At 37.0% G+C, this 72,089-nt stretch overlaps 1 protein-coding gene across 1 annotated transcript; it reads right to left on the bottom strand.

Moving 5' to 3' along the window:
* Nucleotides 1-14,268: 14,268 nt before the first annotated feature.
* LOC134841208 (protein MON2 homolog) lies at nucleotides 14,269-43,185 on the bottom strand. The gene is made up of 11 exons (XM_063857042.1): nucleotides 42,947-43,185; nucleotides 38,887-39,119; nucleotides 35,953-36,404; nucleotides 32,553-32,771; nucleotides 31,737-32,010; nucleotides 26,690-27,147; nucleotides 23,980-26,496; nucleotides 19,319-19,506; nucleotides 17,591-17,805; nucleotides 17,063-17,394; nucleotides 14,269-14,752 (listed from the first exon to the last, which is right to left on the bottom strand). The coding sequence occupies exons 1-11, from the start codon at nucleotides 43,171-43,173 to the stop codon at nucleotides 14,657-14,659; spliced, it is 5,211 nt and encodes a 1,736-aa protein (XP_063713112.1). The 5' UTR covers nucleotides 43,174-43,185; the 3' UTR covers nucleotides 14,269-14,656.
* Nucleotides 43,186-72,089: the final 28,904 nt, after the last annotated feature.

The raw sequence follows: 72,089 nt of genomic DNA, 5'->3' as shown, positions 1-72,089 counted from the left end.
AGAAAAATTATACGACTGTATCGAACCAGATAGGAGAGCTGCTTGAGAAAAAATGAGGGAAAATGACTGCAGAGACTCTTTCAAGGCGGATGCAAAATCTAATTTCTTCCTTCGAACGTTTTGCAGTACGCTTAAAAAGCATGATAAGCGGGAGCTGTGACTTTTTAAAGAAGAATTTAGATGTACAGAAATGCTATGTTTGTGTAGCAAGACATATTGCTGCTATGATAACAAGTCAGATAAGTTCAAATTTAGCAGTGAAGGATTAAACAAGCGAGTTCTCGAAGATTCTGGAGACGATCCCATGTCAAAATACAGGAGAGTGCTCGATGAAGCAATTAATCTTGAATCTACTAACAGAGGATTCAGAACTATAAATCATATGGTGTCAACATTTGAACAGACAAAAAAAGGACTAAGCTATTTTTATCCAAAAAGACAAGTACAAGATGCTGGAATTCATACAAAACCATTAAAGTTATAAGAACTGATCGGTTCTAGTAAATTTGTTCATGATGTCGAATTATATTGGTTTCTGATATAAAAATGTAAAATTTTGCGGTAAACTTGTAATACAATGCAGTGATTTATATAATTTTTTGTAATTTAATTTTTTTTCTCTCAAAATACTCGATTTTTTTCGTTGTCTCTGTAGGTTTCAGCATTGTTTCAATTAGATGGAAAGTAAGATCATCTAATAATCTAGGTCAAATAATAGCTAATCTTATCGTGTTTTGAACTTTTTCGAAAAATTTTTAAATTTTTTTGATAAAATTCCAAGTTTTTGCACAAAAACTCTTACCATTGACTTACCATGCACCAAAAAACTAAATACATAACCTTAATTCTACAATCTACATGTAATTAACAATTAATTGTTCCCAATTAGATAACACGCGCCAAAAATTTTGCGAAAAAAAATAAATATTTCCAGACAAAAACCAAAAAAAAACGGTTTCTTAACATTATCTTACCATCACACAAACCATAAAACCTTACCATCGGTATTCCCTATCTTAATACATTGTAGACTCTACACCCAATTTTAATACATAGCATGGCAGACCGGAAATCTATAACGTATCTTAATTTTTTGGACGTTTATGATGTACAAAACGGAGTTATCCGACTAAGTTAAGGTCTCTTTACAGAAACTAACTCCACCACCAAATAATTTAATAATGACCCAAATATTGAGTATTAAAGCTTTAAACTTAGAACTGAATTTCATCTGTCGAAGAAAAAAAAAATTTTTCTCGAAAATTTGAAAATGATCAAAAGTCGTTTGATAATATTTCAAAGACTCCTTTTATCTCCAGTCCGATTCCCGAATTGGTCAAAATCTTGCATGATATGGTGTGGAACATGGTTCCTAAAGATGTTCCTTGAAAAAATCATCAAATCTGAGCTATCTTCTCAAACTTACAACAGAACCAAAAAAAAATTGAATATCTAATCAAAAATCGGCAATTTTTCATTAATTATAGACAAAAAAACTCAACTGAAATGATGAGAAAACTTGCACAGTTGCTACTTGTTTAAATTATTTTCATTGTGTTACTTGTATTGGCGATTTTTTCTAACTTACAGCAAACAACTTGTGGTCAATGATTTTTGCGATTTCCTTTATGTATATTTTTTATTTATTTGGAAGATTTAAGTCCTTAAAATGTGAACTTTTTTCTAATTGGATACGACAACCAGAACAAAACTGAACATTTTTTTCTCATTAGAAACAAAAAATTTTAAAATTAACCTAAGTAGAACTTCATTTCTGATTGTTTATGACTTTGAAATTTTTTTTTCCGGAGAGCAAGTTGAAATCTGATTAGACACGAGTACAGAAGAAATGAGGAAAATCAGTTCAGATTGGTTAAACCCACATATTTAAGCTGAAGATAGCCTTCATTCTTAATTTCAGTTTCAAATTAACCACGATCAACTACGTCCTCTTTCAGCTCTAAATCAGTCAGCTTTCTTGTCTTTGTTCTGTATCGTTCTTCAGATTCTATAATTTTTCTGTATCTTTCTTTAATTTCTCAGTGCAAAACAGCAATTTTTTTTATCGGTAGGTTTTTCACCTGATCGAGTACAAATCCAAGTGCGAGAAACAATCTCTGGAGTAATTTTGGGGCGAGTTGACATGGTTGACGCGAAATGATTTCATCGAACAAGATTTGATTCAAATACCCATCGTAGAGAACTAGCTTCGATCAATGCAAATGATGGCAAAGGTGTCTGAGCATGTGAGAATGAACTACCCCGAGATTCCTGACTATAAATTTCCATTCAACGACTTCCGCTTTCATTGGGAGGAGGAGATTGGATCAGCCAAAAACCCAGACGCAATAGAAGAAGATGAGGGGTTACCTAAAACAATGCCTCAAAACCCCCACCACAACAATCAGACCATCTTCCGCCAGCTCTGCGTTCTATAGAGAACTTACTGAACACTTCTACTGCATGACAGCTCTTTTTTAAATATTTTTTAAAATTTTTCTTGTATTTATGAGAATAGATGAGTAGTTAAGGGTAAAAGCAGTTCACCAGATAAAACTTTTCATCGCCAGCTGGCCTAGTATTAGCAACAGACTGAACGAAACTGTTGAATACTTTACGCTGTAAGTATTGTACAAATCAATAACTCATTGTACTCTGAAGTCCAAGATCCAAGTAAAATTTGAAAAGCGGTTTAAAAAGTGTGCCGTTGATTGATTTGAAGCCCGCTATCAACATTTGCTGAGGTTGTTTTAACAAAATGTTTTTTCCGCATATGTTTTAATTGATTCCTCAATATCGTTTCTTGGGACATCTATGTTTTTGAAAATAGGTGAGAAAATGGTAAACTTCGCTTTTAGTATGTCTGTTGCATTAAAATCGCATTGCACGTAGCCGAAAATTGTTTCTTTTGTAATGTTTTGCAGAATTGAAAAGAAAGAAAGAGATCTTTTGAAGGGAAAATTAGATCTAACGTGAGTTTTTACGTCCACTCTGTTTTTGAACTGCACTACATCAACTACACTACCACACTTCTTCTATCGAGTATGCTTTTTTCACGAAAGCAAACTGTTTTTAGTTCCTCGCTTGATTTTATCATCAGTAAGACTAGTTCAAGCTTCTTGACAGGAAAAAAGGAAAAAAACACCCATTGCTTCGAAACCAGTTTTACAGTGGTTGCAATAAAATACAAGATCGTATTTTCAAACGTACGTTTTCGATTATGCCTTGCTTCGAAGTTTTGTGTTCCCTCATTGTAGTCCCATCTTGTATATAAGCCTGTGAACATAACCTGTCACATCGAATGAGGATCGAAATGACTGGCATCAATCCTAACGATTGATTTACACAAACAGTTTGCTGTCTTTGCAGCTGAAGGTTCAATTTTTTTTTTCGTTGATTAGGTTGAGGATGAGATACGATTCAATGGAATTTAGATCATACCGACCACTGTTGAAACCAGATACTTGTTGAGTATCGGTGTATCTCTCAAGATGTTGCATTAAACCAATCAATTGGTTTTTTGAATGCTGAAAAATCAGTATTTTTTTCTCTTGCTTCTGTTTTATTGAAACTGCCTCGCTCGTTGAGGACGCTGAAAACTATGTTAAGTCAATTTTTGATGTAAGTTTCTAGTTCCAGAAACTTTGATCGCATCTAGGTTGTATTCTTTTTAGCCAACAATTCCAAGTTTGTCGTCAATTAAAACTGAAGAATCCGACACAAAATTGGGTTCATGCTTCCCGATCCAGATTAATTGTCAGGCAAGTTTTAACTCTTCACTCGGTACGCAAATTGATTCGCAGTTAAAAATGGCGACAATCTATAATAAAATTTATTCATTGAAATACTCAAGATTGAAGCTATCCACCTATTTAAATAATGTATCTCTTAAATATAACGTTTTTGGGGTAAACATGTTTGAATCGATTTTTGCAACAAAGCAGATCAAGTGGTCTGCTTTGTGGAAAAATGTATTGCAAGTTGGACATCGGAAGCATTCGAAAAATTTGTTGGTATTATTGAGGTATATCCTAGATAAAGATGTTATTCTCTGCTACATCTTCAACTATCAGTAATTTATTCCTCAAAAATACACGAAATTATTTTGGATCATAAGTAAAAGTTTCCAGAAAACCATTGAAGATCATGGGATTAGTTGTTCTGTACAAAATCCGTTCAGCGCTCGAAGCAAACCCAACTTGGCCTTGTATGGTTCTTTTGTGTGTTCATTCAAAAAAAACCGTTTGGCTGGCGATTTTATAGAAGTGGTTCCGGAATCAATGAATCTGGACATCCCGAGGGTATCTTTTTGAGTCAGGTGGCAAAGATGTTCTTATTAGTTATCAATTTAAATCGCCATTTTATCTTTTGTCTCTCTTGTGAACAAATTTCAATGATATCTTGCTGATCGATTTGTTCTGTATAACTTTCAACTCTGCTTTAGTGCAAAGCAAATAGGATTCATCGGAGGGTGTTTTATTTTTAAGAGCGTAATTATAACGAATTTCATCTGTTTCTATTTACAAAAATACAAATTTTTTTGAATTATTGATTTTTGCTGCGCAATCAAGTTTTTCAAAAATTTTGATCCAGTTTCTCATTAACTAGATTGATATCTAGTAGCAAAATAAGAAAATTAAGTACCTTTTGGCGTCCATTTTCCATCTCATGAATTGTCCCGTTTAGAATTGTTGACAGGCATTCAACTCATCTCGTAGCTGTTCACCATCCTCCTCGTTTTCCAACGTTCAATTCAAATCAGCAACAGAATCACTCGTTTTCTTTGCTTTCATCCCTTGATCTTCCTAGCAATGTTGTTGAAATGATTAAAAGCTTGGAATTTTTTTCTCACACGATACGCATTTAGTTGGCTTTCGCGTAGCCTTAAACTCTTTTTTGCTGGTTTGAAATTTCTTTTTCTGCGGGTGGATAGAACAAAAGTTTCATTCTAGGCAAGAAATAACTCCTCGCACACAATTCATGCGATATCGAGCTGCATTGGCTCTCCTGTATTCTTTACCACAGTCCTGACATTTCACTTTCTCATTCCTGTTGAGTGCCGTTATCGGAAAAAAAGGGAGAGATTTAGCATGTACCAAAATTAAACCAAAGTACACGGTACTTACAAAATTGCGAGTTTTGAAAAGTCCCAAAACAATTATAGAATATTCATACTTACTTCGGATGGTTGTGAATAATTGAAAAATATTTACAAAGTAAAAAGCGATTGCTTTTAACGAAAAAAAACAAGAATGTAATAATTTTTATTTGTTTTTGCTTAAGAAAAATCAACCAATCAGAATCGAGCATTTTCTAAAACTGATTCCCTTACTATTCTATGAAATTTCTCATCATGGTTTGAAAAATGTTTATCAAAAAAATAAAGTTTTGATGATATAGATGTTGATTTTAAACTTTGTGGACGTTTATAATGAAAAAAGTAGAGTTAACCGACTAAGTAAAAATCTCTTTAGAGAAACTTACTCAATCAAACAGTTACTTTTCATCCAAATGTTGAGTATCAAATCTTTGAACTTACGAGTGAAAAACATCTGATAAGGAAAAAACTGTTTGTTTTCGAAAATTTGAAATGAGTCAAAAAGTCTTATGATAATATACCAAACACTCCCTTTATCCCCTAACCGATACCCAAAACTATCAAAACTCCCCAGCAATTTTCTTTGTTCCTTCATTTATTTAACGGTTTTCAAAGTTCAAAATCCTGCAATGTCCGGTTTGGAATAAGGTTTCCAGAGATGTGTTTGAGAAATTCATCAACTTCGAGCTATCCCCACAACTTTACAACAAAAACAAAAACTTGACAATCTTCTCAAAAAACAGCATTTTTTCGTTGATTATATACTAAAAATACAATTGACTTGATGAGAAAACTTGCAGAGATAGTACTTGTTATAATTATCTTTCTTGTGTCACTTACTTCGGCGTTATTTCTTGTTTATAGACAAAACAACCTGTGGTTATTGATTTTTGCGTATTCCATTATGTAGGTTTTTACTTATTTGGAGATTAAAGTCTTAAAACGTGAACTTATTTCTGATTGGATACGAAAACCAGAACAAAAGTGAACATTTTTTGCTGATTAGAAACGACACATTGTAAGACTACAGTAAATGAAATTTTATTCCTGATTAGTTACAAATTTTAATCAGAAAATTTTCCGAAAGGAATCTGAAATTTGTTTCGACGCGGCTACAGAATGAATAAGTAAAGTCTAATTGATTGAATAAACCCACATATGTGAGTTGAAGATAACCATCACTCTTATAAAAAAATGATTTTTTTTATTTTAACTACCTACAACTACATCCTCTCTCAGCTCTAAATCAGTCATATTTCTTATCTCTATTCTGCATCTCTATTAAAAATCATTTTATCACTCAAGAGAATTTTCTCAGTGCGAAGCAGCAACCTGATGTATTCAGTAGACATTTGCTTGACCTAGTACAAATCCAAGTGCGAGAAACAGTTTCTAGAGCATTTTCGGTACAAACGGACATCCTAATCCAAGTTTTGCTCATGGTCGAAGTCATGCAATCGGACTTAAACAAATAGCATATGATGCAATAGCCCATCACAGAGAACCAACTTCGATCAATGCAAATGATGGGTTAAAGGTTTGAGCATTAGATTCCTGACTCTAGATATGTGACTCAACCAGTCATTGACTTCCTCTTTTCTTGGGAGAAGGAGATGGGGTCAGCCGAAAAACCCAACGCAATAGTTGCAATATAGGGGTTCTTTTTTGCAGTTTTGTTTTTTGAAAAACCACAAAAAAACTTGCATCTTACAAAAAAACCTTGTAAAAAACGTAATTAAAATTTTATATAATTATCTCAAAAATCAACTCAAATTCTGCATCTTTCAAAAACGTCTGAGATAATTTTTGCACACGTGTAAGAAATTTCATAAGTTTCTCTGTTAAAATTTTTTAAGCTGGAATAAAATAAATTTTGACGAGGTTTTTATAAACAAATATTTAATTAAAATTGAAAAAATTAGCTGAAATAAGCTTATCCGAGAGTCCGACATGATGCAAGCAACAGAGTCGACAGAGCTAGAGGTGTCTTTTGAGTTATTTAGGCAATAAAAAAGTAATTCCAATAGAGAAAATGACGTCAATTTCATTTACTTCTAGAATCTTCCAAATGTTAGAATCTAGACTTGAACTCCTAGAATTTTATAAGAAATCCCTACAGATTAATTTTTGGAGTCTTTTGAATCTACTAAGTTCTAGAAATGTCCATTAGAAGTTCAACCAATCCGAATTGCGGAAAAAAAGAATGTTTTCCTATCAAGATGATGAGGTTGATGAAATGATTTGTTAACCGTTGACTTTCCGCGAACTGATTTGGTTTAGGAATGACATGGAATATTTCAAAGTTTTGTCTCCTGATTAGCTTGAAAAATATCATTTTGCACATAGAAAGTCTGCACTTTATCAATCAACTTAAAAAATTCAAAGTCTCATCGCTTGAATCGTTTGCATCCAAAAACCTACAAATTTTGCAAACTAGTTTTCTGTCTGATCTTCTTTGCTTGACTGGCTGTTTAGGAACAAAATTTCATCGCTTGAAAAACAGGCAGCGAAAAACGATACTTTTTTGGAATACGATTTGCTCTATTTATTCCAATTTTTTTCAAATCGATTTGTTCTATGAAATAAGTTTAGGTATTTCAAAAGCATATGGCCGGACAATTTTGCGTTCAGTGTAAAAGTTTTAAGTGAACTGATTGTATCGATGATCAAACTGGAATTAATCAAAATTTCATTGCATAAAAAGCTCGAATAAAAACACTTTCCCACTTCGCCCAATAATTTGGTCTGTCAAACAACTGAAACTTTTCAACGTTTCATCTCTCAGAGAGCTTGAATAGAAACAACAATTTCATTCGAGTCAAGTTGCTCTATGATAAAAATTAGAATTTTGACAAAGTTTCATCAATGAAAAAATTGTTAACCGTCAATTTTTTGCGAACAGATTTGGTTTGTTTATGACTTGCAAAATTTCAAAAATTTGATAAGCATTCAAACACAAAATAACTTTTCTCGAAACGATTCCTGCTATAATAAACTTGAAAAGTTTCAGATCTCTTTATAAGCTTGTCAGATTTTTCGTAAGCTGATTCTATGATTTAACTTAAAATAGATTAAGTTTTGAACACTTCATTAACTTGCTTTTTCGGTAAAATTTAATTACTTGGCTAGCCGATTTGCTCTCTGAAAAAAATGAATTTTGTCAAAACCTTTTCAATTGAGCTTGCATAGAAAACCATAACCATTAATTTTTTGCGAACCATTTTGTTCTGTGAAACTAAAAATTTTTAAAAATCGATTTGCTCTCCTAAATCTTTTGAAACTTTTGAAGCGCTTTGCTTGTAAGGCTTTAAAAGAAAAATTTAACTTTTTTTACCAACCAATTTAAAACTCTTTAAATCAATTCTAAATGTTTTAACTTTTGTTCGGTTTAAAAACTAGCTGGGTTAGTTGACTCGTTTACGAACCAATTCATATATTGAAATAAATAACTTCAAATATTTCAAAGGCTATCGCTCGAAAAGTTTTCAAAGAAAAACTTTTTAAGCGAACTAGTCCGCTTCATGAATCATTTTGAAATATTCCAAAATAGTTTGCATAGAAAAATTTTCAATCCAGTTTCAATCCTTTCTGAAAGACTTGAAATATTTCTAATTTCATCGCGGGATTAGCTGCTTGGGAATATTAAAAAACTTTGCAAACTGATTCGTTCTATCATTTAACTAGAGTTATTTCCAACCTTCAAGGCCTAATTACCTTGCTTAGAAAATGATCGTTATTTTTTGTCAAGCAATGCGCTCTCTGAAACATTTTTCAAATTGCAAAGGTTACTTTGCTCAAAAAAACCTTGGTTACAAATTGTTAACCTTCAACTTTTCGTAAAACAATTTTGTTTACGAATGATTTTTCAAGTATTTCAAAGCTTCGTCTCTTTTTTAGCTTGCAAACAAAAAATAAATTTCAAGAAACGATTCTGGCTATAAATAAATTTGAAATGCTTTAAAGTTCAGTCACGTTATAAGCTTACTAAGTTTTTCTTAAGCTGAGTCGCTCTTCGAATCAACTTGAAAGTGTTTAAAGTTTCAATGCTTCAATAATTTGCATTAAAAAATTTAATTATTTCGCCAGCCAATTTGATCCTTGAAAAAATGCATTTTAACAAAAAATCATCGATTGATAAGCTTGCATAAAAATCACTAGCTTTTAGCGAATCATTTTGTTCTGTAAACTTGATTTTTTTGATCGATTTGCTCTCTGAAATCACTTGAAATTTTTCGAAGCTTATTGCTCAAAGAGCTTTAATAAATAGAAGTTTAAACTTTTTTTTGCGAATCATTATGCTCTTCGAAACAGCTTTAAAAATTGCTAATTTTCTTTGCTTGAAAAGCCTGCTCGCCTAATTTACTTTATTGCAAACCGATACAGTCCATCAGATAACTTCAGGCTTGCACAGAAATTTTTTTTTGCAAAGCAATTCTCTTTATGAATCATTTCGAATTTTTCCGAATTTGATCACATGAATAGTTTGAATAGGAAAATTTGAAATTTTGCTATCCAGTTGCCTTTTAAAAAAAACTTCGAATAGTTCCCATTTCATCGCGTCATTAGCTGCCAGGGAAAAATTAAAAAAAAATCGCAAACTAATTCGTTCTATGTTTTAAATAGAAATGTTTCCAACTTTCAATGCTTAATTAACTTGCTTAGAAAATGAGTTTTTGCCAACTGATTCGGTTCATGAAACAATTTTATACTTTCCATAGTTTTTTTTGCTTAGAAAAACTTTGTTACAAAATCGTTAACAGTCAATTTTTCGGAAACCGATTTTTGTATATGGATAACTTTCTAGAATCGGTTCATGAATGACTTTCCAATATTTCAAAGTTTCGTCTTTTTTTAGTTTTCAAAGAAAATAGTATTTACGGGAAACGTTTCTGGCTATAAAACACTTGAAATTTTTTGAAGTTTAATTGCTTCATAACCTCGCTAAATTTTTCGTAAGTTGATTCGCTCTATGAGTTGACGTGAAATAGTTCAAAATCTTAACGCTTCATTAATGCTCTTTAAAAAAATTCATTGCTTCGCTAGCTGATTTGCTCCCTGAAAATTTTACAGCTTGCCAAAAATCACTATTTGAAAAGGTTGCTGGAAAACCATCAATTTATTGCAAATCAAATTGTTCTGTCAACTTGATAATTTTTTGGTTGATTTGCTCTCTAAAAACACTTGAAAAATCATGAAGCTTGTGCTTGAAAAACTTTAAGATAAATATTAAATCTTCTTTGCGAACCATATTGTTCTATGAAACAACTCTGAAAATTTTTATATTTCTTAGCTTTAAAAGCTTGCTAGGCTAGATTAACTTTTTGCGAACCGATTCCGTCTAGGAAAGAGCTTGAAACGTTAATTGACTTCAAAAATTACCGCTCGACCAGCTTGCATCGAATAATTTTCTTAGCGAATCAATTCGCTTTATGAATCAACTTGAAAGATTTCGAAGTTCCTTCGCATGAATATTTTGCTTTGAACAATTTTTGCAACCCAATTCTCTCTCTGAGAAGACTTGAAACATTTCCATTTTCATCGCGTGATTAGCTGCGCGTGAAAAATTGATTCGTTCTATGAACTAACTAAAATTATTTCCAACTTTCAATAATTAATAAACTTGCTCAGAAATTAAAGGTTTTAAACCAACCTATTCGCTCCATTAAACATCTTCAAATTTGCCAAACTTCCAGCGCTTAAAAAAGCTTGGTAACAAAATTGTTAAAGGTCATATTTTCCTTACCAGATTTGTTTTGAATAATTTGTCAAAGGTTGGCTTCAGCTCTCACGTCTCTTTTTAATGAGCCGAAATCTGAAGGAGTGCCACTGGTTGATGCTAGCAATCCACTTAATGAGCTCAACAGACAGCTTGTTTTGCTGAACATGTATGTTGAGTGCCCAACTAAGGCTAGGTTTCTCACCAATTTTTTCAGAAAGCCTGCAAACCTGTTTTCAGACGGAGAAGTGCTTTTGTCGCAAGAAGGTACTTCTCAGGGCGGGCCGCAAGGTATGCCAATGTAAGCTATAGCTTTGTTAACTCTCATTAAACGTTTACGTGACCTTGTTAAGCAATTTTGGTAGGCCGATCACCTTTCTGCAGGTGGAGAACTTGAACAACTGAAGTCATGGTGGAGTATGGGTATTTCCCGATTGCATCCACCAGTAAGCTTAGTGTTAAATATGATCAGTTGGACTTTGCAGAGCGTGTTTTCACTTGAAGTGATATAATGTTTTAAGCAGAAGAACGCAAGTATTTAGGATGCCCGATTGGCAGCAAACAATTCATTTAACAACATCTTCTCAAAAGTCAGATGGATGGATAAATGAACTTGAGAGTTTATCTCTTATCGCTGAGATGCAGCCACTTTTTCTTTTGCAGCTTTTACGCAAATTTTCAATCCGAAGTGAAATTACATGATGAGAGTGATCGACTGCAGCCAAGATGAAATTAAAGAAAACTCGAAAGCAAAATCAAAACGCAGTTTTTGCCGAAGCTGACCGATAGAGTATCACCAGGAGACATTGAAAGATCTGTGCTAGAATTCATCGCAAGACTGGAAACTTTGAACATTATCAATCTAGAAAAAGAGGCCGCTTAGAAAATCCACGACTCCAGGACACCATGTTAACCTCTTTTTGAGAAACTTTTGTCAAGCGATACTGATTTAGTTGCTAGTAGGCAGAGTTGCAAGTAGGTAGAAAGGGGGCATCTACTAAAAAACAGAAGAACGATCGGTGCGCAGAAAGAAAGAAAGATGTGCTGCAGTAGCTTGTCAGTACTCTATACTCAAGAACATTTGAACTGGCTCACGAAAAGGCGCGTCAAATTGGTTCACAATGTTCCCGTTAGGAGAACATGGTTTTTTTCCTTTCAGTTGAGCACTGCTTGTCTTGTCTTGTCCTACTGGAGGCTTCCCAGCTATTCGGGACTGAAACTTGCTCCAATGTTGAAGTCGAACCTCTTTTACTGCTTTTATCTGGCGAGTTTTCGGATTTCAGAAAATCAATACGTGGTGACGAAGTGCGTCTTTTTATTTCAGCCAACGGAGTCTGGGTAGGCATTTTTGAGAAGGCGTTCTTCGATGTTAGAATATTCAATCTTTGTGCCAAATGAAATTTTGATGCTCCGCCAAGTGTGTACAGAAAGCACATAATGGGAAAAAAGATGCTATGAGCAACGTATCAGAGAAATTGAACATAGTTCATTCACACCTCTTGTTCTTTCGTGCACGTGTGGCATGGGCAAACTTGCTACCACGTTTTACATAAGACTTGCCTCGATGATCAGTGAGAAGCAAGAATTAATTTCGTATAGTCAAGTGCTTTGGTGGATTCAATGTCTTCTTGGATTTGCGCTTCTCAGATCCTCGATCATGTGTATTCGTGGATCCCATTCATCATTTCGGAGAAGCATGATTGTGTTGAGAAAAGACTTCTTGAAGCGCGCTCGATGGACATCAGTTAACTTGTAGAGATGTTTTTTTTGTATGATATTCATTAGCCATTGTAGTTTGTTCGAGTTTGAATAATTTATTTCCAGATGACTAGGAAAAACAGATTGTACTAATATATAAACGTGACATTTAATAAGATATATCATTGATGTTGAACTGAATTACTGTTCGTTTAAAAAATCATTCCGCTAGCCGATTTGCTCCCTGAAAATCTATCATTTTGCCAACATATCATGGCTTGAAAAACATGTTCACGTTCGAAAGTAGAAATTGTTCACATTTTTTCGCGTTATTTTCACAGCGTACTTGTCAAGGGGCCGGGCCTCCCGTGGGCCTCAACGGGCCGGGCCGAGGTTTTCACTTTTGTCAACGGGCCCCAACGGGCCTTACTTTTATTGACTAACCAATGTTATCTTTCAGTGCGCACTGTACAGCTTGCAGTGTGCTAAACGACATAACTACTACGTTCACTGCCGATTCACTGCAGAAACAAATTCGACGTGACACGAAGCACGAAATCTTTGCATTTGTAGAAGAAGACTCTGTGGGCACCTTAGGGTTTTAAAAAAGGTCTTTATAAATAAGTAAAACAATTAATTAAAATTGTTTTGAAACAAATTTGTTTTTTTTAACCAAAAAAGCAGCAACTTTCAGCAGATGAATTTCAATTGAACTTAAAAAGTGCACTATACCTAAGTGCATCAATATTTTAAGATTTTTTCCCAAAAAAAAATCAGCAAGACCTATACAAGTCTTCACTGCGTTCATTACTCTTAATAACACGAAATTTTTCGCTGAATGGTTTTCTCAGGAAAATTAGTATCTTGCGAATAGACTTAAGGCATACAATTTCAAAATTTAAAATTTCATTGCTTGAATGGTTTGCTCAGAAAAACTTTAGCCAATCGGTACACGGTATGGAATAACTTGAAAAGTTACCAAAATTTATCACTGAACAACTAACTTTTTGCGAGACGGTCGATTAATGGAGACCGGTTTTCTGGTAAATTTCAAATGGTCAAAGACTGCCAAGGCGACTGTCGGTTTCCGGTGATCACGCTGCGTTAACCAGCTCTAACTTTATTCCTACGCTCTATTGACTAGCTCTCAACACGTTGGCGCAACTGCGGCGGTCACTCTGATGTTTGAACTATGGAAAATTCTCGGCCTCCAGGCATTTTAAAAGCAATTATATCTTCGGAATGTTTTTCGGAATGTATTGTATTGTAACGCTTTTTCGTTCTTATACTTCTTGGCATCGTTTTGAGATCTTAACAATCCCTCCTATTATATCTGCTAAAGAATCTCCCCTAAATTAGTACTAGAGTTTTCGGAACAACCGCACAATCCCCGTAAGTGCCCTACCGTAGAATGCCTCCCCAAGCATGTGGTCCCAGTTTTCCATTGAGTTGCAAGCAACTAGAGTTGGAATCAGATAAGTCAACTTTAAGTTTGATGCATTCTGATTGGTCGATCAAATATTTGCTATCAAAAACCTCCAGTTCTAATTTTGATGCATTCTGATTGCTCATAAATTCGACAAATTCAATCTACTTATATCCCCTTATCTTGTTAAGTAGATCCCTGCTCTGTATTGGACTGTTTAGCACAGAATAGTTCTGAATAGACACAGAGCGGGTGTGAGTTTCGATATGGAATATTTCACAGAACTACTAAGCAAAGAATCTTGTTAAATCACCATGCAACGAAATATCGTCTGCGACGAATTGTTGCCATGCCCTTAAATAACGCTGGACACAGGTTTAAATTGAATATATCCAATTTATAAATTAACTCAATATAGATTCGATTGCAACATTAGTTTATAACATCAATGAGCTGCTATGATACTTCAAATATGGGAAAATAAAACCTCGCTATTTACAAACAAATAAATTAGATATGGGGCTAGAGGAAATCCAGACAAATTACCTCTGCAGAGAATTCAGTTTTTTATCAGTTGCATTCGATATATATAATCTAATCCGCCTCCCAATTTATTTACAAGAATACATCAGGGTAGCGACAGAAAATCAATTGTTCACCAACAGTTCATTCTTTTTTTTCTAGTTCTAACCCTTCCTTGTTCCGTTTCTGTTCTGTTCTAGGCCGAAGAAAGAGGTGCTGATGATAGTGAGGTGGGGGCGGAAGAGAGGAATGGCCTGTATTCGTGCAGCACATCTCTCACCATCGGATGCACCTAAAACACACACACTCTCATCACTATCAGTCGCTATTCAATCCTATGAAAACAGAATTTGTGGTCGTTTGACGCCTGATAAAAAATTGATCTGCTCAAAACCCTTGACATCTAAAAAAAATTTCGTCACTCTAAATAAAATCAGTATTTATTGAGTTCAAACAAGGCACAATTTGTTCCTTAAAACTCATTTGTCTTTCAAATGTAACTGCTATTGCAATTTAAAGCGCTCTAGTTTTAAGAAGTTCTAATTCTTCCGAAACCACAGATCAGCTGCTCCCCTATTCTGATTAGTCTAAAAAATCTAATCGCAAGACTGAACGTAAATTGAACTTAAACATAAATCAAAGTCAAACCTCGAACAATCAAAGTCAAACCTCGAACAAAGTCAAACCTCGAACAAATCAAAATTGAACGAACACATTCGAGAAAAAAAATAAAACAAGTATAGTCGGTTGCTGTCCAAGTAGCACAGAATGTTCCGACCATATTCATTAAACTACAGAAAAAAGTTTTTTTTTCCCTTTTTTTAACCAGTCTCGTTTTTAATGGGTAGTGAGATTCGAGAACTATACATTCGCGTAAAAAATTAGTGAAATAGGCATAATCGACATCATTTGTCTTCAAAAAATCTAATACCAAACAAAAAATGTTCTTTATGCACAATATGATCGAAATCATTTGTCTTCAAAAAACGAATGCCCAAAAAGGTTCTTTAAGCACAAAACTTTATGCACAAAATTTTATTTTTTTTGCCAAACAAGCACTAAATGAAACATCCAAAACAAGCTTTCTTTAGAGGTAAATCAGTTTTTTATTCTGAAAATCTAAAAAAAACAGTAAGATTCCATATAACGAGTGTTACTCGATCTCAAAAATTTCAATTCAGTTTTTCTCGACACTGGGACAACTTTGAAAATTTTGTGGAAAACAAAAAAAATAGCCAACTGACAGTTAGAAAAGAATGATGAATGCAAGTAAACAGAAAAAAAAAACACTGATTGCGATGAAAAAAGCCCAACTTTCGAATTTCAAAGAAAAAAATCGATGCCCTTTAAGCTGTTTGAGTTTCTAGAACAATTCATGACTGGCGCTTGTTTCATAACATTAACCCAACTTGAAAAAACTGGATCAATAGGTAAAAAATTTTATTCCACTGGAAATCTAAAAAATAATGTGCACTTTCGAAACTAGAAATAATTGCACGTTCGTATTTGGAGTGGTATTGACGCCACTTTCAGCAGATGAATTTCAATTGAATTCAAAAAGTGCATATATACCTAAGCGCATTCATGGTGCACACCTAAGTGCATTTCCTACATTCATTACTCTTAAAAGAAGAAAAACAAAAATAGTCGGTTACTGTGCAAAATCTGAAAATAATCCAGTGGGGCAAGCCGCAATTGTCTCGGAATTAGATAATACATCTGTAGTTGCACAAATAAGAGAAATTAATCGGTTAATTGCACCGGCGGCAAGCGAATGCTCACGGACAAATGAGGTCATAACAGAAACTACGACCGAACAAGAGTTATGCAATCAGAAAGAATGTGCTGCTGAGAAATTTATTAACGCGTTCAAAAACTGTCATTTGATCAGAGTTTGAGCTAAAAACCACTACAGAACGGAGAGCTCTAAAAACTGCAAATTAGTTAATCCATTTGAAATGGGAAATCATCCTAATTCCAATAAACCGAGCACCCACGGGGGTTGGACTTCGGAATATTCCATCGTTAAACGTAAACGGTACGACGTCGTCAAGACAGCCAACGGCTGAGTCGCGCATTATTCCGGCTGAAATGTTTCCGTCCATTTTGTTTAATTGGCCTGAATTCTTTGTTTGATTGGCCTGTTTTAATGGCGTTTAAAAACCAAACAGCCAATACAGTCGAAAATACAGCCTAATACAAAATTCCTCCCCATTGTTAATGGTCGGAACAAAAATCACTAATACCTATATAAGAGTATTCACTACGTTCATGACTCAAACAGCGAAGATACTTTGAAAACAAGAGCTTTGCAGACGCCGAACTCGAAATCACACCATCCACAAAATCAATAGCAGATTTAAAGGAAGGGCGTCCTCAATCTTTAGCATCAGCGCAAAGCTGCTTCAAATACATCCATACACAATTGTATTCATGAAACCGCAGTCTAACCTTGTAATTGCATTTGTTCAATTAGTCATTTGGCTCAGCCTTTCGGGAAAATCTTTTTCGTTGACAGTCATTTAGGATATTTTATATTTGCAGATGAATTGCGCGTTTAAAGCTTCTCTCGTAGAAAGTTTTCCTAAGTGTTTTGGTGTACCTGTGTGGCGTTTGTGGCCGTGAGGTTTAACAAGAGAGGGTAGAGATCGAACACCATCTGCCAGATGTGCTCGTCTACTCGACCCCCACCTCTGCCACTGTTAGGGGTGGATAGGAGAGTAGAGTTAGAGGCAGTGATGGAGGAGAGAGACTGGAGGAAGGTTGCAATAGCCTTGAGAACAAATGCCAACTCCACCAGACGGGGCTTGGGCAGGGGCAGTTTTCCACTCTTGCGCTCATCCTCCACGAACTTGGTCAGCACCTGTGCACACCTCGTCAGCAGAGCCTCCAGCGCCAGACGCGTGATTGCACTCTCCTCTGACACTCCCACACCTACAAGCAACAGACCACACAGTAACTGCAGGATAATCACTTCACATACACAAAAACCTGTTAGTTAATCAAAGCGCCGACAAAGGAACGGACACTCTAAGTTGGACAAACAGATTCCCTACCTTCCCACTGCTAAGACAGAGCATTTGAAATTAGCTCTAAGTTGAACTTGGACACTTGTGTGGCGGATCAGTACCTTTTCCGGACGCAGCATTGTTCTCTTCGCTGAAGGAGAAGTGGAGTAGAGTGTGGAAGCATGTCCTGGCCAAGTCCTCTCTCAGCTTCCGTCCCAGTTCTGCGTCGAGAAAGGAGGCGTTGGCGGCGGAATGGATGCTACCCCTGTTCAGCATCTCCATGATGCGCGCCACAAACTGCTTCGGAATACTGCGTGCACAGGGCAACACTTCGCTACTGTAATAAATCAAACAACTTTTTACAAAAACCAAAATTTATTGGTTGCTTCGCAAATAGAACAGGTCTGACCAATTAATTCGATTTTTATACATTAAATAAGGGTCCTTATCAAAGTGCAAGCGCTGAGAAGAATTAAAAGTAAGCTTAGAACATATGCAAGGGTTTTAAATGAATACAATTTTCTTTGGAAATTGGATAAAAAATGAAAACAGATCATAAAAACTTTCTACACAGAGGCGAAGTGTAACTTCGCATGCATAAGCAAAATCAAGGAAACATGAACCGTCTGGTCAATGATAAAATTAACACATCCCTGAATACTAGTATTTGGGGGAAAACCAGATGCATTTTTTATAAGAGCATTATATTAGAGAATCTTTTGCCGCCTTTTTGTCCTCCCACTTTTAAAAAAAACCGCAAATAATTTCAATTGAGTGTAATAAAATTTAAACATTAGTTCCTGAAAGAAACCATACGACCTAAAAAAAGGACTTTAAATCTTTCATGGACACCTAATAACAGAGAAAAGAAAAACTTATTAACAAGCCTGGGTATTTTAGCTCCAAAATTTACTTTGTAAAGAATATGATTACAGAACTGGAAGCAAACTATTTAACTGCAAAGATAGTATATTGGACACAGCAGTAATCTTAACTGCTAATATTGCTTAGGTACAACTGAGATATGATCCTCTGTAAATATTAAAACGTCAAAAAAACAATACTATTCACTGTCAAGAATTTTATCTCAAATTAAACCAAGATAAAACACCTTCGTGAAAACAAACAGAAAACTATTTTTAAAAATAAGAGGGGAGAAAATCATTCTCACACAGAGGCGAAGCTGCACTCCGCAAACACAAGCGCAAAAGCGACAAAAGTAGCTCTTCAGAAGTCAAACACTGAAAAAATGAAGAAAAAAAAAGACAACTATGAGAAGAAAAACCCTGCTAGGTTCCGAAATCGAACCTCAGACCTCGAGATTAAGAGTCAACCAACCACTCCTAGCGTCTGCGCCATATTCATTTTAATTTTTTTTTTAGAAAACCACAAAAAAATTGTAATTTTTTAAATGGTTTTCTAAAAGACCTCGAGATCTTTCAATCTTTATCTAGAATCAAACAAGAATTAAGATTGAAAGGTCAACACTATTAACAATTTTTTTTTCGCAAGTTCCCAAGTTCCAAATCAGCTTATACTTAAACCTTATATTAAGTGGTTTTGGGCAAATTTTTTTTAGAATACGTAACCCCCAGCATCGAGAAAATCCTAGATCCCCTGCAATAGGTGCTTTGTTTATTACCTGGGCGGGAAACTTTTTTTTGGAGCACCTGAAAGTTGAATTCAGAAGTCAAGCGCAAATTAAACTGAAAAAACGCAAAAATGAAAATTAACTTCCAGAATACCATATGTACAGTTTTGTTAGATTTGGAGGGGAGAAAGGACGTTGAATTAAATTGAATGGGTTGAGAGAGAGAAAGAGAGAGAAAGAAAAAGAGGAGAGTATGAACCTGATGAGATTGATAAGTTGTACATCGTAGGACTCGTCGCTCTGGTGCTCCTCCAGACTCATGTTGGCGGGGGCACTGGTCTTGGGGAAGAGGAACTCCTCGATACAGTCAGCCAGCTCAACCCACATTTCCCGGAACAGTTCCTCATTGGCCGGCTGAGTGGCAACCGGCAGTCCCGTGATGATGACCTATAGCATACTTCATGCTGAGACATGATTATTCAAGACAACCAAAGACCTAATGCCCCTTGTCTACAGTTCACAACGATACATTACATTGCAATACATAATACAATGCTAGTTATCACTTGGCAATGACTCAACTAACATTGCAACAACAGTTTGAGTTCGGCCAACTTTTAATTATTTGGTTACCAGTTTGGAATAATTTGCGTCCGAGCTGTTAAATTTTGTTTTTAATGAGAAAACGACCGAAAAATCGATCGAGGTGGTTTTCTCCAGACCTTTTTAATACAGAGGAGAAGCGGAACAATACAACAAATATAGCATTGCAAGCTAGCCGAAAGCGACAAAACGTCATGGCAAAGCTTTTAAAAGGTCAAAAAAAAAGAAAACAGCCAACTCAGTTAAAAAAAAGTCAACGAACGCAAGGAAACAGAAAAAACACTGATATGGTTTTTTATACAACTTCAACTTTCAAACTTCGAAGAAAAAATTATATGCTCTTTTCAGTTTTAATTCTTTGAATTTCAAGAACAAATTATGATTGACACCCTTTTGATCAAATGTACCCTACACAACTGTGCCACCCAAGCTCAAATTAAACTGCAAATCCTATGCAGCAAAATTGCTTTTTATGCGAGCTGGACTGAAAAAAGTAGAATCGCCATATAACACAATGCTCGCAAGTGTCAAAAGTTTTTAAGAAACAAGTCGATTCTCACACGTTTCTCACTCAAACTTTTTGTTGAAATTAGGTTGTCATGTAGCGATTTATTGTTCACGAATGCTGTAATTTCTATTATCGATTGCGTAAGGTAGAAGGCAAAATAGAAGGCACAGTCCAAGGCATCTTCCAAAGCCAACACTTCGGCTGCTAGGGTACGTTTCACGACTCGTTGTATTTTGCCCCGATTTCTACGCTAGGGGGCAGCTTTTCCGATTGTGCCCTACTATCAAGATAAGCAACCCGAAAGCGCTCGAAAACCCATCAGGCAAATTGGCCTGCGAAGCATCACTGATCACAGCTAATGACCATTTGCCGATACCACCGAGATCAGAATTTAAAATGTAATAAGAATTTTGTTTAGCTTTGGCAATAATTTTTTCTATTTTTTTTTTAAAAACGTCGATTGTGGCGTTTCTGACGGAAATCGTGAGCTCTAGCGCGTCGAACGCTATATCCGGCCTTATCATTGAAGCGAGATAATTTAGTTAACCAACATGATGCCTCAATAAGGTAAATTCCTTTGACGTGATATCACTGCCGGCAAATTTACATCGTTCATACGGTAGATTAACTGACTTAAGTTCTTGGACGTAATTTTCTTGGTAGAGTTTAATACTATTTGCTTGCACTTCAACGTAAACTCCGATGTATATTAAAGTTTGATACTTTTCCGTGCTAATCAAAAACTTGTTCCGTATTCTCTGAACAACGTTTCTTTCAAAACTTTGGGTACTGCTCCAAAAAACATAGTCAACATGAACCAAAAGAAGTCCTGTGAGGGAAACATTTTGTACGCATCTGAAGACAGCCGGATCAATCGTAGACATTTCACATCCGCTCGCCTGTAACTCATCTTTCAGGGAAAATACAAGTTTCTAGACCCGTCTGACAAACCGGACACCACCTTTCTCAGCTTCCAAAGAAAATTTTCGTTTTCTGCTTCTTTAGACGGCAAAATAGGTCTCGGGCAATATCACTCCCAAGCCAAAAAGCTGCTTTGACATCTAACGACTGTGATTCCCATTTTTTTCGTGGCAGATAATGTCAGTAATATCCTGAAAGAGTCCTTACTAGCAGTTGGAGAATCGGATTGTGGCTTTTCAATTTCTTCAAAGCCACGAACAAATAGCCTAGAGTTGAAAATAAGACGAATGTAACTTGTTTTCACGGTATCTACCCATCTAGCGGTTATGTTTGTTTATTCACAATGCGAAAGTTTATTTTAAACCTTGAAACTGTCCGAATTTTTTTTAGCTCTTTCAGTCGTGCCTCTATTATTTGGTCTGAATTTACTGTGTTGTTGATTTCTGAGATGTTAACTTCACTTATCACCTGGTTCAATGACACAGCATTGGTTTCGTGCTTAGGTCTTTAGTCTTCTTACTGACTCCACTCAATACACGTTGTTTCCCTGCAGCATCTTCGACATTAAACCAGCTTTTGTGTTTTCCGGACGCTTTTCCACCTCTGCTTACATTTGGAAATTGCAGAGCAGTGGGTTATTTGGACGAACAGCAAGAACTCACCTTAAAAACCGAGCATGCTCCCGAGCCCCTCAAAAATTCAAGCTAAGAACTTTGCTAACGAAGTTCGAGAAAGAGCCGCGAAAACTGGTAACGCTCCACGACAGATTGTCTTCAACGCCCAAATTGACCTGCCTCTTTATGCAGCGCCTACAATACTGAGTTACTTAACATCTCTTCGGAGTATAAACCGAATCAGGCAGCAAGCCTTAGAAACAATGCCAAAACCAAAAAACCTTGAGAGCGTCGACGAAATTCCTGAACCTCTCAAACTCACACACAGCGGTGATACGTTCCTGTATTTCGATTCTGGTAAGTCGGACAGTCGAGTTTTAGTTTTTGCAACATTACCAGCGCTTGATTTGCTTTCTCAGTCGGAAATCTGTCATTGCGATGGAACGTTTTCAGTGGCACCAGATGTCTTTTACCAAGTTTATACTATTCATGTTGTAATCGAAAATGCATTTATACCCTTGGTGTATGCTCTGCTGCCCAACAAGACCCAAGACACATATGAAAAACTTTTTGGCTGATTAGAGCAATTTGGAAAAAAAGTAGTCATTGATTTTGAAGCCGCTGTTCGCAACGCCATAAGGAAAATGCAGCCTGATACAGAAATTCAATTCTGATTCTTCCATCTAGGCCAGGCAGTATGGCGCAATGTACAAAAACTTGGATTGACGCGCAAGTACATGGACGATGATGAGTTTCGGCTGAATGTCAAAAAAATGATTTGCTTGGCATTCGTTCCCGCTGACGACGTTATTTCCGCTTTTGAGGCTCTCCGAAAAGAGGATCCCTATCGGACTATTTTGAAGACACCTATATTGGCGCCTGTCGAGGGAATAGACGCGTCAAACCAAAATTTGACATTGCCGATTGGAACGTTTTCAATCAGGTGCTCAGCGGTGAACCTCGTACGAACAATGCATTGGAGGCATGGAATGGCAGCTTCAATAAATTCGTGTCGACAAAGCACCCCGCCCTCCCCAAGCTGATCACACGTTTCAAAGATGAGCAAAAAAACGCCGAAATAAATGTAGAGAGACTGATGTCCGGTGATGTTATTAGAAAACCGAGGCCCAAGTATACACTCGCCAATGAGAAACTCGTTCAAAACGCAAAAAACTACAATCGAGACCATATACAGAAGTATTTAAAACTTTGTACCTTCAATGTACATATTTCTTAAAGCTTTATGCGTAGCAAGTTTGTTTTGATCTTTGAAAATTGTTATTTGATGTTTCACATTTCTTTGTTAAAGCGTTGAAAGCCTTCGGACTCTAATCAAATTAGCAAAGTTTTAAATTTTCCTTTTATCTAGTCTCTTTAATCTAAATAGGCCGAATTGTCTGAATTTTTTTGGCTGAATTGTCTGTATTTTAAATCGGCTGAATTGTCTGTGGCTGAATTGTCTCTGCGCCCCTAAAATGAACTCTTTCAAAATGATCACATTTTATCGCAACCATATTTGCGACTTAGCTTGGAAAAAAAAATAGTTCATACTATAACACAAGCATTGCTTGTGTAAAAACAATTAAAGATAAACGAAATTAATAAATACAGTATATAATTAAGAAATGTTTTCTGAGAGATAATTCCGATTTACATGAAAATCATTTTTTTCATAAAGGTTAGTATTTTGATCCTTGTGTTTTTTGTTTTTCCAGGCTCGTGTTGGATCCTCGCGAGTTAACTACTGTATACGTATATTCTCTCACTAAATAAAAAGTGGTGAATTTTCAGTCAATTTTGACTAAAGAGCTTAACAAAGCTTTTAGTTCTTTTTTTATGAGTAAAATAAACCTTTATGAGGGCCTTGCTGAGATCCTTAGTTTTCCAACGAATACACTCAAGACCAAATTTTCAAACAGCCAAGTACTTTTTCGTTTGTTCTGTTCTTAGGCTAGTCGTTCTTCGACCATTTTTTCATTGACCAAGACCGGCCTCCTCATTTTTTCAATCAATCACTATCACGTACAATGGTCAGTTTTTACACAAGAATTGCACGACTAGTCTGATAAAAAACAACAACACCTCAGGTGGATGCGGCCGGTTTTGAAACTCTGATTCTGGTTTTGAAATGTTTCTGGACAAAACAATTTTACATGAACCAGAAACAGTGGTAGATTAACATAGAGACTGTAAGGAGTTAATTGATAATTTTTTAGTTTTTTGTGTTGCTGGAAAGGGCAGTTATAGTGTGATAGCTTACACACTGCTACTGACCTTCATTAAAGCTGCAAGTGCACACTTCCAGGTGGATTTGGAGCTGCAAGCATACTTCATGGCCAGGGGTCTCCTACAGGCAGCCACTATTCTCTGCATGATCTTCTCCTTCACAACTCGTGTGCTGGAATGAGTCTTAGCGTACAGCTCCACCACCAGACGCAGACACTTCTCCGAGAACACAGTGCAGCTGACCTGGACCAACTCATGGCCACTGCTATTGCTGTTCGCATTTGCACTCGCCCTGTAGGTCGCAGGCACATTCAGATCGATTATCCTCGTCTTCACTCCTGGGTTCCCGCCTCCTCCGAAAGGGGGCACCTCACAGGCGAACGTGGACAAATTGTTCAGTAGAGCGTATAGTGTCGGCAGCAGAGGCCAGTCTTGGTTGCTTCCACCTCCGCCGGGAGGTGAACCGTCAAGAATGTGGGAGGCGGTGGTGGTGAGACAGTTGATCACCGTCGTCTGCAGTGGACTCATCCCGTTGCAATCTGGGTTAGACGCCAGCATGAAAATTGCAGTTGAGTCCCCTGGCAACGGAATGGAGACGGTGGCAGTCAAATAGAGCCCAAAACTCTCTAGATCGTTTTTGGTAAACACTTTTTTGAGAGCTTTAAAAATAGGGACAAATTGAGTTACGTAAATTGTCAGAAACTGTTGACTAGGAACAAAAAGAGATTTTTTCAAGTTTGCCGAGTTCGCAGGGAGATTAGTAGGCGCTAACAATTCTTTTCCCATCCCCACCCAAGCGGCCCAAATAGGAGTCCACAGCTTGACGTCATTGCTAACTGTTCCCAAGACTTCGACCAGATCCTGGAAACACTTAATAGCCGCATTAGTCACTTCATTGTTCTTGCATAACGCGCAAAACTGGCGCAGTTCATTAGTGAGCGTCTTCCAAATCTCCTCGAAGCCAGAGACATTAAAGAGAGTGTGATGAAAAGAGACAAATATTTTACAGACTCCGCTGAGACACAAGACGACAGTCTCCGACCACTGCTTCTCTGGAGTGTCGCGCGAGTGGTGCACCAGCAGGTCTTTCTTTACCACATCCGCACACGCCACCGTGTAGCTCTTGCTCACCTCCGTCAGCAGGGTGAACAGGACTGTCCAGACGACAGTGTGCCAGAAGTGGACGTCCATCGAAGAGCTATGTACATTTATGGTGCCAAAGAGAGTCTGCGCCGCACTTTTGCGCACTGGAGGTCTCTCGTCGCAACACAAGTCTGCCAGTTTAACGAATAGGGCAAGAATGTAGTCATTTACCTTCTGCGTGTGACTCGCCTGCTTGTCTTTCCCCAGATCGGCCTCTATGCTTTTGTAGTTGTTGAAAATGTAATCAGACACATTCCAAAGGATCTCTACTGCAGTCAGGCTGATGTTCAGCTCCACCCGCTGGTTGCCAAATTTGGAGGCCGCGTTGATACACTGCAGAAGGGAACTGGCAGGGAGTGAATGCAGAAAATCACTGACCACCAGTTGAAGACTCACGAAGGCTGTTTTGACCAGTCCATCGCACGAAGGCTCCACGTCGAATGACTCAATCACCTGCAGCAGAATTGGCCAGCCACAAACCAGTTGCTGTCCGTTTGTCTGCAGGATCTGGTGCACACATTCCAGCTGCTTTAGTCGCACATCCGGGTAGTGAATCGTGCACATGCTGGAGAGTGGATTGAGTAAGTCCAACTGCAGCTTCTGGTCACCGGTCTGCTGCTCAGTTCTGATGTTGTGGCAGAGAGCACTCCTCACCAGCTGGGTGAAGGCGTCTGCGGCATAGCACCTCAAGTAGGCGTTACCGTTGCGACACAGCTGCAGGAAGTGGGAGGAGAGAGTGTCCCAAAGACAATCTACTCGGAACAAATTGACCAGCCCAGTCTCCAGCAGCTTAGCCGGTCCAAACAAAGAGGGTTCCTTCATACTAGCCGCCGACTGTAGTGCACAATTGGAGATAGAGATCAGAGCACCTATGACGTGATCCAGCTGTTCCTTTTCCAGGTCCTTGGTAGACGTGAACACTTTAGACAGCCGCATGGTGAGGTCGGGGATCTCGCTGAGGGCGACAGCCGTGATCACCGTATTCGACTTCTCGCCCATTGAGGTGGCCGCTTTCAGGAGGCCACCCGTGGATGGCTTCAGACACAGTATCCACACAAAGTGTTCAAGCGTCTTCAGCACGAAGTTCCACGAGGTGTCGAAGCTAGCCCCGTGTTCCGCAGTCACACGCAGCACGGCATTCATACACTGCAGGTTCTTTGAAGTCAGTGACACATTCTGGGGAGAGGTGCGTCCAGGCACAGCCAGTGCGTGGCTGATGGCCACAATCTGCGAGTTGGCATTCTTGTTTTCCTCCGTAAACTTGAACAAGGCAGCTATGCTCTGTGGAGTGTTGTTGGAAACATCAAAGCTCTCTAGGAAGAGGGGCGCATAGCTTGAGGGCAGACACGCCTTGCACAGATATGCTATGAATGCATCCCTCGAACTCACCAGTCCAATTTCGCCCGACAACTTCACTAAGATCTGCAAAAAATCAAAAATCAGAGTCAGTTAGGAGCATGGTATAACAGTGAAAAAATTATTCTATAGAGGAATTTATTCAGCTGTCTTTCGAATATAAAAGTTCACAGATATGTTCAGTTTCGTGTATAAGGAGTGCGCTAGTTTGGAGCGGTACAGGAACTAGAGGGCAGGGGCAATGAATGCAGTCGAGTACCTGGAATGCCTTGAGCACAGTGTCCACCACCGGCTGGTCTGAAGCAGCTTCTAGGAAGAGACAGAGAGGGGGCATGATTCCGAGCCAGGAAGATGCCACCAACTCATGCAGCAGTCGCTTCCTCTCTCCATCCACCAGCTGGGAAAAGCTCAACCTGCCTGTCCCATTTTCCCCAGCTACCACTTGCACCAAAGGTGTCTGCTGCTGCTGGGACACGTCCTGCTCACTGTAACCCTCCACCGCAAGCCCACCATCTTCATCTTTCTCTCCCTCCCTCTGGATGTCTGTTGCTGTTGTGGCGCTGATGTGTGGGGTAAGTTGTTCTGCGAATATGTGATTGAGACTGCGCACAATGTCCAGCACACATATGTAGGAGAGCGACACCGAGTATGACTCCGGAATAGATGGCATGTCACTCCTGTCCATCCCATCCACGTACATATTCTTCATACTGGTCCCTGAACAACACTCTTCAAGCAAGTGAAAACTCGAATCGGACAAATTCAAGGATTTCTACTCAAGTAAGTAACACTGAAGAAAAACTGCACTCCACAAAAAAGCTATGAAGCTCTGACAATTCACGAGAGTTAATGGGACACTAACATGTTCATGATAAAATAATTAAAAAAGTTTTTTCAAATTAGTTGCGTGGTGTGAAACGTAAGTTGTGAACGAAAAAATAGAACTTAGGTATATTCAGCAGTCATAGTAAAATAGACCGATAGGAAAACAGTTTTTATAGAAAAATGACTAGATAAAGGAACAAACAAATCGTAAGAAAAATTCAAAACGTCTTAATTTTTGCAGTAATTTTTTATTCCCAAAATGGCGCTAAAAACTCCACAAGCTAACTTTACTCGAATGAAACAACGTTTTCATGGCTTAAAGAAAGCATAAATAAGCTATTGTAAGCCTGGAAGCTTACCTTATTAGCTCGAAATAACAACAAAAATTTCAAACCTGTTTTTTATGTCGTTCGAATCACGAATGGAAATTCTTTAATAAGATATATCACCCAAACCCAGTCCGCTGATTATTCGTGGTACCTGATTTTGCTTTGAAAACAAAAAAAGCATTAAAAAACGAAAACACCCGAAGACAAAGTTCCTCCACATTTTTCATTTGGTCGGAAAAACATGAAACCAAATGACAATCAGAATCCTGAAAACAAAAAATTTTCTTGAAATGAAATAATTTTTAAAAATAATGCCTCGTTGGCCCAAAAAAAAGAGGAAAATAATCAAATCTTTCTTGAAACAAGTTCGTTCCATTTTGATACCTAGAATCATTTTGAAGATTTTAAGAAACCATTCATCTGAAGAAGCATCGAATTATCTCTAGTTGAATTTTAAAGTTTGATTTGTCTCATCAATACTCAAAGAGGTTACTCCAAATTCAGATATTCACACAATCAAGAATTTAATTTGATCTATTCGAGATCTAATTTTATCTATTAGCACACTAATCAACACACAAATCCTTGTAATATTTTAGAAGCATTTTCATTAACTTGCCTATAGATTTAACAGGCCTTCACTTGCATGTACTATGAAGAAACAAGGCTCTTTAGCCGTTTGATCAATGGCAGGGGATTTGTGCTTCTGATCGGAGGCTTCTTTGTGCGCAAATCCCCTATACTTGAATTTTCAAGTACCTAAGAGACGCGAATGTCGATAAAAATGGGTTGGAAAATTATTTTTCATTAGACAGCGTGTGCTTGATTCATTTCGGATATCTCATCCTGTTACTCACTTCATCTCAAGAGCATAACTGTAAGAAAAACTCAGATAACTTGAATGAAGTCACATAAACGTGACAGCAACAAAGGAGTACTCTCCAGCATATGTAACTGACTTATATTGAGTAGTTTCGTGAGTTTCGATTGAATTTAGTAGAATTTTTCGTAAGTTTCGATTTATTCTGTAAAACAAACGTTGTTGAAATCTTTCTATTTGCTTTGGGTCCAATCGTAATCTATTGAAATCGTGGAACTTCTGGAACAGTTTCCAAATCGACTCTCACTGTTTTTCTTTTAGTAAATGATTACGAACAGCAATCAATTCAACTCTTGATTTTCTTATTCAGCTGTGATTTTCTCATTCTATCAATTAATCGCAATTCAAGAATCATAATTTTCGACACTTCTGACCAAATTGCACAAGATTTTTTTCCTATATATTTTTAAAAAGCTCATTGAACAATGAAATTTTGAATTGTTCCTAGATTAGGTTGATAACTTTTTTAAAAAAAAAAGAGCTTTCTAAGCAGTCTATCCATAAATTACACCATTGATTTAACTTAAGTTCAATTACAAAGCTTAGAGTGCATTCCTCGAGCTGTCCTTTCCACTAAGAGCGTAAGCAAACTATCTATCCATACAGACTTAAGTTTGAAGCAACTTTCCGTGCAGCAATTTATACATCAACTCAACTGCAGATTTATTAGTTTCTTCTAAACAAAATTTTTCAATGAAACACTATGACGGTTGAAATCTCGAAAATGAGTCGGGTATCGTTAATTACTTCAACACATAATCAAGTAACGCAACCAAGCTATTCAAAATATCGACGGCATTTTGAACAAATAAGCCAGTCATTTATTAAAATAACCTTAGTTTTCCAAGTTCGATCAATAGCTTGAAATTTTTGTAAACACAAATTACACTGAGGCAATGGTTCGCTTTGCAAACACTAGCGAGAACAGGAAAAAAAGTAGCTCTATAAAGTGCAATAAGAAAGAGTGGAAATAAGCCTCGAATTAGTAAAATATCAGCTACGTCTCGGATACGATCTGCAACCTAGAGATTATGATGAGTCTCACTCACTAACCACTCAGCCACGGACGCTTAATAGATCACAAATAACAGCCAAACAAATAAAGCAGATAACAGATGCTATGAAATGTCTTATGCTACAGATCGTGATTATAGCCAAAGTGCCACCAAATAAGTGACCACTTTTAATGAGCACTTTTATTTGTGAGTTAGGTTAGAAAAAAAGGTTTGTACTGATACACTACGCTTCGCAAGCTCTGAGTGTACTTAAACAAACTCTTCAAACAAGGTTTGAAAAACTTTAAATACTTTCAAAAAGTGGTAGGTTCCAACGCCACCAAAAGTTCCAAGCCCGACTTCTGCAAGTTTTTAAGCAAGCTATCCATATGATGAAACAAAAACAAATCAATTTAACGTTTACAGCTTTATTCGCTCCACAGGTATTACATATCAAGATCCAATTACAGATCAAATTCTTTTGCCTAATTCTAAGTGTTTAAACATCTGAACAAGGATGCCCATCGATTGTTGAAAATTTGATCAAATATGACAGCTTGAATAGTTTTGCCACAAAATCAACTTTTCTCCAACCAAAATACGAACGCGAATCTTTATATTAAAGATTTACTTGCAGAAATGTTTTAAATTTTTCCCATGAAGTCGCTTAAAGAAACTTTTTAAACGCAGTATAATTAGACTGAACGAGAGAGTTCACAGCTTAAATGAGAGCTGACAAAAAGACCTAATATAAGCCTACTAGCTACGGTTTTCAAATCAGTTTTTCCAGACACAGGTTTTGCGCGGAAAAAACTAAAACGCCCAGAGAAGAAGTTCTTTCCCACTTTCAGGATTCGGAACAAAAATATAGACTAAGTTTTTTTGATGATCGCAATTTATTGACACATGCAAATTAAGAATTTAATGTGCCGGAGTTCAATAAGCCGAAACTTAATATTCAGTTACTAGATTCGGAATCTCGTGTCCTCATATCTGCGCCACGCTAGCTCGAAATCAACTAACATTAGACACCAAAAAACCAACTACAAATGCTATAAAATTCTTGGAAATATGAGCCATTAAATCACTTTCGACTTAGGTTAAAAAAGTTTCTTCGTAAAATTTCACAAAGCTCAGCTTGTCTAAAAAATAAAATTACGAGTTTTTATGATTCACTTTTGAAAATAATAAAAATATCAGTTATTTAAGCTTTTGTGGAAAAACATAGCCAACATACAGCCAAAGTAAACACAAAAAAAGCCTTCCAAAAAAAATCTTAACTTTCGAATTTTAAAGAAAAAAAATGATGCTATTACAGCTTTTCGAATTTCAAGAACAACAACGACCACCACTTTTTTTTTATTAAATTAACCCAACTTGAGAAAACTGGATCAATAGATACAACTTTTTTTCGCTAGCAAATCTGTATATTAATTCCACTTTCGAAACTAGAAGTCGATCACAATTTTCGTGACCTTTAGACGTTTGCTGTTCGATAGTTGAGTTTGCCTTCCAACAAAGGCAATGAACTGAACTTTAAAAAAAATTTGAGTCAAACCGCGAAACAGAAAACTTGAGCCTGAACAAAATTCCTGAAACTTTTCCTGAAAAAAATCTTCAGCACGATGACGTAATGTGGCTCTTAAACAGATACAAAATAATGGAATTATTGAGGTAAGCTGGGACGGTTGAAGAATAAAAAGGTTACAAGTTGTCGCTTGAAGCAAATAGTTTAAAAATTAACATTCTTATATTTTTTTACTTGCAATTAATTGCAATTAGTTACATATAATTGTTGATTACTTACATACCAATCTAAAGAGTCATCAAATTCAGGTTTTCAAAAATTTTCAAAAACAGGTTTTTACTCTGAACAATTTCATTTTCATGTTTATGCTCGGAAAATCAATTTCGAAATTTTACTCTGCTCCTTTTTTCAATAGCCCCCGGCCCAGCTTCCGTGGGAGAGAAAGATATGTCATCCATTTTGCCTCAGCCGGTCCCACCTTAAGGTGGATGACACTTGGACCCTTCCGACCGTGACCGAAGTGGGATTCGAACCCACAACCTTTGTGTTTAAGGCCGCGCGCTTCTTAGCCACTCAGGCACTCTTTGCTGCTACTACCCCCCTTTCCCTGCTTAGTTAAGCCTTAACAGTTGTGAATACCTTGAAGCACACATGTATTAGCGTGAGTGTAAGTCATTTGTTTATCATCTGCTTGTTGGTGGTTGGCATGTTTGCTTACTTAGATGGCTGGGTTTTACTTTATAGCTGACCTTGTGGGTTGCATAGAATGGGGATGGTGACTCCTTTGTAGAAGAAAGACACGTCACTGGTCACCATAGTAGCGGTGCCGCTGTTGTTGCCAGATGTCTGGCTGGCAGAAGTGGAGTAGCAAAGTGCGAACTGGTTTTGTGCCAGCTGTCCGATTGATGTGACGATGTCTGCGTATATTTTGGTTGAGGAGGACTTGAGGTCATACTTCTCACAGATCCCACTCACCAGACTCGGCTGTGCAATGATATAGTGCACAATCTCACAGCTCAGCACCTGCAATTACATGCATACATAGGCGAAGCTGAGCTTCGCAAACACTAGCGAGAACACGACAAAAAAGCAGCTCTATAAAGCGAAAAAAAATAGAAATATGCCTTGAATTAGTAAAAATTCGACTACGCGTCGGTTTCGATCATGCTACCTAGAGATTATGAGTTTCACGCAGTAAACACTAAGGCACTGACGCTAAACAATCTATTTAGCCACAAGTAAAGCAGAGAACAGATTCAATGAAATTTCCAATGCTACAGATCGTGATTATAGCAAAAGGGCCTCCAATTATTCAATTTTATTTGCGAGTTAGGTTGGAAAAAAGGAGGTCCGTACTAATACACTAGCCTCGCAAGCTGGCTAGTGTAAACATAACAACACAATCAACTGAATATTTTTCCATTTGATTTCCTTCTGATTATCTAACTTGTTATTGCAGCGCTCACTTCGGCTGAAGGCAAAATGCCAGTAATCAAATAACCTCATATCAGCACGTATTTAAACTAGAGCCCTTTTATGTATAATGTATGGCCTGTTGAATTGACCTTGAGCCATTGCGGTGACTGCGAGTGGAGAAAGCGGACTAAATGGCTGAGGAATATCTCGCACTCCATCAGTAGACAGTCCATGTATCGCGAGACCAGTATATGTACTATGCGTAACAGTCGCACTAAAAGCCCAAACTGCACATCCCCACCGGCACCCCCACTGCTACTGCTGCTGATACTGCTCTGTTGTTGCTGGTCGGCTATTGATGCACCAGACTAAACACGCCAAAAACTTTTCGCTATATACCAAACATAAGCCAACTGACAGTTGAAAAAGAGTAATCAACGCAAGGAAACTGAAAAAAAACTGACTTGTTTTTTCAAGAGCATTCAACTTTTGAATTTCGAAGAAAAAAATAGGTGGTCTTAAAGCTCTTTGAATTTGTAGAACAATTTATGATGGACACTTTTTTGTTAAAATTAACCCCATTTGAGAAAACTGGATCAATAGGTAAAACTTTTATTTCGCAGAGAAATCTGATTAACTTCCATTTTGAAATCAGAAGTCGATCACGTTTACGATCGTGACCTTTACACTTTTGCTGTTCGATAGTGGAGTTTGCCTTCCTTTTAACAATGTAAATGCACTGAACTTAAAAAGAAATCACAAATCAAGCCGCGAAAAATCAACATTGAGCGTGAACAAACTTAAAGACTTTTTCCTGAAAAAAAAACAAAAAAAAACGCAAGAACTATATAAGAGTACTCACTACGTTCACTCTTAATTGTGCACCAAACAACCCAGAACAGTCGCTTATCTTACATTTGGCGACAGTTCAGTCGCAATTTTGATAATTTGGAGCTCCTTTTTTTATTTCAGTCATATTGATTTTCAACAGCAGGCACGCATAATTTTTTACACAGAGGACGAATGACTACGATGGAAAATCTATTCAAACAAACTTCATTTATTTCGATAACCAGAAATCAAGATGAACAGTCATCTCCAATCACTTTCCTATATTAGTTCAAAATAACAACAGTCCTCGCTCACATCAGGTATGCTACTTTTTATCTTCAGTACGAAACCCAGCCGAGTAATTTTAAAGCATGTAATCTACCAGGTAAATGGGACAATTTGAATAACCCACCCACTATTTTTGGCGAAAATCATGACTGGCGAGAGTGTTTAATCCGGTAAATTTAAAACCTATGTTAATGAAAGAACGACTGCCTCAAAAACAGCGCGAGATTATCAACGAGGCCAATAAATATAACTTGATTTCGACAACGAATAACTGTCAAGAAAAGGTTTTTCTGAAACATGGAAGCACTGGTCATTTTAAAAGTGCTATAGTTAAAAACACAGCGGAGAAAAACATGAACAAGCTTATTAGGAAAAATTGCCAACTTTTTCATATGACCCTGTCGCAAAATCCAATCTGAGAAAAATATCAACGAAACAGTTTATTGAGGAACGCCAAGCACGTCAATGAACACAAGGAAACCGAGAACAACATTTTGGACACTCAAGTACTCAAAAAAATTACTTCACATGATAGCTATTTGAATTTCAAAAAACTGTTAAGATATACACTATTTTTTTTTAAACTCTGCGGTCAAATCTAAAAAATAAAATCCATTTTCAAAAACTTCATGCCATCCAAGTGTGTTTGTATTATTTGCACGCTCATTAGTGGAAACATTAACTTGCCTTACTTTCGAAAAATGAGTTTGAAATGAGTCACAAGAACCGCAAACAATCAAAATTGAACAAGATCAAATTAAAACTTTTTCCCCTGAGAAAGAAACAATTAAAAAATCGCCAGTACTGAAGAAAAATTTTACCTTACTCGTTCATTGACGCTCGATTAAAACGCGACATTTATTTCGAAAGCTTTTAAATTCAAACAAATTAATTAGTTCGGAAATTAAATGTGGTGAACTTTCTGATCGCAATAATTATAACTCAGCTCTACTTCGAAAACGTTTCAAAAATTTTTATAGTCGTTCGTTAAAAATATGACATTTTAAAAATGGAGCAAAATGGCTTCCAACTGAAATATTTTGATTCGTTTCACCGAGTTCATGAGAAATCTGTTGATTAAAAATTTTTCGGAAACGCCTGTTTCATTGACTTTAATAAAGCATTTGGCACAATTGATCACATTCTTTTTAAAAATTAGACAATGGCTTTTGAGGAAAATGTACTAAAATCCTCAAAATGTATTTAAGTGTTCGAAAACAATATGTTGAGCGTGCCAGTAATTTTCTTCTGTTAAAACAGTCCGATTTGGTGTGCCCCAAGGCTCCGTTTGGGGACCCTTGCTTTTCATTTACATACCAACGATGTGCCTGATGTATGCAATAATTCAAAAGCTGTTTTTTTGTTGATGACACCGCAATGTATTCTGCTTGTCGTAATGGTAATAATGAGCGATGAAGATGTTGAAAATTGCCTTAATTGTTTAGAAAAATATCGGTTGACCATAAATAGGTATAAGTGTGCATCTGTTAACTTTGGGCAAAGTTCTAATTTCTATAACAAAACTAACGAAATTACTTTTGAAAGGAAAAATTCTGTCAAAAACCTAGGACTCGTAGACAAAAATTTCAAGGAAAAGATAAATAAAAATAGACAAAAAAATATCGCAGTTTTGTAGAACTAAAATTGTCTGAAAATCATCTTTTCGTGTTTTACAAATCTAACGCTCAACCCACAAAACAAACCGGTCTAATTGTTATGGAAATACGTATGAAGGTCATTTAAACTTCATGTCTTCAAAAACGTATTTTATGAACTACCTTTTTAAGGGAAAAATGAAAGCATTCACATTCTCTGTAAGCCAAATTAGTGTTGAGTTAGCAAAAACAACTGCTAGCACAGCTGAGACAAAACTCTCAAAACAGTTTGCTTGAGTTATTAGAACTTTCCAACCGAGCATCTGCTAATGGTTTATTATGATAAAAAAACAGCAAACAAACACAGCAAACGATCTGGAAATTTTTTTAAATTTTATCATAAAAACAGTTAACGAGGCGGATTTTCTGAAATGGCTTCGTAAATTTAAATTTGTTTATATCTTAAGCAATAAGGATATTCGCAATTTGCGGTTTTAAAATTTTCTCACCCCATTATACTTAATCCTATCTACTATAACTTTTTCAAGGTTAAAATGCTGTCCATGGCCGTCACAAAAAAAAACCAGATTGAGACTCAATTAAGTTAAAATGGTTCGTTTTTGCTAGTCCCCTAATAATATAGTGCATTTCCTAGTAACAGTGTTCCAATTATATAATAAAAATTTTCGTTTCATTTTTTCATAATTTAGGGGGGTATAACCGAAAAGACCCCTCCCTTCTTACTATTCTGGGCCTTGCTTGCGAGGGGGGAGATCGATGTTCTCCATTTGGCCGTAGCGTTATAATGTTTTGAAATGTAGCCTGACTAGCTGACCTTGAGTTTGGTGCAGCAGGGAGAAAGCATCTTGAGGACTAGTTTGCAGACGTTGTCTTTCACCACCAACATGAGAGTGGGACAAGCGGTCAGTTTGCGGTGGTATATGTGCAGCACGTTCTCCAGGATCTCAATGCCCAGACTTGGAGACACCTCCGAGGTAGTCCTCAAATGAGTCTGCTCATTCGTCACATTAGTACACAGGTCCTTTAGGAAGCACTCTGCATCATGCAGAAATACACTCTGCTCCGGGAACAGTTCTTCTGGAGACGAACCAGACCCAATCATCTCTCTCGTCCCCCCTCCACCTTTCTCCTTCATCTTTCGGTCGTCTATGCGGTCGAAGATGGTGTTCACCAGCTGCTTCACAGTCGCCTCAGCCGTATTCGCGATCACCGGTTCTTTCGAAAACGTCAGATTAGTGCATATTGCAATGGCCCTCTGCAATGCACCTAAAAATCATAGATCCACATGTTATTCGCCCATTTCACCCCTAAGATAGACACAATTGAATGTTCAAATATAGCACGAACAAGTTTGAAACTGCTATAGAATTACAGAGCTCTAAACAGGCAAAACAAAATGAAATAAGAAACAAAGGAAAAGATTAAAATTACACCTTGAAAAAAAAATTGATAAATTTTAAGATTAGGAATATCACCTTCTCACATCTGCTCCACGACCTCTTGTAAATTTACTAACACTAGCCACCAATAAATCAGCAAAAATTCGAGCAAAAATAAAACTTTTTAATGTTCCGGATATGAATCTTCGACCTGATGAGTAGGGGCATCACTCACGACCTCGTATTTGTGCAAGGGTCACTTGGAAGCAAACAAGTGGCCCAGATAAAACTGGATGTACCTGTTTTAATATTTTAAATCATATGTTGTACTGAAATGGAAATGCGTAATTTTCAAAATTTCAAAATGGATTTACGCAAAACCCTAGTAGATTGGGTATTCCAAGATGTTGAGTTTCATTAAATCTAGAGTATCTCGAAAAAAACAAGGATTTAAGCAGTCATATTTGCAGGCAAGCTTCGCAACTTCTGACAGTACCCTGACAGCACCCAACTACCGGGTTGGGAATTTGAAAATTTTGTGAAATATTTCAAAATTTCTCAAAATTTTCGAAAAATCCGAAAAATTGTCGTATCTCGTCAACTAAAATGAATTGGAGGAAAATTCTCAAATCAACCCCTAGGGAACCCTGACAGCATCCCACTAATGAGTTGCTCATTTCAGCCTTGAATATGGAATTCAAACAAGAAAATCAAAAAAAAAATTAACCATTGCGATATACGATATAGCTTAAAGGTGGAAATTTCTTTCGTTACACATGCAAACATAAGCGGTTGAAAAAGCTTAAACATGGCGAGATAGTGAAGCCCGCATTTAAATGTATACTAGATTTGCCGTCAAACTTTCAATTCAAAAAGATTTTACTTATCATACGACTCACATGAAGGCAAACAAAACAATAACTCAGGGCGGAACAAAAAAGACGCCCATTCATGAAGAAACGTAAGTTAACATGCTTTGGGCCACAAAAATAAAACAAAATTGACGAAAAACCAACCAAATGAAGATACATTTTTCATTTAGACTCCTCTTGGGGTTTTAAAAAAACGAGAGCTGAAAATATATTAGAGAAAACGGCTGATATTTCAGAAAAGAAATCGGAAACTAAGCCGAAGACAAATCAAACAAAAACCCCAAATCCAAAAACAGATCCAAACACGTCAATGAACAAGAGGAAACCAACATTTTGAACAAGAAAAAATTTTGTATCGAAAAAAGTTACTTCACATAATAGCTATTTGAATTTCAGAAAGTTTTATGATTCACACTATTCTTTTTACTCCGCTGGCAAATCTAAAAAAACCGCTTCCGAAAACTTCATGTCTTCACGTGTTTTTGATCCATTTGCACGTTCTTTATTGCAAAAATAACTTGCCTTTTATCGACAAATGAGCTTGAAATAATAAAAAAAAAACCGCAAACAATCAAAATTGAGCAAGCTCAAATTATAACTTTTTCCCCTGAAAATGAACTACTGAAAAATCACCAGACCTGAAAAAAGCAGTGTCTTACTCGTTCATTGAAAATCGATTAAAATGTGACATTTCTTTCGAAAGCTTTTACATTCAAAAAATTAATTACTAATTACTAAGCAGTATGAACCACTTGGTCTACTACCACGCTGTACAAGATAATATAATCGAAACATGGGCCTACAAAGATTTCAACCAATTTTTTAAACAAGGTTTCAACCATAAAACTGTATCAGATAGTAATATGCACCGTGTAATCAAATGAAACATTTAACTTTATGAGCCTTGTAACAATAAAAACTATGCCAAGAGCGGCTGTGGCAGTCAAGCAGCCGTAGCCAAGAGGGTAAGGCACGCAGCAGCTCTGTATAAGTCAGTCGTTGGTTTGAGACCAATTTCGGTCCCGACTTCCCAGTGTCATCCACCTCCTCAGTGGGAACGGCTACGGCTCAATAATTGACTCCCTATCTACACCAAAAAGGCCGCCCAGCCTTAAAAAACCTATGCCAACCATTACGAGGCCAAAATGTGCATTGGATAGGCGCACGATTTTGTGTCTGTATGTTCCTGCATTCCAGAGACAAGTCTTTAAACATGTTAAAATTTTGTCGGAACGATCAAAGGAAAAAAGAACAAAAGAAGAACAAAAGGAGTGTCCTTGTTGCGGAATCCGCTTACAATGCACAAAATACACAATTTGGCCTCGTAATGACACTTCAATCAAGTATCAGCAGCAATGTAGTTTAATAATTGGAAGCAATGTTGTTTAATGAAAAAAAAAAAACTTAGTTCACGATTACGCACGTTCGCAAGTGTCAAAACCGAACTATTGTCATTGATTGTAATCTGTGCTACTGCTGTCGGTATGCTAGACTTGCCTTTGACCACGATGGTGTCTGTGGTGACGAGTTGAAGCAGGGTCTGCAGCACCTTGAGTGCCTCCATCTCCACCAGCACCCCCATCATGTCCACCACTTTGGAGGCTGCCAGCTGGGAGATGAGGGAGGCCACAATCAACTTCTGCACCGCCTGCAGACTAATCTGGTTCAGTCGCGCCACCCGCACATCCACAGCCAGCAGAAACGGCTCGATCAGCTCCGACGACACCTCCCTATATCAAACACAACACAACTCACATTACACTACACCACACAACAGCATCAAACACTAAATCAACCCACAATAACAACACACAAACACACAACTACAATAACAAAGAATATGCGATAACAGTTCACGGTAGATTACATTTCAAACCATCAGCAACCTTCAATTGAAAAAGTCAATTAGAGTTAAATTGGTGAAAGGAACACAAGGATAGCATTGCATGCTGATGAATGGAAAATGAGACCAAAATATATTCAAAAAATCAACCTACAAAAATTTAAGGCGTGTCTCGACCGATATTCAAATTTAGAAAAGTCGTAATACACAAGCAAGAACTGTATATATGCATTTACGATTGATTACGGAGCGGCCACTAAGCCAACTATGCTTGGATAGACAACTGTTCAGTCGAAACCAAAAAAAGAATGCCAAATAACATAAGGGTTATAAAAACCAACTGAAAAAACAATACCCATAGAACTTTAACCAGGATAACAAGCTCTGCTTACGAAGTGACTTCATATCAGTACGTTAATAAGCAGGCATTGATTGCTTAAAGATTGCTTAAAACCTTCAGGACTGATAAATTGGATTAGATGTGATTGTTGTTCTAGTTGGTATCATATCAGTTAAGTAAATATTTTTCTTAGCGACTCTAAGAAAACCCAATGGTTTCAGTGTCCTTTATGCGTTGATGTAAAATCTGTTAATAAAGCAACAATAGGTAATGATTTAGTGCTAGACAATTATGTTATTACAGCCATCTCAAATGTCCGAGTACTCAAGAGAGTACCAAAAGACTCGCGTGTTCCCTTGGCGGAAAGTCTGGCGGACAAAATAAATGACATCGTCTACAATGTAGAAGATGTTACAAAATGGCTAATTTTTTTAACATCGTTCCTGTTTTTTTTGGAGCAGCCGAAAAGAAGTGGACGCAAACAGACCACAAGCATGAGCTCTTTGATAAATAAAAAAACTCGAGCAAATGACGAGTCACTTCTAAAACCCCATCCCCAAGTTTCAAGCCCGCCTCTGAGTGACCTCGAGCAGAGAATAAAGCTAATAAGTATTAAGCTCGATGAAGTAAATGTAAAGGGAGGAATAAGGCTTGCTGCTTTGGATGATAAAATTGCTCCTTTTTCAACTGATAACTATAAAAAATTGTTGTCTAAGCACCCTCAGCGAGCCAAAGTTGCAGCTCAAATCCAGAAAACTTGGATAGTTTTTTCGTAACCGATTTCGACCTATACAAAGCGATAATGTCCTTTCCGAACGGATCAGCAGCAGGTCCTGATAAAATAGTTCCTAAAATTTTTAAAGATCTTGTTAGTAAGTCGAATGGCAGTGCAGGACTTAATTTTCTGAAATCGCTTACTGAGCTGATAAACCTCATTGGAGATGGCAAAATACCCGAACCCCTAGGACCTTTTTTTGGCGCAAACCTTATCGCCCTCATAAAGATAGACGGAGGGTTGAGACCGACTGCCATAGGCAACACGCTGAGACGTATCGCGTCTAAATGCGCTGGAAACAAGGCCCTCTCCGAGCGACAAAATTTTTTCGGAAACGTACAGGTAATTTGCGGTACCAAACGAGGAGCAGAAATAGCTGCACACTCGTTTCGAAACCTAATTGAACGCGACGACAATCCAAAATGCACTGTTCTTTTAAAACTAGATTTTAAGAATGCCTTTAACTCTCTAAATAGAGAAACAATGCTGAATCATGTTTATTCAAATCGCCCCGAATTGTATAATTACACCCATTGCGCGTATAGTAAACATAGTTACCTTTTTTTACGGAAGCTCTGTCATATTGTCAGAAGACGGAACTCAGCAAGGTGATCCTGAAGCACCACCCCTTTTTTGCAGAAACAATTCATACACTAGTCAAACAGTTGGAGTCGAAAATTAACATCTGGTATTTAGATGATGGAAATTTAGCCGACGACTATAAGGTAGTACTCCAGGACCTTAAAACATTTTGAAATCGGAACAAATTTACGACCTGAGCTTGAACACTGAGAAGTGCGATCTTTAATTTTTGGGACCGACTACGAGTACACAGTATAATTCAATTTTAACACAAAATCGAAAAATATGCTCCAAAATAAAAATAAAAGAAGAACTCCTCATTTTAGGATCTCCAATCGGCAAACTTTGCCGAAAAGAACTGCTTGACGAAAAAATTAAGGAGCTTGAAAAAATCTCGGATATCATTGACAAACTAGACATCCATTATGGTTTTTACCTCTTGAAAAATTGCTTTAGCATGCCAAAACTCCTATATTTTTTGAGTACGAGCTCTAGTTTTTTGCAAAATGATTTCTGGAACGCTACGACAAATTACTAAGAAATTAGTTATGTAAGGTCACTAACGTGAAAATGGATGATAACCAGTTTTTACAAGCCGTTCTCCCGGCAGCCAAAGGTGGCTTGGGCGTTTCTTCGCTCGTCTACTCGCTTTCTTAGCCTCAGCAGTAGGATCAAAAGATGCCTTGAGCGAAGTCTTTGGTTTCGAGCATGTGGATGGAACCTATGATGATGCGCTTAAACGGTGGTTTGAACTTGGAAAAATTGAAATGGCTCCGGAAATGACGGAGCCAATTTTTGACAGCGAAATTGCAGACTTGATTTTACGACTCGAACCAACGGACGTAAAAAGATTCAACATGTTCCAAAACAAATTTGGCTCCCAATGGTTGAACGTCATCCCGTACAAAAATTTACTGTTAAAAATGTCGAACCAACAACTCAAAAATATGCGAACGGCATAAATGCGTGTGCGGAAAAGACGTTACCGAGGATGGTTGGCATGGTCTTTCTTGCCTCAAAAGTGCAAGGAGATTCTCTAGGCATTCAAACCTGAATGCCCTTATAAAGCAGAGTTTATCTTCTACTCACATTCCGTCTGTTTTAGAACCACGACACCTCTACAGGACCGATCACAAGCGACCAGACGGTTTGACGCTCTTTCCATGGGCTGTTGGTAAGCAGCTCTTGTGGGATGTAACGGTAGTAAACTCCTTAGCTCCTTGTAAGATTTATGCCGGGTCTGTTTGTAACCCTGGTACGGCTGCCGCTGAATCGGAAGAGCGAAAAAGTGACAAGTATAAAGATCTTGTAGATGGATATCTATTTCAACCACTAGCTTTTGTAATTCGGGGCGCGGCCGGCCCCAGCACAGAAGTTTTTTTTGAGCAAGCTTTGTAAGAACCTAAGCATATGCACTGAGGAACCCAGAGCAGGCAGCTTTTTAAAACAGAGAATCTCCCTGGCACTACAGATTGCGAACGCCGCTTGCATACTCCGAACAATAAATGACAAAATAACTTTCGACAAAATTTTTTATTTGTAACACTTGTATAATATATTTTCTCGTGTCGAGTTGCGTGTTCTTATTGAAGAAACGTAACCTGTATCGATTTTAATTGAAAAGGACTTAAACACTTGTCATCTTCTTTTATCATTATCACTTCCAAGGATTTTGACTGGAATACGTGATGAAGGGACTCCTGACTGTAACCTCGGTTACTATGATACTTTTGACCTTCTGATTACCAAAAAAAATAGCAGGCAAGCCAATAGCGGCTGCTGTTCAATTTTTCACACGACCTAAGTCAATTTAGATTCCCTCTATCTTTTCGTGACAGGATTTTAAGTATTTTTATCTCTAACATAGCTTTAATTTACCTTAGAAGTTGCCACATGAACGAGTGAAACTGCTACTTTCTCGAACTTGATAGTTTCAAAACTCGATAGACTCGAAAATTTAAAACATATTTGCCTCTTTATAGAGATGTTATAATTCATTTATTTGTATTTAATTTACCTGATACCAGCGGCAAGGTCGACCGGCTTATTGGTTTGAATGCTCCTTATTTTCAGGATGGAGGCGTCGCATAATTCTTTGATGTTAGGATATTTTCGTTTAGTCTCCGAAGCGGTAAGTCGCAGGTCAGTGAGGAAATTTTCAATAACTTTCTTAAGATTGAGATCCCCAGTTTGAGCCCCTGAAGAGACATTACTGGGGGCCTGTGATTGTCCAAACGAGAACATGAACTCAGGTCAAAATCTGAAAGTGATTAGCAGTTCGCATAAAGTTCAGCAAGAAATCGAAATTCCAAATTTGGCCATCACATAAAACCCTTTGTCTATGATATGTGTTGGAGCCAGCAAAGCATGTTTTAAATGGCAAGATAATTTATTCCTATGTAACTAAATCATCATAGAGGTATACTCCAGAAGAGAACTCTTTTTTGACTGATGACCAGTCTCTCGTTCCCTCTATCATTGTTTTTCACAACCTACTTTTTTACATTCCACTCAATGTGGCTTTGATTTTTGAAGACTGGAGTATTTCTCCGAAAAGCTTTTGTTCAAGATAAATCGTCATTAATTCAATTTTCATACAAACCAACAAACAACAAACAAAAAAAGAATTAATTCCCTTATTAAAAATAAGGCAAAATTTATATAAAAAGATGAACAAATATATGTTAAAAACTAAGATCTACAGAAGAGTATTCCTCCGAAAAGCTTTTGTTCAAGATAAATCGTCATTAATTCAATTTTCATACAAACAAACAAACAACAAACAAAAAAAGAATTAATTCCCTTATTAAAAATAAGGCAAAATTTATATAAATAGATGAACAAATATATGTTAAAAACTAAGCTCTACGATAGCCACTTTCCAGCTATCGCAAAGAATTCATTCTGGTCCGCTTCATAACCTAAGGAAACTAAGCACACTGGCTGAGCCTACTAGCGAAATTCAAACTTTATCGGCTATGGAGAAGCTTAAAAAAGCTCAAAGAAACTGTCTGCGAATACTGAAACGGCAAACTTCTCAAGTCAGTGACCTTCGTGCTAACCTCAACTGTACCCAAATCGAGTTGAGCGATGAAACAACCAAATTGCTTGACGCTATCACCAAGGATGCACTATACGATCAAGTATTCGATCAATGTCAGACAACACAGAAGGCTGCTCGCCACTCTACAAGCCGCAAAGAGAATGATAGCCGCATCAAGTCGGCCTATCAACCCTGCCTAGATCAATCTGCCTAGCTTCAGTAGCAATTCCACTGCATGGTTAAGCTTCATTGATCAATATCGATCAACTGTTCATGACAAGGACAAGCTGTCATTAGTTAAAAACTGATGTATCTCTATTGTTAGGTGTCATTCCGCCGTATTGGCACGGTCGAACTTATCGATGCACGTCGAAAGGAACATTAAAGGCCTTAGCACCGAAATTGTGATAAAAAGGAGGCTTAAAACGTTAAAGAATTTTTTTATATTTCACAATTTCGATTTGAACTTGAACCTTTCTGAGAAATACGAAAAACGTCCATTTTGACCGGAAATAGAAGGTAAAACACAACAACAGTAACAACAACCGTGACACAGACGAAATTCAGTCAAAAATTAGAGTGAAATGTAGAATGAAACGGAGACTCTTATCGTGAGAACGAGACACGATAAGGTGCCTCTATAGATGGAAGGTCCAGTGGGACATTCGGGAGGATTCCGAACACTCCCGGGCCACGAAATCAGAGAAATAGCGACGTTATCTCCGGGAGAGGACGGAATCGAAGGCCCAGTGCACCGAGACTGTTAGAGACATTAACGGTATATTTTAACTGCTGTAATGCCCCGAACGGGTTGAATTGACTCCAAGAATCTTTTTTAGTAATTCAGAGCATGAGTATTTAGAGTCGAGAAAAGAGTCGATCCAACTCTAATTGATTCAGTATTTAACTGTCACTAAAAGCATACATAATTTTGGTTTTCCAGCCGTGTTTTTAATAGTTTTCACCTAGTTTGGGGATCCCAGACCCAACGATGTGGTTATTCTGACATGTAAACGAAAGCTGATCAAAAGTCGATTGGCTGATGGCCTGAAAATGCTAACTCAATACATGGCCCATACATCATCAGAAAAACAACTGGCTAGGTCAAGACGATTAAAAACCAGTAGAATTAAGGAAACGGACAACAGCCAGTCGTCAATAATTAGTGTTTCTACGTTCCGACACTGAGTTAAGTCTGGGCGAATGTTACATTGCTTGACGAGCCATTCTTCTAAGCTCATCATGAACTTGGAGACGACAGAAAGGAACTAGAAAGTAGCGCTTCAAATGCTAGAGCAGAGATACAAAAAGATCGGGTCACTCTTCGAAAGCTTTTGTCACGAATTTACGGATCCGCTGCAGTTCAAACGGACAATGACTCTCAGCTTCGTCAGCTACACACAGTCTTGAATGAGACTTCGCGGTCCATCAAGGCACTCGGAAGGTCAGAAGAATACGGTTTAAGGCATTTTCTTCTCTTCGAGAGTCTCGATCCTGAATCTCAGAAGCATGAGAAACTGCAAATTATGGGACTGAAGCTCTTGACTTTGATCGGTTTATGGTGTTATTAGACAACTGAGTCAGGTCTTTAAAGGTGTATGAAGGATCTCATTGAATACCCCATAAGCCAGAGCGTGCGCAGAAGATTTTATTGACAGAAAAGAACCGATCTCATAAGAATGGCTTCTCTTTACCACAGTGTAAAGCTCAAACCTGCCAAGAACGGCATTCAATATGGCAGTGTGCGAAATACAGATCGAGGACAACGTCAAAAAAAAATTTTTTTTGACCAGTATTAGGATGTGCTTCAATTGCTTGTTGCCACGGCATCCAGCAACGTCCTTCAGCATCACTGTGCAAGACAAGTCAAAAGAAGCATGATACAACTCTTCATGGTAGTTCTAGTCAGCCCAGTCCTCATCTCGCAGCGACAATCGATGTTTCTCAAATCAACCGAACTGGAACTATCACAGTTCTTCCAACGGCAAACGTCAAAATTCAATCTCAGTACGGTCGATTTCATCACTTGAGTGCGCTCGTTGACAATTGTGCTCAGACGAACGTCATTACCCTACAGGCCATGCACCGACTTGGCATCAAACCAACAGAAGCTCCAGATCGCTTATTTGGAGTGAAGCAGAAGAAACCTATGTCTACCCATGGTCGAATGAATCACACAGTTCTACCAAAATCTCTTAACAATTTAAAAGTTTCTTGTGTAGTGTTCGAAAATATCACGGATCACGAGAATCAAAACACCCAAAACGCAACCACAGATTTATGGAAGGTCAGAAACTACAACATAGCAGATCCAGTTTTCGACAAGCCCAGCACAATTGATCTGCTGCTTGGAATATCTGTCTACACACATTGTGAAGTCACAGAATGTCAAGGAAGGAACTATACTGCTAACCGACATGATCCTTGGTTGGACAATCTCAGGTGTCGCTGATACCGATCACACAGTCACAACCCGAAGAAACTCGCCACGATGAGGAATTAACATCCATGACAGCCAGTCCACCACATTTGACAGATTCTGGGAAACTGAAGATACTCTCTCATATCCAGAATGCCTACACTCATCCAACGAGCTTGAGTGTGTCCGACAATTCAATCAGACTACGACTTATGGCCCAGACGAGCTATGGTGAGATTGTCAAACAACAAATTACAGGGGAACTAAGACAAATTCAACAATGAATGATTAACCGATATTGGTCACTCAGCACGCAAAGCTTTCCAGCGATTCATTTCTAATGAAAAGAAGCTACGACAGAACCGTGAAGCCAAGAACCTTGTTGGGGTCAAACAGCAACCAGACTTCTTCAACATCCTTGTCCGGTTCCGATTCTACAAAATTACACTATCTGATGGAACTACACAACAATGACAGAAAACTAGTTCATTTCTACTGGAGAAGAGAAGAAGAGGAATCAAATGAGAAGTACCTGATGATTAGTGCCATCTAAGATATAGCTTTAAGTAGCTATCACGCCATACGAATCTTGTCACACACCGCCGACACAATAGATGAAGAACAGACAAAGCTAGCAATTCGTGAGTCTTTCTAGGTGGACGACTACCTTGGTGGTACAGATACTGGGGAACAAACCAATAGAATGCGCCAGAAAGTCACGCTCACTCTGGAAAAAGCCTGGCTACACCACATTCGGAAGCAGACAAGCAAAAACAAGGTTGTCATGAACAATATATTCGACAAGTTGCATGAAAACGAAGAGCGTTCTTTAGCAGAAAATGACCACAGCGTCAAAACTCTTGGGCTTAATTGGCACTCAGTTTCTGATTGTTTCCAGTACCGCTGTACAAATAAACTGGACTCAGTGAAGCCTCTAGGCATTCTCCAATGCACCGCAAACCTTATCAAGCCTTCAAAAGCCTCGAGTATTGATTTTGAAGCAATTACAGTTATTGCCAAAAAACTTAAAAAAGGTGGCCAAGTTCAGGCCCCCAGATGACAAGGAGAGAGGTAACTCTTGAATCCAGGATCGGTTGCATACGAATTCCAGAAGATGCCCGAGTTTTGGCAAGGATCAAAGTGTTTATAAGACAGATTATACGAGGTTCCAAATCTCACTCTGTTCGACTCCGAATGCTTGAAAGAAGCTAAAAAAGAAAACGAAGAGCAACCAAACCTTGACAGTCGAATTCAGCATGATTGCCATAACACGACTACACATGAACTAGAGTCAAAATAAAAATTTACAAGTTTTGAGATAGATTTATTCCAAAAACTGTTTTTGATCAAAAAATCAGAATAGAGAGCAAACCAGCTATCAGCACACCTCAAGTTTCCTACCCTGACAGGAATTATCCAGATACCTCCTACAAAAATTAATTGCAAACTTCACACGAGCCATAATGTGGTCAAATTCGACGAATATTTCAAAAAGAAAAAATCAAAAACGAAGACCCCTTAAAAGCAAAGACGCGTTTCAACTATGCCTCAAGATATTTCCGGACCTAAAACATCAAAATTGTTCAGTGTGCAGAAAACACAAACAAGATTCCACCCAGCATCCTGTAATTAGCTAAATTGCGCTAAAAAGAGAAGAAAGACACACAGAAATTCATCTACTTTGATCGAGAGCAGCTCATTAGCTTTGCCCGAAGGCATTCGAACACCTATAATCACTCGCCAGTTGATAGGAGGCAACTTGGGACGAGTTTTTGATCCCCTTGAACTAATGACTCCTGTAACAATAATGCCAAAAATGTTATTCCAAAAAACATGGGATGGGGATTTGGAATGGTATGATGTGGGACATATATAGCGAATCAATTCCAACATGGATGGATTGTTCAGGAATTTAGTCTTCCCTGGCTGTACCTCGGTACTTGGCGAAGGACAGTTTCCAGCAAGTCGATCTTCATCTCTTCTGAGATGCATCGGAGATGGATCATGGAGCAGCTATCTATGCCAGAACAAATTCAGATGCAGGAAACCACACTTCTCAGCTAGTCGCCAAATCACGACTTGCACCAAGGAAGACAGCTTGCTTTCGAAGACTTGAGCTTTTTTCAATTGGTGTGGGCTGTAAACTCCTGAAAGGTGTCTTGAAATCAATCCAGACTTTGCAATTTGTGGTAGATGTCAGCGCCTGCAGTGATTCAACAATAGCACTTGCCTGGATAAGATCAACTCCAAACAGGTATTCCATTTTTGTGGCCACAAGTTTTGCAAAGTTCAACAGATGCTACCAACCGACAAATGAAAACATTTTCCGGCTCATCAAACCCGGCCGATCATACAACGCAGTATCAGCAGCTGAACTACAAAATTTGCAGGTTTGGTGGTCAGAGCCCTCTTGGTTGCAAACAAATGAAGTTTCTATTCCTCTCAGCCAACAACTCGTGAAATAAATGAAGAGAAGAACGAAAAGGTCATTCGACGAAACCATCCTGCTCACTGAGGCAGCTGGCGGGGAGGAAACCATGCAAGCAACAAAAGCAACTAAACGTCGGGCAGACAAAAAGAGCGAAGAGTTCATCGATTTGGAACGATGGGGATCCTTTGCTAAAGCTCTACGCATAGGAGTTTTAGTCACAAAAATCGCTCTGAAACTTCTAAAGAAGAACATCGACTATTGTAATCAGCTTCGAAAGTTAGGAGTAGACCTATTCGACCGAGACAATCAGGAGCAGCATTTCGACGAAGAATTGAAAGAAATAAGAAACAGACAAGATTTTAGCCGGAAATCCAACCTGCTTCAAGTATACATATTCATAGACGATGATGGATTGCTAAAAGTTGATTTCCTAAACGAGAAAGCAAAATTTCAGATAATCTTGTCTCTGAACACTCAATTTTGGAGAACTGTGATCCGCCATAGTCTCAATGTTCAGCTATGCTGTGGACTGAAAGCCTATGTTGCTACACTCGGCAGTAGTTCTGAATCATACGAGTCAAGACGATAGAGCGAGCAATTATAGGGAACTTGCTTCAGGTTCTATCGTAGAGCAAGGAATCAGCTGATGGGAGATTACCTCCGTGAGAGAGTCAACCCATCACAGCCATTCTCTTATGTTGGTATCGACTTAGCAGGACCAATTTACTAAAAGGAAGCCGATCAACTATTCACGTGTTAAATAGTAGTTTTCATTTGCTTTTCTACTAAAGCAATCCATTTGGATATTTCAAAAACCTTGGACACAGAAGAATGTTTGTTGGTTATCAGAAGGTTCATTGCTCGACGAGAATTCCCCAAACATATCTTCTTCGATAATGGAACCAATTTCATTGGATCACTCACCGAGATAATTTAAGTGAAGAGACTTCTAATGGATAGACACAAAATAGACAGCCTCCCTGACCATGTTCGAGACTTAGGTTTCAACTAATATACCTGCAAGGGCTCCAAGCTTCGTAGGAATGTGGGAAGCTGCCGTTAATTTAATGAATTGTGTCTATCACAAGACAATGGGCAAGGGAGGAAAACTTAAGCTTGATGAGATGTACATATCGCATTGTCAGCTAGAAGATATACTAAACTCAAGACCGATCACAACAGTCTCGGACGATGCCAAAGACACTGTGCCATTTACTCTATCAATGCTGCTGAATGGCTTCAAGTCGAGTCAATTGCCCAGTGTTGCTAATCCTACTATTGATGAGCTTACTGAAAAAAAAATGCCCGAAAAACGATTAAACAACCAGCACAAACTGATTGCAGAAATCTGGAAGAAAAATACCTTTGAATATTTAACCGCTATGCAAGTACGCAAGAACAGTGTAGAAAAACAAAACTTGAAAACGTGAGATCTAGTATACATAACTGATGATGATAACTCCTTTTATCATGGCCACTTGAAATTGTGGAAAATGTAGATGCCGGAAACGATAGCCACGTGAGGGTTAGGTGTCATTCCGCCGTATTGGCACGGTCGAACTTGCCGATGCACGTCGAAAGGAACATAAAAGGCCTTAGCACCGAAATTGTGATAAAAAGGAGGCTTAAAATGTTAAAGAATTTTTTTATATTTCACAATTTCGATTTGAACTTGAACCTTTCTGAGAAATACGAAAAACGTCCATTTTGACCGGAAATAGAAGGTAAAACACAACAACAGTAACAACAACCGTGACACAGACGAAATTCAGTCAAAAATTAGAGTGAAATGTAGAATGAAACGGAGACTCTTATCGTGAGAACGAGACACGATAAGGTGCCTCTATAGATGGAAGGTCCAGTGGGACATTCGGGAGGATTCCGAACACTCCCGGGCCACGAAATCAGAGAAATAGCGACGTTATCTCCGGGAGAGGACGGAATCGAAGGCCCAGTGCACCGAGACTGTTAGAGACATTAACGGTATATTTTAACTGCTGTAATGCCCCGAACGGGTTGAATTGACTCCAAGAATCTTTTTTAGTAATTCAGAGCATGAGTATTTAGAGTCGAGAAAAGAGTCGATCCAACTCTAATTGATTCAGTATTTAACTGTCACTAAAAGCATATATAATTTTGGTTTTCCAGCCGTGTTTTTAATAGTTTTCACTTAGTTTGGGGATCCCAGACCCAACGATGTGGTTATTCTGACATGTAAACGAAAGCTGATCAAAAGTCGATTGGCTGATGGCCTGAAAATGCTAACTCAATACATGGCCCATACATCATCAGAAAAACAACTGGCTAGGTCAAGACGATTAAAAACCAGTAGAATTAAGGAAACGGACAACAGCCAGTCGTCAATAATTAGTTTTTCTACGTTCCAACACTGAGTTAAGTCTGGGCGAATGTTACATTGCTTGACGAGCCATTCTTCTAAGCTCATCATGAACTTGGAGACGACAGAAAGGAACTAGAAAGTAGCGCTTCAAATGCTAGAGCAGAGACACAAAAAGATCGGGTCACTCTTCGAAAGCTTTTGTCACGAATTTACGGATCCGCTGCAGTTCAAACGGACAATGACTCTCAGCTTCGTCAGCTACACACAGTCTTGAATGAGACTTCGCGGTCCATCAAGGCACTCGGAAGGTCAGAAGAATACGGTTTAAGGCATTTTCTTCTCTTCGAGAGTCTCGATCCTGAATCTCAGAAGCATGAGAAACTGCAAATTATGGGACTGAAGCTCTTGACTTTGATCGGTTTATGGTGTTATTAGACAACTGAGTCAGGTCTTTAAAGGTGTATGAAGGATCTCATTGAATACCCCATAAGCCAGAGCGTGCGCAGAAGATTTTATTGACAGAAAAGAACCGATCTCATAAGAATGGCTTCTCTTTACCACAGTGTAAAGCTCAAACCTGCCAAGAACGGCATCCAATATGGCAGTGTGCGAAATACAGATCGAGGACAACGTCAAAAAAAAATTTTTTTTGACCAGTATTAGGATGTGCTTCAATTGCTTGTTGCCACGGCATCCAGCAACGTCCTTCAGCATCACTGTGCAAGACAAGTCAAAAGAAGCATGATACAACTTTTCATGGTAGTTCTAGTCAGCCCAGTCCTCATCTCACAGCGACAATCGATGTTTCTCAAATCAACCGAACTGGAACTATCACAGTTCTTCCAACGGCAAACGTCAAAGTTCAATCTCAGTACGGTCGATTTCATCACTTGAGTGCGCTCGTTGACAATTGTGCTCAGACGAACGTCATTACCCTACAGGCCATGCACCGGCTTAGCATCAAACCAACAGAAGCTCCAAATCGCATATTTGGAGTGAAGCAGAAGAAACCTATGTCTACCCATGGTCGAATGAATCACACAGTTCTACCAAAATCTCGTAACAATTTCCAAGTTTCTTGTGCAGTGTTCGAAAACATCACGGATCACGAGCATCAAAACACCCAAACATCAAAACAGCCACAGATTTATGGAATGTCAGAAACTACAACATAGCAAATCCAGTTTTCGACAAAACCAGCACAATTGATCTAGTGCTTGGACTATCCGTCTTTACACATTCTGAAGTCACAGAATCTGATGGAACTACACAACAATGACAGAAAATCAGTTCATTTCTACTGGAGAAGAGAAGAAGAGGAATCAAATGAGAATTACCTGATGACTAGTACCATCTAAGATATAGCTTTAAGTAGCTATCACGCCATACGAATCTTGTCACACACCGCCGACACAATAGATGAAGAACAGACAAAGCTAGCAATTCGTGAGTCTTTCTAGGTGGACGACTACCTTGGTGGTACAGATACTGGGGAACAAACCAATAGAATGCGCCAGAAGGTCACGCTCACTCTGGAAAAAGCCTGGCTACACCACATTCGGAAGCAGACAAGCAAAAACAAGGTTGTCATGAACAATATATTCGACAAGTTGCATGAAAACGAAGATCGTTTTTCAGCAGAAAATGATCACAGCGTCAAAACTGTTGGGCTTAATTGGCACTCAGTTTCCGATTGTTTCCAGTACCGCTGTACAAATAAACTGGACTCAGTGAAGCCTCTAGGCATTCTCCAATGCACCGCAAACCTTATCAAGCCTTCAAAAGCCTCGAGTGTTGATTTTGAAGCAATTACAGTTATTGCCAAAAAATTTAAAAAAGGTGGCCAAGTTCAGGCCCCCAGATGACAAGGAGAGAGGTAACTCTTGAATCCAGGATCGGTTGCATACGAATTCCAGAAGATGCCCGAGTTTTGGCAACGATCAAAGTGTTTATAAGACAGATTACACGAGGTTCCAAATCTCACTCTGTTCGACTCCGAATGCTTGAAACAAGCTAAAAAAGAAAAAGAAGAGCCTTGACAGTCGAATTCAGCATGATTGCCATAACACGACTACACATGAATTAGAGTCAAAATAAAAATTTACAAGTTTTGAGATAGATTTAATCCAAAAACTGGCCAAATTTGGACGAAGTTTTTGATCAAAAAATCAGAATAGAGAGCAAACCAGCTATCAGCACACCTCAAGCTTCCTACCCTGACAGGAATTATCCAGATAGCTCCTACAAAGATTATTTGCAAAAAGTAGCCGACTTCACAAGAGCCATAATGTGGTCAAATTCGACGAAATTTTCAAAAAGAAAAAATCAAAAACGAAGACCCCTTAAAAGCAAAGACGCGTTTCAACTATGCCCCAAGATATTTCCGGACGTAAAACATCAAAATTGTTCAGTGTGCAGAAAACACAAACAAAATTCCACCCAGCATCCTCTTATTAGCTAAATTGCGCTAAAAAGAGTAGAAAGAGACACAAAAATTCATCTACTTTGATCGAGAGCAGCTCATTAGCTTTGCCCGAAGGATTCGAACACCTATAATCACTCGCCAGTTGATAGCAGGCAACTTGGGACAAGTTTTTGATCCCCTTGAACTAATGACTCCTGTAACAATAATGCCAAAAATGTTATTCCAAAAAACATGGGATGGGTACTTGGAATGGTATGATGTGGGACATATATAGCAAATCAATTCCAACATGGATGGATTGTTCAGGAATTTAGTCTTCCCTGGCTGTACCTCGGTGCTTGGCGAAGGACAGTTTCCAGCAAGTCGATCTTCATCTCTTCTGAGATGCATCGGAGATGGATCATGGAGCAGCTATCTATGCCAGAACAAATTCAGATGCAGGAAACCACACTTCTTAGCTAGTCACCAAATCACGACTTGCACCAAGGAAGACAGCTTGCTTTCGAAGACTTGAGCTTTTTTTCAATTGATCTGGGCTGTAAACTCCTGAAATGTGTCTTGAAGTCAATCCAGACTTTGCAATTTGTGGTAGATGTCAGCGCCTGCAGTGATTCAACAATAGCACTTGCTTGGATAAGATCAACGCCAAACAGGTATTCCATTTTTGTGGCCACAAGTTTTGCAAAGTTCAACAGATGCTACCAGCCGACAAATGAAAACATTTTCCGGCTCATCAAACCCGGCCGATCATACAACGCAGTATCAGCAGCTGAACTACAAAATTTGCAGCTTTGGTGGTCAGAGCCCTCTTGGTTGCAAACAAATGAAGTTTCTATTCCATCACAGCCAACAACTCGTGAAATAGATGAAGCGAAGAACGAAAAGGTCATTCGACGAAACCATCCTGCTCACTGAGGCAGCTGGCGGGGAGGAAACCATGCAAGCAACAAAAGCAACTAAACGTCGGGCAGACAAAAAGAGCGAAGAGTTCATCGATTTGGAACGATGGGGATCCTTTGCTAAAGCTCTACGCATAGGAGTTTTAGTCACAAAAATAGCTCTGAAAATTCTAAAGAAAAACATCGACGATCGTAATCAGCTTCGAAAGTTAGGAGTAGACCTATTCAACCGAGATAATCAGGAGCAGCATTTCGACGAAGAATTGAAAGGAATAAGAAACAGACAAGATTTTAGCCGGAAATCCAACCTGCTTCAAATATACATATTCATAGACGATGATGGATTGCTAAAAGTTGATTTCCTAAACGAGAAAGCAAAATTTCAGATGATCTTGTCTCTGAACACTCAATTTTGGAGAACTGTGATCCGCCATAGTCTCAATGTTCAGCTACGCTGTGGACTGAAAGCCTATGTTGCTACACTCGGCAGTAGTTCTGAATCATACGAGTCAAGACGATAGAGCGAGCAATTATAGGGAACTTGCTTCAGGTTCTATCGTAGAGCAAGGAATCAGCTGATGGGAGATTACCTCCGTGAGAGAGTCAACCCATCACAGCCATTCTCTTATGTTGGTATCGACTTAGCAGGACCAATTTACTAAAAGGAAGCCGATCAAATATTCACGTGTTAAATAGTAGTTTTCATTTGCTTTTCTACTAAAGCAATCCATTTGGATATTTCAAAAAACCTTGGATACAGAAGAATGTTTGTTGGTTATCAGAAGGTGCATTGCTCGACGAGAATTCCCCAAACATATCTTCTTCGATAATGGAACCAATTTCATCGGATCACTCACCGAGCTAATTTAAGTGAAGAGACTTCTAATGGATAGACACAAAATAGACAGCCTCCCTGATCATGTTCGAGACTTAGGTTTCAACTACTATACATGCAAGGGCTCCAAGCTTCGTAGGACTGTGGGAAGCTGCCGTTAATTTAATGAATTGTGTCTATCACAAGACAATGGGCAAGGGAGGAAAACTTAAGCTTGATGAGATGTACATATCGCATTGTCAGCTAGAAGATATACTGAACTCAAGACCGATCACAACAATCTCGGACGATGCCAAAGACACTGTGCCATTTACTCTATCAATGCTGCTGAATGGCTTCAAGTCGAGTCAATTGCCCAGTGTGGCTAATCCTACTAATGATGAGCTTACTGAAAAAAAAAATTGCCGGAAAAACGATTAAAGAACAAGCACAAACTGATGGAAGAAATCTGGAAGAAAGTTACCTTTGAATATTTAACCGCTATGCAAGTACGCAAGAACCGTGTAGAAAAGCAAAACTTGAAAAAGTGAGATCTAGTATACATAACTGATGATGATAACTCCTTTTATCATGGCCACTTGAAATAGTGGAAAATGTATATGCCGGAAACGATAGCCAAGTGAGGGTAGTGTAAGTAAAACAAGAAATGGGAAGCTTAGTACACGACTAATTTTAAGATTGCGGAAATTGCTCATGAAAGACAATGAGAGATACAGAACTCTACAGACATACAGATCAAAAACAAAAAAATATCTCAAAAACATTGGTAAGTCATCCAAGTCTTCCTCCTCATCCTTCTTCCGAACCCATCCTTAGGACATCTCCTATAACGACGTTTTCTACTCTTTTTCAGACAGCATCAGTGGTTGCATCAAACACCTGCAGCCGCCTGAGGACCATCCGATTTTCCCAGTTCACCTTCGCTTCCTTCTTCACAACTTTCACCTTCCGCGCAACCAATTTCGACAACTTCACAAACGCCTTGTTCTTTACTGCATCCAAATTTCGTCTTTATCCTAAACTTAAAAAGATTGATCAAAGATCAGCAAGGGCGGTACTGTTGAAGCAAACAAAGCATGTTTTAAATGGCAAGTTAATTGTTCACATGTAAACTCAATTAAGAACCAATGCTATTTTTCCCAGAGTTTCTTCACTTCATTTACCCGCAAAATAAAGTAACTAAATCACCGTTAAATCTTTTTTCATACGATACATTCGCTTTCCAACTATCGCGAAGTTTTCACTCTGTAACATTCTTTCAATCAAGTTCACATATTAGGCTTGTAAAAAAGATTCCATAGTCATTGTCTCACGGAACAGAGACACAACCTTTTGCGCTTTTGTGGCTCAAATGATTGGAGTCAATATGTGTGGTTGGTATTAACAGCAACGAAATTTAAAAAACTATTGACAAGGCCGAAAACCAAAAAGCTATTCAGAGCGCTGAAATTGAAAAAATTATTCATTATTCGAAAAAATTTTTTATTCCAAATTACAAATAGTTGGTTGGAGAATTATTATTTGCAGCAAATTTCCGATATCACAGTCTAGTAATCGTTCACGGTCCAGGCTCCTCTGCAGTAAGAATGCTTGACCGCTTCAATTTTGTATGAAATCTCCGTTTTTTAAATAGTTTTCACAAATTGCTTAAAACAATGATATTGTGTTTTTATTTCGCAGAATTGTATTTAATTGATCAATTTGCGTTGAGTGTAGCTTTTAAAATTTCCGCGTCGTGAATAGCTTTATAATTGTTGGAGTTGTTAATGGCAATATAATTTTCGAAGTTGTGGATAGATTTTGGTTTTCGACGTTGTGAATAGGTTTTCAATTTTCGGCGCTGTGAATACGATCCATTGTTCTTTACTTTTTCTTAGACAGTGTGTAATTTTGGAGAAAAAATAAGGTAGTCGTACTAAGGATTCTGTTTCTCCACAAGTGGTCCAGGCACCGTCAATGCACTCGTCACCCGTTTTCGATCACTAGATTACTTCTGCAATTGTATATCGCGCGTTCACATGCAAGCTTCAAAGTGTTTCGTGAAGCTCAAATTTTTTTAGAACAGCTTGAGTAGGGTACCTTTCAAACCAGTCCAGTTTCTTAAATCAGTTCTAAGAGCGTTTGCAACGCGACATATTCGAAAGTCAATTTTATGATTGCATTTGTTTTCTGATGGTCTTTATAAGCTGAAACAGAGGAACATGAGAGAGATCATTTTAATAAAGGATATCAAGCAAAATGGTATCGTAACGTTTTACTATATTTTTTGCAAGAAATAACAATTTGTTCGATTATATTGACCTAGGCAAAATTTGCAGCTGTCTTAGTTTTTCTTTGTACAAAACACTTCTACTAAAAATCAACATAAATGTCTATTCTATGTGATTTCAAATTTGATAACACAAAATTGTTTAATCCGAGACAGGGAAATGCATTTGATTTTACTGAAAAAACTATTGATACCTAAAAACTTCGATATGCACTCCGATGCAATCTCCTTACCATGAACAATACTCTATTCGATTTTGGACAGGCTATGTCCATAAGTTCATTCCAGCTGAGGTTTGCCTAAAAAATCAAGTCTATATCTTTTTGGCAGTCGACATGTTTGATTTTGTTTCAGCTGAACTTAAAACTATTTTAAACTACTTTAAAAATGGTTTCATGCATGCTTTGTCCATGTGTTCATTCCAGCCGAATTCTCCCAAAATTTTAAATGAGTGCAAAAAATCAAATGAGTGCACTTTTCCATGTTGAAAGGCATGTTGATTTCCAACGTAATTCATTAATACTGTCGAGATTGTTTTAAAATTGTCCAATCCCAATTTTAATGTTACAAGTTTCGCATAGTCGGCAAACAATATGGGAGTAACAAATTTGCAGCAATTTATTAGTCATTTGTTCATTCTTTGTCCACGTGTTCATTCCAGTGATGTCTACCAAATTGATCAACCCTAGATCTTTTTGGCAGTGTGCTTGTTTATTTTCGTTTGGGTTCGTTGGCAGTCGGCATGCGTTTTTCGATCAAATGAAAGGCAGGCTGTTTTCAACGTCCTTCACTTAAACTGGCGAGATCGTTTTAAAAATTGTTTTAGACATGCTTTGTCCATGTCTCTATTTCAGTGTTGTCTACCAAAATGATCAAACTTATATCTTTATGGCAGTTGGCATGTTTGACTTCATTTGGGTTCGTTGGCAGTTGGCATGCTTTTTTCGATCAATGAAAGGCAGGCTGTTTTCCAACGTCCTTCTTTTACACTGTCAAAATCGTTTTAAAAAACGTTTTAAACATGCTTTGTCCAGGTGTTCATTCTTATGAGGTCTCCCAAAACATCAAATGAGTGCAAATATTCAAATGAGTGCAATTTTTTATTTTGAAAGGCATGTTGATTTCTAACTTCTTTCATTTAGTCTGTCGAGATCATTTTAAAACTGACCCATCTCAAATTAAAGGTTATAAATGCATAATTTGTCATTAATATGGTAATAACAGTTTTGCAGCAACTTGGCAGGTTTCTTATGAGAAACAGGAAAAAAGGAAATCAAATGCTGCCCTGTGTTACACCACTCCATCCAACTATTTCTGATTTCGAAAAATTTCCATAAACTCGATCAACTTGAGACTTTTCAGTCAGGTAGTGTTTAATCAACTTCAATTTCTTGAGTCAAAATCCCTGTGCGGTGAGTTTTTGCATCAAATTGCCCTGAATAACAGGATTGAAAGCTTTATTGAAGTCTGTAAGGAGGGTAACAAAACACTTTTGGGGTTAACATTTGCTCAAAAACTATTTTATGTGCTTCAGCAAGCTCTTCGGATTTTAATCTAATTGTTTTTTTTTTACTTTGAGACTAATTTCGAGCTTTGTTAAATTTTTTTATTGTCTAATAAGTTTATTGACTTATCCAATGTGGTAGATATGTTCTATGCTTGATTCTTTGGGATACTAAAATAGCTTGAAACTCTCTCAACCTATTGCACTATTCCCTTGTGTAACCTTGACTAGTGCATTTGACCAGCAGTATGTGTTAGCGGATTTTCAAAAAATAGCTGATATAATTTTATGCAAGCAATTTTGCAAAAACTCACTTAGGACTCCTTGGCAAAATGACTTTTAAATAAAACAGTGACTCAATATTGCTTTTCCTTCTTAGAATGAAATGATTTGATATTTTCATGAGTTTCTTGTTAGACTTCAAATTTTCGAGTATCGGCTATTAGAATATCTGTTGAAAGAATCAAATCAAGTATAACTTGCTAACCATTTTCGAAAACGACTTTCTGAGTAAGATCATGATTCTCAAAACAGGTTAAAAGCTCATCTCAATTGGACTTGACGAAAAGATGCGACACAAGTTTAAAGGAGGAAAAAGAAGTCTCCGTGTAGATTTAAGCCATAGTATTTTAGTTTCAAAATTACTCCAAACACCTGATTTATTGCATTGTATTTCAGTGTGGAGTTACTACATGCTAGAAGTACGTAACAAAATAATCCTATTAAATTTTCCTCGCTTGAGTCGATTCAAATAATACTGCAAAACTAATTTAGTCTTATCTCAAATCTAAAATGTCTCACCAAAAAGCTCAAATAAAGCACGTCATAGCTCCTCCGTGCAAAGTTGGATCGAATCTTGATTGGCTTTTTGATCAAAAGCAGTTGTATAGATGCAAAAATAGCTTTTTTGTTCAGTGTTCTCTTTAGTTAGCCATGTTTATACAGGTATGATACAAAAAAAAACAATAATTAATTATCGAATCTCGAAAACAATTTCTGTAAAATTCGTGATTATATATTTTTTGGCTTTCTGGTGTAAAAAAAAACACCTTTTAAACACATTTTCAGCTGAAGCAATTAAAAGGTAAAATACTGACAGAAACTGGGTTCCCTAAGCCAAAACTCAAGTTTCGTACAGTTTGATCCGAAATGAACCAATAAACAGTAAGTTTCAGGTGTTTGTTGAAAAAGTCCAGTTTTTATCTTTTTTTTTCGCGTGTGGTTTACACAAATGTGCACAACCGGGCTTTAAATATTTCAATTTCAGCTGAAAAACTAAGAAGTTTTATTTTTTATGAAATTTTTTTGAAACAAATTTTTTTATCAAAACATTAATTGCTTCATCAAAACCTAAAGACAAAACTAACATAGTGGTAAACGATTAAATTATCCCCATTTTTTTTTGAAAATTTTTGATCTGGATAATTTTCCGCAATTTCACACGATCAAAATTTTTACTGGAGTCTGTAAGAAGGCTTCCAAATTTTTTCCCGTTTTCTATACCTTTTTAAACCAATTGATTAAACTTCAGTAATTGCAATATGAGTGCAAGATTATTTTTGTGAACAGCACTGGGATTTTTGAAAAGTAAGTTGAATATCTTTTTACAACCTTTTAATAACTAATAATTCCAAATATTTCGAATTAACTTAATGTTGTGAAGCTAGTTGCAACTTTTTTTTTTCACTGTTTTTAGCTTACTTCTTTGAAAAAAATCTGTTGATCACCCTTTTCCAATATTCGGGAAAAAAGCTTCTTTAAAAGTCTTACGAAACATTTGAAACCTAGAATGTTATTGTTGTTTGTTTGGTTTTCACAAACAAAAAAATAAGCAACTCGTCAGTATCACCGCTTTTTACGTTTAGTGAAGAAGATATTTTGGAAAACTTTCGATCTACAAAGTCAGTATGCTGTAAAATGGTAGTTTTTTCAAACTCGGTTTATTTTAATTTTGAGACTAATTGTTTTTTTCTGAGCTTTGTTCAAAAATTTATCTTATGTGAAGTTGATTGATTTATACAATGTGGTAAAAATAATCTATGTTTGGTTTTTGGGTGATTGTTTTGGCATGAAAATCTCAACAATGACTATTGGGTTTGTTCAGCAATATTTGTTAAACGGGTCATCAAAAACTACCTGATTTTTTGTTTGTAATCAACTTTGCTACAGCTTAGTGTGGACTCCTTGGCGAAGTCACGTTTATACAAATTGATGACTAAAAATTGAAATTTTTTCAAAAGGAAAAGATCTGAAATTTTCTTGAATTTGTTTTGAACTTGAAAAAAATTCGCATATCTGTTATTCGAATCTCCTCGCTGAGAAAAGCAAATCAATCATACATGTAGCAATATTTTTCTCAAAACAAGTTAAAAACTTCGTCTCAAACTGAATTTGCGAAAAGATACTACACAAGTTTAGCGTAGAAAAATAAAATCTCTGTTAGAATTAAGCCATCGTATTTTATTTTTGCCATCGTATTTTAAACAGCTGATTTATTGCATTGTAATTCAGTGAGTATTTTTTATTTGCTAGAAATACGTAACTTGAAACATCTATTTATTTTTCTTCCGCTTGAGTCAATTTCCATGCTACTGTGGAACCAACTAAATTTTCTCTCAAATCTGATAGTTCTGAACAAAAAGCTAAAATAACGCATGTCAGAGCAAAGTTTGATCGAATCTTGATTAACGATTCGATCAGAAGCAGTTGTATTTATCCATAAATAGTTTTGCGTTCGATGTTTTCTTTAGTTAGCCATGTTTGTACAGGCATAACATACAAAACAACCAATTATTTTTCTAACCTCAAAAACAATCCCTGTGAAACCTTGTGATTATTTATATTTCTGAATTACTTGTGTAAGAAAGACACTTTTAAAACACATTTTTGGCTGAAGCAAAAAAAACGTAAAAAAACTGAGAGAAACTGAGCTGCTTAATACAGTGAGCCAAGTTTCGTACAGTTTGATCCGAAATGTACCTTAAACAGTAGTTTTCAGGTGTTTGCTGAAAACGGCTAATTTGTATCTTTTGTTCGCGTGTGGTTTACACAAATGTGCAAAACCGGGCTCTAAATTTTTCAATCTAAGCTGAAAAACTAAGTAATTTTTATTTTTTTTATGAAATCCATTTGAAACAAATTGTTTTTATCAAAAAACATAATTGCTACATCAAAACCTAAAGACAAAACTAACATAATGGTAACCGATCAAACTGTCCCCATTTTGTTTGCCAATTTTGATCTCAATAAGTTTCCGCAATTAAAACTTTTATTGGAGTCTGTAAGAAGTCTTCCAAATTTTTCCCCATTTTCTATACCTTTGTAAACCAATTGACTAAGATTCACTAATTGAAATATGAGTGCACAATTTTTTTTATTATCAGCACTGGGATACTTGAAAATTGTTTTGATAATGTTTTTACAACTTTCTGATAACTTTTAATTCCAAATTTGTTTTTGAGATTACTAAATGCTGTGAACCTAGTTAGTAATTTTTGTTATCGTTTTTTGCTTACTTTTCTTGTAAAGTGGACTGATGATCACCATTTTCCAATACTCGGGAAAAGGCTTCTTCAAAGATTTACAAAGCATTTGAGGTCAAGAATTTTATTGTCGTTTATTTGGTTTTCACAAACAAAAAACTAGGCAAGTCGTCAGTATCATCGCTTTTTTTACGTTTAGTGAAGAAGATATTTCGGATAATTTTTTATCTACAAAATCAATATGCTGTAAATTGGTTCCTCAGTGAAAAAAAAAACTGATAGCCACGGAAGCATAAAAAAATCAAAATCAAGGCAGCTTTTGATTTGTAACACTCCGCATTTTCTTGTTTATAATGCATTATACTCGGTTAATTTTACTTCCAAAAATCACTGAATTAATTAAAACAGTTTCCTGGAAATCTTTCCGGTTCTTTTATTTGCTCGAAAACTTTTGTATCGCTCTCAACAAGCTCTTCTGACTTTAGTTTCAACGTTTTGAATTTATTTTCAGACTAATTGTAATTTTCCGATTTGTGTTCAAAATTTTAATCATAAATAAAAATGATTGACTTATCCAATGTGGTAAAATCTATGTATTTTTTTAGGGCGATTGTTTTGGCATGAAAATCTTTCAACATTTTGTACCAAAGTTCAACAATGACAAATGAATTTAAACAGCAAAAATGGTTAAACGAATTTGCGAAAAGGTACTACACGAGCTTAAGAGTAGGAAAAATGAAATCTCCGTTAGAATTAAGCCATGGTATTTCAGTTTTTAAATTGCTTTAAAAACCTGATTTATTGCATTGCTAATCAGTGAGTGTTTACTATTTACTAGAAAAACGTAAAAAGAGTCTCCTAACAACTTTTAATTCGCTTTTCAGTTTGCATGCTGCTGTGGAACGATATTGATAATATCTCAAATCTGAAAATTCTGACTAAGAAGCTGAAATAATGCATATCAGAGCTCCTTCGTGCAAAGTTTGATCTAGAAGACATTTTGGAATTTTTTATCAACAAAATCAATATGCTGTAATATGGTAGGTTATTCAAATTTGTTTCCTTGCAGATAAAAGAAGAATTGACATCCACGGAAGCAAAAAAAAATTCAAAATCAAGGCAGCTTTTAGTTTGTTACATTCCGCTTTTTCTTGATTATAATGTATTATACTCTGTTAGTTTTACGTCCAAAAAGCCATGAATTACTTAATAATTTTCCCGGAAAAACGTTTCGCTGCTAGTATTTGCTCGAAAACTATTGCGCCGCTTTCAACAAGCTCTTCTGACACCGAATTGAGTTTTGATAATTTATTTCTATTGTGAGACTAATTGTGTTTTTCCGAGCTCTGTTCCAAAGTTATAAAATACGTCAAGTTTATAGACTTACTCAATGTGGTAAATACAATACAATCTTTGTTTGATTCTTTGGGGTAAATTTTGGCACGAAATTCTCTCACCCTTTTGTACCAGTGTTCAACAATGACAACTGTATTTGAACAGCAGTATTTGTTAAAGGGGTTATCAAAAAATACCTGATTTAATTATTGGTAATCAACTTTGCAATAGCTTAGTTTGGCCTCCTTGGAAAAATATTGCTTATACACTTTGATTTCAGGTTGCAGTCAGGTCTCTTTTTGTTTTCAGATTGCAGTCAACACCTAATTTATTTCATCGTAATTCAGTGAAACATTGTTTTTTGCAAGAAGAAGTTGACAAGCAGCTCCTAACAATTTTCTATTTGTTAAGCAAAATGCAACTTACTGAGGAACCAATTGTGTAATATCCCAAATCTACATACTCGGACAAAGAAGTTGAATTATTTTGTTTCCTACTTCTTCCGTCCGATGTTTGATCGAATTTTGATTAAGGGATCCGAACAAAAATAGTAGTATTCAACCAAAGTGAGCTTTTCCTTCGATGTTTTTATAGTTGGCCATGCTTGTACAGGCATGACAGAGAAAACAACCAAACAAATCCCAAATATCAAAATTAATCCCGGTGAAACCTTGTGATTAAATATTTTTTGATTTTCTTGGTTCAAAACAACACTTTTGAAACACAATCGGGCTGAACCAAGTAAAACGAAAAAAAAAATGACCGAATTTGAGCTCCTCGATCCAGAGGCTCAAAATTTAAAATTTCGTACTTTTTGATCCCGGTTATAACAATATTTAGTAATTCTCAGATCACTTTTTAAAGAGGCTAGTCCACTTTTTTTCGTGTGTGACTTACAAACATGTTCAAAAACTTTCGTAAACTTTTTAATTAGAGCTGGAAAGTGTTGCTTTCTTATCCTTTCTATGAGTTGTTTTCAAAAAAGTTTGTATTTCTCTAGAAACTTTTAGCTACTTCATATAATAAAAACAAAAAATTAACATAGTGGTGATCGATTAATTTATCTTTTTTTAAAATTTTCAAGTCGACAAAATGCCGTGATTAACATGATTGAAAAATTTACTGAACTCTGTAAGAAAAGTTTCAAATTTTTCGTTTTCTTTTGCCTTTGTTTGAAAATACTTCGTGAAGCCCTGAATTACTTAAAAATTTTCCCGGAAAACTTTTCCGCCGCTAATAATTGCTCAAAACTATTGTATTTCTTTCGACAAGCTCTTCTGATTTTAGTTTTAACATTTTATTTTTCTTGTGAGACTCATGGTGTTTTTTCCGAGCCGTGTTGAAACATTTTTTCGTATGTAAAATTTTTTGACATATCCATTGTGTTAGGATGTTTTTTGTCTGGTTCTTTGGGTTTTAGTTTTGGCTTGAAAATCTCTCAACCTTTTGTAGCGACATTTCTTAGCAATATTTCTTAAAGTTTTGAGTGAACTTAAACTTGCAACCCTTAAAATTGTAAGAAAATTTGTACAGAGTACTTCACGTGCACTAAAAAGGAACATGACCACTCGACAATTTTCCAACTTCAAAATCGCTAGTCCGCTGCTTTTGCTTGCCGTAGAATCTCAACTTTCTCTGGATAAAAGTATTGATTTGACAAAGAAAAATTGGACTACATTGAATCAGAACAACGGCAATTTCGATGTCAAATTCTACATGCATGCCTTTTCACTTGACACTTCTCTCAGAAAAGTCAACCCTTTATCTCGCTACTCGGTCAATTGTGAGCGTGTAGTGTGAATGCACTTAGTCTCGCTCTGAAATATGAAATTGACCCCTACTACCATTTTTCTACACATCACTTCAATCTCTCTGGATTCGCGATTTTTCCTCATCATCATATGTTTTTCGCCGACACAGACAAGAATTGATTGTCTCTCTGAGCAACTCTCTCAAGAAATAAGAAAACACTCCCGTACAAAAGTATTCATATTTTAAAAACTTCTTTAGACACCGGATGGGTGGAATTAATTTGAAACTAGATATTTAAATTATATTATAAAATACTTCACTGTAAAATATTCATAACTAACTAATCTTAATTCAGGACTAAATCTTATTCTTAATTCGTAAACATGAAACCCTGGTGGTTCAGAGAATTAAGAATAATGATTGAAATCAGTTGCTTTCTTCTCTCCTCTAACTTTGCAGTAAACCAGTACATCACTAGATCTATTGAGACTAGGAGATGTAAGCCTAAGAAATCTATTCGGCCTAAAATAAGATAGCGTGACAAACAGACAGTGTACTTTTTACGAAATTACTCTCTGAGAAGGTCCTCGGATCTAAGCTCATCATCCGACTACACGGAGTGAGGTGATCACTTTATGTTTTGGCCGTCCCAGTCGAATTCGGGCATGTTTAGACCGTGCTATACAGAAAAAAAAGTGGGCTCGACGTGCTCAAGTAAGGTGATCGAATGGGCTGTTTTCGAGTCATCACTCTATCGAAACGGTCGAACGATGTCCTCTTTCAATTTTCTTCAACTCTACCTGACGTTTTTCGACTTTGTTCCTTTTCGCTTGAAAAAGTTCTACTCAATCTTTACTGTTCGGTTTTGTTTGACTTTTCTACCTTTTCTGCTTTTGAAAATTACTAATATCTTGATACTCTATTCAAAAAACTTGTCAAAACTTTGCTTTTTTGGTAGCCAAATTTTATGGCGCGATTTTGAAATCTCGATATAAGTCTAGGACATAGTATCGGTAGGTTATGAAGTTATATGAAACATTTAACTTCAAATGTTAGAAATTCAATTCAAATACAGTTTGTGGCCTAATCAAAATTTACCCAATTAATTTCACTTTCTTTGTAAGATCTGATTTGCCAGTCATAAATTCGGTCTATTTCATTGATTTTCCTTTCGAGTGCAGAATCAATGGAGACGGCGATCAATTCAGAATGTCCGAAAGCCAATAACTTCAATTGACTAGACTGTATTCGTAGCCCGTAGTCTCTTCTCAATTGAATTTCTTGATCGTAATCGTAGCTTTTGGATACACTCAAAGCTTTAAGGGTGTCTTTGCTGTGATGTAAAATTTTATAGAGTAAATCAATGTGCAGTGCATCTTCAATTTTCAAGATTTCTAGTGTGCTTTGAAATCTGAGTAAATTTTGATAAAAAGAATCATCAAATTTTTCGTCGTAAGATTCAGGCAATTTTTGGCGACCTTTTCTAGCTCTGAGGTACCTAATTTGCTTACAATCGAGAAACAAGTTCAGAAGTTTCATGTCTACAGAAATCATAGTGCATACTTCTGGTAAAGCAATTTTTAGATTATCAGATGTTATTCCGCAATCAACGCAACCGTCCAAAGTAATTGTTTTTAAGTTCGGAAACAGCTTGCAAGCATTGCCCATCACTAAAAAGTAATTATCAAAACTTAGCACTGTAGCAAACTTCAAAATCAGATCTGTAACAGATAGTGCCGGTTGATACCCTTCCGGAAGTTTTTTAGCTTTCGTTATTTTATCTTTGATATGTAGAGTCTTCAGGTTTTTCAGCTCGTGTAGCGGAATGTAATTTGAAAGCGTTTCCAGTGAACAGTTAGTCCAAGGTTGCATATTCACAATTCTCAACAATCTACACTTTGAAATTTGAGCCAAATTCGCATTTTTGAAGTTGATAAGGCTGAAATGTAAAGAATTTATATCCCATTTGATAATAAAAGGATCGAGGTGTTTGTTGTACCAATTAACAGAAACTTCAGTGTTACAGTCCACAAAACTTTCTAGTGGCTGGAAGGTATGGGTGTCAAGGTCATTTTGAGCTGGTCCAATATTTATTTGTATCTTCCGGAGTTTCAAGTTGACGAAGCGGCCGAACTTAACAACAAAGGTGGATATATAATTAGCTGAATCTCGAGAACAATTTAACTGCAGTCTGTCAATTTTCCAGCAAGTCTTGGCCAATAAAAACTCTAGTTCTAATTCTTCTTGGACTGAATTTTGACACTTTATGTGATGTGGTAACCCAAGGTACGCGTTTTTAACAATTGTGTCAAAATAACGACATGTTTTAGCCAAATTTTCCACATTTTCAGAAACTGATTTTGAGCCATTTTTTGATCTATAGTTGTCATCGATAATAAATTGACAAACAGATGCAATTAAATGGCTCGGAATATCGAAAATTGTCGCGGAGCATTGATGTAATTCAGACTGTTTATCCATAATTGATTGAATTTTGGGTAGGTTAGTCGATTAAATTTATGAAATGCTTTAAAACTTATATATGAACCAACATTTTCTCTTGGAGCAATGAATTAATTAACAATATTGATCCTTTTTCGATTGAACTTTGTTTGGGTTAGTCGATTTGATCTATAAAGTACTAATAAAGTTCAAAATTATCTAAGAGCTAAAAGGTTCATTTTAAAAAATCTTGTATAATGTGGTCGACTCTGATAGAAGCACGCCGTAATAAGCCATTAAAATGAACAAAATATATAATACGTCTTTTTTTTGTGATTGAACTTTTAAAAATGTCTGCATGCTGTATACTTCAGTCGGCGTAAAGTGTCACATCTACGTTGATGAAGAAAAAAACAGCAAAATATCTGTTTGCTGAATTTTACCTTTCTGGATTGAATTGTAATCAAAACTCATTTAAGTATAAATTTTAAAGTGGGTCAAACATGTCCATCTGAAATATTGAAAACTACCCTCAAATTAAGTAAATTATGCCGTAAAATGAGGCCAATTGAGGTACACTTTGGTTTGTCAGGTGGTCAACTCCCCGAGAAAGTGGGAGGGGTACCCGCTTCTTCGGGTGTACCCTTTAAATCCGCCTCTACTTTTATATATAATGAATATCATCTCGTTTGAGATGGCCGAGGGTAGAGGGGTGGGGATTAGGAGGGGGATGAAGATGTGTTTAATGGTGAACGCGAGGGACTCTAGTTCATGATCCAGTACCAGCAATTTACACAGACGGAGATTGACAATTCATGCTTCCGTACTGATAGTGCTCAGTCCTCTCCTGCAACTCAACTCAATCTTGAGATCCATGTCCAAACAGGACCATGTCGTTGGCAGCACTCTAATCGGCATGAAGGAACGGACAATCATAAACGCGCACATAAAGTCTCAAACAAGTTTAAGAAATTTGGAGCACAACGTCTTGAAATTCTGAAACAATTCTGACCTTCAAGCTAAATTAAGTTTTAAATATACTTAATGCCAAAATATAGGCAATATCCTTTTCGGTAAACAAACCTGAACGAAGTGGAATAACCTAAGAATGCACATTGTGACGACTGAAAACAACTTTCCACTCAATCGATCTCGTAAAATCCTTATCAAAAAATATAATGAGCTTAACACAAGCGTTTTTTGACCAACTAAAATGCTCAAAGCCGCTGGTCGTTTTGGCATGAACTATAGTTTTTCGAAACTGGGCTGACCTTTTTTTTATCTTTTTTTTTATTTCGTTCTAAAAAATTGCATGACAGACCGTCGCAGAATAGGCTTCTCTGAAAAGCGCGATCGTTTTCCGTTATTTTTTAAACAATTTAATTGCAACTTTGAGATTTTGGAAGCATCTTCAACGCCATTACACTGTCTCAAGCCCAAACCTATTTCAGAAGTTTAACACGTCCAAACAAATTGTTTAAAACTAAAATATCATTAGTAGCAAAAAGTTCAGACAAAAAAATTAACTAAAAAGAGCCTCAGACAATTTTGGCTTGCAGAAGCTAATTTAAGAGAAAAAGCATGCCTCAGTATTACCTTAAACTGAATTTTGGTTTCCACAAGTATGAAAAATTAATATATTGTTCTTCTTAGTTATTTAGGTCTGTCCGAATTTTTTGCAACTCTCTGTAAACAAGGTATTTTTTTCCATAACTTTTATAAAGAGTTGCAAGAAGTTCGGACAGACAGAATTAATTAAAGAGCGCTATCGATCAATTTAGACAGATTTTTCATGGGTTTTTTCAGACACGTTCGAGACACAAATTCATCTGATAGATTAAGTTTTTTCTGCGAAATGTTTCCAAAATAGGTCATTAGCTCTCTTTCACTAGTTTTGTATTTCCGAACTTTTCGCGACCAATTATACTTTGAGACAGTGAATAGCTTTGAAATTGCAGCCGGATTTAAAAATTGCATTTAAACTGTTAAAAGAGCAATGCAAAACGATTGCGCTTTTAGAGACGTCTATTCAGGGCCACAAGTTTAACAAATCTTTCATATAGAGAGTTGCAAAAAGTTCGGACAGACAGAAATAATTAAAAAAGAGCAACTGTCAAGACATCAACTGAAACTGAAACTGAAATAAACATAACATCGAAAGTTCATAAAGCAGAGTTACGGGATCTACTTAACAATCCCCACTTTCAAGAAGGGGAGGAGATTGTTAATTAGATTACTGGCAGCGAACTTTCGACCAATCAGAATGCAGCAAAATTCGAGTTTACATACAATGATCTAGTGCGAATTTACTGTTTTTATTTACAGGGGTGGATATTATTTAGTAAATACAATAGGGGAAGGGATGGAGGGGGGGGGGGGGGGGTGAGATTGTTAAGTAGATCCGAGTTTCACTCAAATTCTATAACCACGGCGGGCAATTGCATCCGAAGCGTCGAGCTCTTTTATAGTAAAATCTGGATGTTCATCGCAGTATTTATAAATTAGGCTAGCATAATCATCGGATAACCGACAATCTCGCATTTTGAATTTGGTCTGACAAAAAATTCAAGGTTGTTCGGCTTCAGATTTTGCATGCAAAAAAGCGTCGAAAAGCACTGATTGCTCATTTTAAATAATTCTGTCTGTCCGAACTTTTTGCTACTAATTATACAACAACGATCTGCCATGCATTTTTTCGCGGCAAAAAAAGAGCGAAATGCCGACCAAATGCAAACGAGAAACATCAAAGTACTGTTTTAAGTGAATTTTAGATTGAAGTATAAAAGGCAATTAGCTTCAAGGCGATATATTTTTCATCAACAAACTTGAACGAAACTAATTAACTTGAAACTGCCGATTTTGACGTCGCAAAACTTTTTTCACTCATTTCAGAACGGAAGCATTATGTGGAAAATGCACTTTTTTAACCGAATCAAAAGCTCAGAGTCACCAATATTTCCAAAAATTTGGCATAAACTTTAAACAAGACCATGTCCAATGAGTTTGTTAAAAACGAAGCATACACATATAAATATGAGCAAAAAACTGGAAAGGACAATCAATCCTTTAAAAAAGAGTTTGACCTATTTTGATAAAAGACTGCAGACAAATTCTAATTTTCAAATTGAATTTGTGTCTAAAGGTTATCTGAAGCATCAAAATTCTATTCAACAATCGCTAAAAAATAGATTTCATTTATTTTGTCAGATTGAAATTTTGGCAGCTTTTTATGAAAGCATCTGCGCCACTCAAAAAGCTACTCGAGAGTCTCGAGCTGCTCATATCGACATTTTTTGTATGGCAAACATTCCTACCTTTGATTTTAAGCCTTTTGATTTTCGATTTATTTTCGAGCTCTATTATTTTATTTGCGCAATGGAATATAAATTACGAAACACAAAACTATACGGGCTTGAAAAACCGAAAAGTTTTTTTGTTTCGAAAGAAGCCTTTATTTCTAGTTTTTTCACTAAAAAAATCTTCCTGTGAATCCAGTTTTTTTAAACTGAATTATTAGTTATTGAAAGCGTGCCATAAAAGAAGTTTCAAAATTTTTGAGCTTATGTATACTTTTCTTTTCTGAAAATTGAAAGCTGAATTTTTTTTTCTAAAAAATTACCAATGCTTCGGTTTTTGTGAAACCATTGAAACATTTTCAACTTTCTTTTGCGTGTATTTTTAGAGTTTTTTTGAATTTTTAGAAATTAATGCTAGGCTCTACTTCAAATACAAAACACTGGGTTTTTTGATGCTCCGAAAAGATTTCATAAAAATTTTGAAAAATAGTTAAATTAATTAACCATCCAACATCATAGATTTTTAGTTTCAGTTATAGTTTTTATTCAGTCTTAAGAGAAAAGTCAACAATAGAAATGAATCAATTGAAAGTTAGCGGCTGAATCAAATTCAAATTTACGCGAGGTATCAGAAATTTTCCAGCAACTAAATACGACATTTTGTTATTGTGCTGTCATCTTTATGTT

This window comes from Symsagittifera roscoffensis, chromosome 3, assembly GCF_963678635.1.
Source record: "Symsagittifera roscoffensis chromosome 3, txSymRosc1.1, whole genome shotgun sequence".
In the NCBI taxonomy this organism is placed as follows: domain Eukaryota; kingdom Metazoa; phylum Xenacoelomorpha; order Acoela; family Convolutidae; genus Symsagittifera; species Symsagittifera roscoffensis.
Note: the sequence above shows the minus strand (reverse complement) of the source record. Positions and strands in the feature narration are given on the sequence as shown.

Coding starts and splice junctions, on each gene's coding strand:
- LOC134841208 (XM_063857042.1), bottom strand. CDS start 43,173: ATGTTCTCGTTTGGACAATCACAGGCCCCCAGTAATGTCTCTTCAGGG. Junction 39,120..42,946: donor GACCTTGCCGCTGGTATCAG/GTAAATTAAATA, acceptor TGTTTGATATAG/GGAGGTGTCGTCGGAGCTGA. Junction 26,497..26,689: donor CTGTGCTCAAGGCATTCCAG/GTACTCGACTGC, acceptor GATTTTTTGCAG/ATCTTAGTGAAGTTGTCGGG.